A 71686-nucleotide genomic window follows, 5' to 3' on the forward strand; every position below is an offset into this window, starting at 1 on the left:
TAGTAGTCAATCCCTAGGCCAACAATCAGAAGACTCTTCTCCAAACACACTCAAGAACCCTGGAGCAAAGCCCTCTGCCCTTTGGCTTTTAAGAGTTCCCCATATAATAACCTAAAAACAAGGCTTACCAGCTGAAACTCTATTCACTGAAATAGGGCCTCAATCAGCTTTTTATTGCCTCATTTTTTAGTATGAGTAAGCCATCAAGCATCACCAACACTTAGGAAAATCTGCAACTTGAAAAAGAGAGATCAAGATAAACAAAAATTACTCAAAACTATATAGAGATGATACAGGGAACTGAAGGATCACCCCCCAAATGTCCAATTAGTATCCTCAAATACCAATTTCCCCATAAGAAAAGATTAGGGATCAAGAGCCCTTGGAATTTAAAAATTATTGCTGAGGGGCACCTGGGTGGCTTAGTCGGTGGAGCTTCCAACTTCGACTCAGGTCATGGTCTCACAGTTTGTGAGTTCAAGCCCTGAGTCGGGCTCTGTGCTGACAGCTTGGAGCCTGGAGCCTGCTTTGGATTCTGTATCTCTCTCTCTCTCTCAAAAAGTAAATAAACATTAAAAAATATTTTGAAATAAAAATTATTGCTGAAACTAAGAAAAGTGTTCCAGAAGGAACAAAATCAACAAATGCCATATAAGAAATAAACCATAAGCGAGACACAGGATCAAATCCAGAATTCTAACATTCTACTGTTGAAACTCCAAGAAAACAGAGAAAACGGAGGGGAGACAATTACTTAAAAATTACACAAGCCAACCTTTCTTTGGGTTGAAAGGACTTGCCAGTGTCCAGCACGATGGAGGAAGTCCCACGTGCTGACATGTCTTTGGGAACAAGCAGTATTGAGATCCTCCCCAAATTTCCATGGAGCACACTCTACTGGGGGCCAGGGGGCTGGGGGTCTCTGACCGAGGGCCTGCCGCGGTCCTTCAGGGAGCCGGTAGCTAAGGAAACCAGGTGATGAGTAAGAGAACCCACCGGGAATTTGATGACCAGTTATTTCTCAGCCCCAGGGACTGGCTTGTGGAAAGTAGGATTTTTAAAAAGTATACATGGGGGCGCCTGGGTGGCTCAGTCGGTTAAGCCTCCGGCTTCGGCTCAGGTCAGATCTCATGTTCGTGGGTTCGAGCCCCGCGTCAGGCTCTGTGCTGACAGCTAGCTCAGAGCCTGGAGCCTGCTTCTGGTTCTGTGTCTCCTTCTCTCTCTGCCCCTCCCCCTCTCATGCTCTGTCTCTCTCTGTATCAAAAATAAATAAAACATTAAAAAAAATTTAAAATAAAAAGTATACATAAATCATTTACATTTGGATTTTAAAACTGATATACATTTTATTTTTAATAGGTGAGAGATACGCTAAAGCATTAATTTTTTCTTGTGAGCTTCCTTTTTGTAATAAGCACTACGGCCTAGGTCAGTGGTTCTCAAATTTCAGGGTATGTCAGAATCACCTGGAAATCTAAGAATGCAGAGATACGGGCTTGTTGAAGCAGGATAGGCCTGGGGCCTGTGTAAATTTCCTGTTTCCCACACCACGATTCTGATATGATCAAGGTTCAAAAACCACTGACCCAGCTAAAAATTCTAAGACCTACAAACAACAGTACTGCGTCATGTTATCTGGTTATAGCAAATCCCATCTGAGAGGGCCTCCTTTCCAACCAGTGTGTTCTGCACTCTGTCTGCCTTCCCACTCCCTGTGACAGCCACCCAGCCACTTAGAGTGACAAAACATGGCTCACATGTGGGAAGGGGAAAAAGCAATATTTGCTAAGCAAGAGCTGTGGTTTTATTTTTTTTTTAATTTAAAAACATGTTTATTTTTGAGAGAGACAGTGTGAGTGAGGGAGGGTCAGAGAGAGAGGGAGACACAGAATCAGAAGCAGGCTCCAGGCTCTGAGCACAGAGCCCGATGTAGGGTTTGAACCCACAAACCATGAGATCATGACCTGAGCGGGTCAGACGCTCTCAACTGACTGAGCCACCCAGGAGCCCCTATTTTTTCTTTCTATTATTGTCTGTGTTTATCCCTCAGCTGCCTCCCTCTGCAGCCAAAGAGCAAGAAGGTGGGCTTCCGAGCTTCCCAGAAGGGAGGTCAGACCCTCAGCTTTGTGCTGCCTGGGGCCTAACATAAATGATCCACCTTCTGCCCCTCAGTCCCTGCCTTGTTCCCCCTTAAATTGTTCTGGGGAGAGTGGGTGCTCCTTCCCAGCTTCATCCTGCTCCAGTCCCTGCCAACCTGGACCTTACAAACCCTGGGAGAGACCACCATGCAGCCGGCAGGCCCCAGGGGGTGGAGGGAAGGCAGTGTGTGTGCGTGTGCATGTGTGTGTGGGGCGTGCTACGGCCCTGCCCCTCCCACCTTCCCTTGCTGGGTTCAGCCACTTCTCAACAGGGGTCACCTTGAGCACAGCTGACCATGGAGCCATCAGGTTACCACAGGTAACCATAGGCACCAAACAGGGTGTTCAGTGATGGGGGTGGGGAGGTGGATGAAAGAGCAGCAGGAGGACCCCTCTTCCTTGCCCCCTCAGACTGTCGACATTTGCAGCTGGCTGAAAGCACGAATGGCTTGGCATTGGCCTTCACCTTTCAGGTGAAGCATGGCAGCCTTTTTCCTGGATACTGTCTACCTAAAGTGTTAGTCAAGATGGGCTCAGCTGGGCTCGGTACTTAACCCAGATGTTTGGGCGGCTTAACACAGGGTTTATGTATTTATTTTACTGATGAGTTTATTCTGAGTCAGGCGACTTCTCAGGACAGCTGCCTCCTGTGTGGAGACGGCATGATTCAGGTTGCTTCCATTTTGTGTCCCTTCAATATGGAGACCCCACCATTGGCCCGTCTGTGTCAGAGGAAGAGAGAGCTGGAGGGTTGAGTCCCAGTTCTTAAATGCTTTGACTCAGAAATGGCACAGTTTACTTCCACTCCATGCCCCCCGACCCCCAAAAGGCCAGAGTTAGTCACATGCCCAACCTAACTTCAGGGGATGCTGGGAATGTTGTCTTCCTAGGACTCCAGAAAGAGGAAAATAAGATTTGATAAAAACATTGTCTCTGCCACTCAAAACATGCTTAAAAAAAAAAAAATTGAAGGGAGCCTGGATGGCTCAGTCGGGTAAGCGTCCAACTTTGTCTCAGGTCATGATCTCACAGTTCATGAGTTCAAGTCCCATGCTGGGCTCTGTGCTGACAGCTTGGAGCCTGGAGCCTGCTTCAGATTCTGTGTCTCTTCTCTCTCTGCCCCTACCCTGCTCATGCTCAGTCTCTCAAAAATAAGTAAATGTTAAGAAAAAAAAATTGAAGGCAGTAATTCGAGATATGTATATGTGCCCTCTTAGAGCATCTCCTGTTAGTACATGGTGTTTGGTTTTGTTGTTTTTAAGTAGGCTCTGCACCCAATGTGGGGCTTGAATTCACAACCCTGAGCTCAAAAGTCCCACCCTCCACTGACTTAGGCGGCCACGGTGCCCCTCTGTTAGTATTTGAAAAGCCTCTGAAGGGCTCGCTTCGGCAGCACATATACTGAAAAGCCTCTGAATAGTATTGCAGTAAACACAAAACCCACCTTTAATCCATCATTTCCCCAGTTTATTTAGTCACCGGACTTTTTTCCCTAAGTGTAATATTCCTTAGAACTGGTATTCTGAGGTGCAAACTTGTCCTAAATGAGTCAACTGTTGCCCTTGGTTTTCTTACCCTGTTTAACCACTCTCGGGGCACGGAAGTCTGGAATATCACACCACCCCTCCCCCCTCCAATTGTCGCCAGCTCCCCTGCAGGCCTCCCCTCCCTGCTTCCTGTGATTCATACCCGGCCAGGCAGCCTTTTCCAGGAACTCATCACTGTGAGAGGTGGGCCTTAGTCACAGATGCATATTTGGAAAGGACCAGAGTCCAGCCTCTGACCCGAGGAAGAATTTCTTCCTAATCTGTTCAGGATGGGGCCCTTCCCTTCTGCTGGATCCCTCCAGAGACCCAGCACTCACTCGCTTACCAAGCCTCTTTTGGCACCATTGGGCAGCTGAACATCCCGTCTGGACCCTGCTCCCCACTAGGCTAGCTTAAACCCTCCAGAGCAAGACTGCAAAGCCCGTTCCTCATGTGACAGATGTCTGAGGCCCCAACCGCTCTTGTTTCAAGTGTCTGTGACAGTTTCTGAGCTCCTCAGGGCTCTGCCCTCCAACCCCAACCCTGTCATAATGTCAAGGTAGGGGTTCCCCCATCATCCTTTCGGCTTGGGCTTGGCATTCCGTTTCTTGATATCTTCTAGGATCTTGACTGGGTCCTGAATTACGTTTGGTGATTAGTCACTCTTTCCAGGTTTGTGTTGCCGGAGGCAAACCCAGTGAGCCCGCTGCAGTGGCTTCATCCAGAACACTGAGCAGGCCTGGGAAGAAGAAGGTGAATTCGGAGAGGCATAGGTTGCGGAGGGCAGGGAAGAATGCCTCCTTGACTCACCTGGCAACCCTCTCAGAGGCCCAAGTTCACTCAAGTCTGTCCTTCAGGCCCAGCCCCTCCTGTTTCTGGAAACTGCTCCCTCTGCTACCTGCCATCTTTGGATAAGATTTCCCAGGGGCTGTATGTTCTTACCAGCCCTGCTACCTCGGCCCACAGCCAACCGGCCCAGATACAAGCTCACTGGATCTTTGGCCTTGGCAAAGGGTCAGAGTCAATCTCTCACTAAAGTGAAAGATGTAGGTTTTTGATCTTAAAGGAAATGTTGGTCTGCAGGGGGAGAGGAAGAAGGCCAACATGTGATCAGGGCACAGGGCGGTGCCTGGTCTGCTGGGAAGGGTCCTGCATCAGGAGGTTGGAGGCAACAGGCAGGCATCCATGGCATCCTGCAGCCCCTCACGCTCCTTGGGATTTGTCTCGGAGGGAGGGTGTGTCCATGGTTCTCGGGGATGGTCCTGGTGCCCAGGCTGAGGCCGGGAGATGGGACGGTGGCAGGCAGAGCAGGAAGAGCCAATCCCAGTGCGTTGTGAGCAGTCCCTTCCCGTGATGCAAAAGAGGTGCCTCCGCTGCTTTCATCAGACGCAATGAAAGGAGAAAGGAGGACACGTGGCAGGATTCTAAATTCCAACCAGACTGGCCATGGGGCTCCTTCCTTGGCGTGTAGGGAGATGGATTATGTGCCCCTGACACGCTCAGATCATGGCTTTCCCAGCACTGTGCCGGCAGTTACTGCGGTGGCTTTAGCCCCTTCACGGGCTTCTTGGTCCAGTACCCCATTCACTGCATACCCCCCCCGCCCCACAAACGTGTCAAGGGGCGTTTTAGTCCCAACCTGGCCAGCTTCCTGGAATTCAGCCCAAATCAATACTTTTGGCGACTCCGTGCAGTGTTTCATAGAACCTTTTCCCACAGCCTCCAAGGAGGATGTCCCAGCCCCCTGAGCCCTGCTGTGGACACCAGTGGGCAACTGTGTCCCGCCCCCCCACCCGCTGAGTCAGCTGCTCACCTTCACCACCCAGACATCGCACCAGGAAGACAGCCAGGAGGGACCCCTTGCCTGACAGGGAGGGTCAAGTCTTTAAGAAGATGCAGTCAACTTCCAGATCTAAAACTACCTTTATTTGTCGGTGGGCGCAATGTAGGATGCCGTCACGGATCAGCAGAATTATAAAACTGTACAGGAGGTACAAAAATAGGCTGTTTAACTTAGATAATCACCCTCACATGAAGCTTTAAAAATACACATAAAAATTGTACAATCTGGCAGTTTATAAAATATAAAGCTAAAAAGAGGATTGTAGGTTCACAAGGAGGGATTCTATCACACAATGAACACAGACCCATTAAACAACCGTCCACAGAGAAGACACAATGGCACGGAATTTTCTTTAAAAAAAAAATCACTTAAAAATGAAAATTTTTACCCTGACCAAATCATTCACCCTTTAATGACAAAACTACTGTGAGGCGTCCATCCCGTGGAAGGATACAGTATAACTTTTCCAGTTTTAAAATAGTCAGGGGTGTGTTGTCCAAAACAAATCTGCCGTGCTTTAAAAGCAAGTGCAATTGTAACCGGGTATACTTCAGAGTAAAAATTAAATAAATATAAATAGGTTAAATAAATAGGTCGTTGCAAAGAGAACACCACGTAAGGTCTGCATCTGAGAATGCCGCAGGGTTGACTGGTAATGCTCTAGGTAAGTGGGGACTCCCCCGTCACAGCTTTTGGGATGCCGGAAAGAAATACTGTACCCCGCCGAGCCCGCACAGAGCACAGGGTGAGGCGGCTGGGGTGGGGGCTTTGGCCGGAAGCGTGAGGGCTGCTCCAGCGGCAGGCTCGCTGCAGGCGCTCTCCTTGTGGTTGTCCAACGAGTACGGTGAGGACTTACGCGCTGATACAGGAAACGGGAACCTGGGCGACTCGTGGGAAATCACTGTTTCACAAAGGAAACAAAGTACGGGAAAAGGAGACACTTTGGTTTAAAAGATAATAGTCCAACCTCGGAAGGCAGAATTTGGGCCCATCTGTATGGGACACCTGGCAACTTTCTTCTAGGAAAGGCCAATGCCAGGCCACACTCAACTGAAAGGATTGCTCCAGGATGGTGAAGGCATCAGCGAGGAAAAGACACGTATACGAGGAAAAGGGATTTCAGGAACTCAACGAGCAGAGAGAAAGCTAAAGAGAATTGATCGAGACTCCCGACAGGCGCGCTGCGTGCTTCCTCTTCCAGCTCTCGGGGCAAAGACGGCAGCGGAGGTAGAACCAGTCTACCTTCCATGAGGACCTCAGGGCTGAGGATCCACTGAACAGGGCTGGAGAATGAAAGCAGTCTCGGGACACCCAAACCTGGCCAGAGTGCAGCTTCTGAAGAGACTGAAGAGCGGCCGAGAGGAGAAAGGCCTACAACCCCGAGGCCCCCCACATCTGCGAGAGGTCAGATGAGCAGCCAAGTTCATCTTTCACGGCAGTGAGAAAAACTGCAATGGTAAACAAATCGCACTCACACAAAACCTTACCCAAAGTTGACTCTGAGATAAACACCTTTCTTCTAAAGTTGGTACAAAGAAAATACTTTGCTGGGCCCACTAACCTGTGGATCTTCTAATACGTGTTAACGGGTCAGAGTGAAACCCAGGGTGACTATGGCATGGAGAGGGAGGGGGAGGGACAGTCTGCCGCACCCCGGGTTTTATGGCAGCCACTAGATGATTTAGTGACTTACCCAAAAGTGCAAGTGCTCTGATACCTAGTGACATGTGAGCTCTTTATCCACTGAAGTAAAAAAGACTCAAGAAGCAACGGGAAAAATTCTGACAGGTGCGCTGAAGACAGATTAGACATGAGATTCAACACAAGATTTAACGAGGGTATCCTTGGGGTTCCGAACAGATGTGACTAAATTCTGTCGTAAAAAATGAAAGTAGTGTACTTCTAAAAAGTTAAACAGCCTTTCGGAAATCATACTAAAGATCAAAGAGCTCAGCTGCTACGTGATACATAAGGCTGAAAAACTCTGTTCTAGCAAAAGACACCTTCCCCTTGCGCTGAGCACAACAGGAAACCAGAATTCTACAGATTAGAACAAAATATAGTGGATGATGCCAAAGGTACTTTCACAAGTGCCCACGTGAGACCTCTTCAAACCTCCCAAGGGACTGATGAGTGACCAGGTTCTGAAAAGTGACAGACAGAAGGCCAACAGAGCCGTATGGACAATGGTGAGGGTGCATCAGAGCAGGGAGAGGAGAGGCGTCTGGCTGTGTTCCTGAAAACTGGGCGGCGTGGCAGAAGATACCACGATGCCAGCCAGTAACACCAGGGCTCCACGGTATGAGGTAACTGGTGAGGTTTAAAGACGCAGGATAATGCCAATTTAAGAAGAGAAGTGACCTCAGGCGTTACGAAAGGAAGGGAACTGGATTCTACGAGGCAGATGGCCCTTATACAAACCCACCGTCCGCAAGCACGTCACAGAAGAAACGGTGAGGTCTCGGTCAGTCAGTGTACCCTTGCTCCTGAGTGCAGTCTCCGAGCTCGCCAGCACTGATGAAGCGTGATGAGCCACTCACCCGGCTGGACAAAGGACCCGGGAGACATCTCCTTACTTCGTACCCTGATCACACTTAACTGCTAAGGCTCTCGGTAGAGAAAAGACAGAATTTTTGACTAAAACTAAAAATTAAACTAGTTTCAGCAAAAAAGATGGTTATTGACATAATTTAGAGAATATCACTTCGAAGCTCTTAATGGATGTATATAGCCTTGCTATAATGTGCTACTTTTCAGCATCAGAGCATGTTCTGAACGTGAACGCTCTTTCTGGACGGGAGGGAGACTTTTGGTGCCACACAAAGTAGAAAGCGTACTACACAGATCTTGCATTTAGCTTCTTCACAAGTAAACTTCAAGTTCGGCTTACCTATGCTAATGCAGCATTCATTCTACAGTATGATCAAAAGAGAAAGTGATTAAAATCTGCCAGGAGAAACGTAAAAACCTGCCCACGAAGCATGTGGTGACCTGGCCCCGGCTCCACTCCCCTGGCCCGTCCTGCCAGCTCCAGGGACGGGCTAGCCTCACTGCCCAACTGCCGGCCCAGGGCTTTTCCCAGGGTGGCTGAGAGGGTCCCACCTGGCCTGCTCCCGTGACAGGGAACTTACCACCTCTGGCACCCAGATGCTCCTAAGCATCCCCCCAAATCCACCAGAGGCCACCGGGGCACTGAGTTACAGTGAACTCAGGACTGAGTGTTGTCTTCATTTCTAAGAGCTCTGCAGACATGGCCTCGGCTTCCAGTGTGTGGTGCTGACCTGGCCCAATGCTGCGCCCCACACTCAGACTCGCTGGCGCCAGCGAACACTGGCTATAGTGGCCTGGAGGCTTCGGGCACATTCAGGAGGAATGAGGCATCTCTGATCCCCGCGAACGACACCCTCTGTACGTCCTCCTCCTTGGCGCTGCTCACCTCGGGAGCCCTGCTCCGAGCAGAGGCTGCCCACGTGCATCTCCGCCTAGCTGGCTGCGGAGAGAGACGCTCCTGGTCCTGCACGTAGGCAAAACGTAGGGCTCCCTCCTCTCTCTTCCTTACAGGCTGACATCAAACAGGATGTTTAAAAAGTTTGAGTCTGAAGCATGTGCATCCACGAGAAGGGGAGGAGGCCTTTCACCGCCTCTGGGACGGGCCCTCCTTGGCAGAGGATCCCTGAACGAAAAGCCTTCATGGCCGACAGCTTCCCAGCATCCTGTAGGTCAAGGGGGGGTCACGTTTCCCACTTCCTGGGGGAGCATCATCTTCTGCTGGCTGCAGAACGGGCAGCTCAAGGCACTTGGTTTGGGAGCCTGGTCTCCCTGCTAAGCCGGGAGGCTTTAGGCTCAGACTTGTAGAAACCAGGCCCTCAGTCACAGCTGGGGCCACCAGAACGGGGGCCACCCTGGCTCAAAGGGTGTCTGGAGTCACTGGGGGCCGGAGCTCTGGGGGCTCGTGCAAGTAGTAGGGCTGGAAGAGCCTCTCGTGGCTGCAGGGCTCCATGGCCCGGTAGGTGTGGGAGAGGAGGTGGGGGAAGCGTGACGTGAAGTAGCGCACAAAGTCGTCGGGGAGAGAGCCCAGTGTCTCCCGCACCTCTGCGGGGAGCTCCCGGTAGTGGTGCTTCTGCAAACAGGGCGGACACACAGACAGGGCGGTTAGCAGCTCGGACGGCCCAGAAACACTGGTAAAAGTTCCTCTTACTATTCAAGGAGGACAGAATGTTAGCTGGTTTTCCGAAAGGGGAAAAGGCTTATGGATGCAACAGTCCATCTCACTTGCTTCCCCTCACTCAGGAGGAGGCCTCAGAGCCGGCCGGGACCAGCCCTGGGGAAGCAGGAGGGAGCTTTCCGCGGGCCAGGCCTGTGTGGGAAGGTCCCGCTAAGGGAGTCTGTGCGGCGCCCATCGGGCAGGCACAGGCCGTACAAGTCAGCAGGGACCAGCAGCATCAGAGAGCGTGCTTCCCGGCGCAGAACTCCTCCCCTCAACAGCCCTGGACAGAAAACCCATCTAAGGCAACAAAGAGCCTCCGGGAGGTCAGAATTCTATGAGTGGAAGGACCCAGAGGCCAGAAAGGAGGAGGTCGGTGGCTGTACCCCAGTTGCTGGTCTCATCTGGGCTTCACGCCCCCTTACCTTGTTTCTCATGGCCCGGAGGAGGTCTCGGACGGAGCCACCTTTGTAGGTTCTGAATTTACGCAGATCTAGAGGAAAAGAAGGACTACAATGCAACAAACACATTCCAAAGACGACGATTCCTGGGGCTTCCGGGGTTTAAGCGACCAGACAGACATGACGTAACTACGCCGTACTTGTGCCGACAGCAGTGTGTCCCCCAGAGTGAACCCGAGGGCAGTGCCAGTCTGAATTCTGCCACCCGGCTGCACCCACAGCCAGGAATAACCGATGAGTCAGGGCACGGCACTCATCACTCCGCTGTCACCCTAAGCATCAAACATGAAACCCACGTCAGCGTCAAGGTCTGATTTGTGCCCAAATCCCAGAGGACACACCCACAAAAGCCTCAACCCTGTGAGGGGCGTTTGGAGCCCAAACGCTCTGGAGCTGCCATTTCCAAGTTCACTTCCTAGCAATGGCTGCGGCTCTCGAAGCAGGTCTGCCGACGTCCGCTGTCAGGGCCTCGCGTGCTCACCGGTCTGCAGGGGGACGGTGATGTTCTCTCTCCAGTCCATCTTCACCACAGCCCTCCCGCCTCGCTCCAGCTGCTTCACTATCGGGCCGTCCAGGGACTCCTTTTCTATCCTGTCACTCACGTCCTGTGAGGGTGACACGGGCAACAGGCGACAGTTAGTGTGCTGGGGTGAAGCTGGAGGAGCGACACAACAGGCCACGGAACGGTCACTGCCACATGACCGCAGGCCCGACTGAAGTCTGCCTCAGAACTGGCAGCAAGTCTCTGTCCCCTCACGATCCGTTCACTTCGCCCGTGAGCAGCCACGTCTGGGGCTCGGGGAGAGGCCCACATGGACATCGCTGTGACAGAGATGTGTCACACCTCTCCACGAACCCTAACGCCTTGCCCACGTGCCCACGTGGACGTTCCATACGGAGCCCTATGTGCAATCTGTGTTCATCAACAGACAGCCACCATCACCACCGAAGCTCATTTCTGATTTACATCTTGTGCTTTTCTGCCCACCCAGGGACACAGGACAAGCTCAAATCCAGGACTGGTCATCAGTCCTCATGCAAACAGTTAGAAAAGACGCAGGGAGCCCTCTTGCAGAGGGAGAGCTGCGGACAAGAGCATGGGCCACACAGGCCCTGCCCCGTGTCTGAAGGGCTCCGCCTGGGAGCGAGCTCCAACAGCCGAGGCAATGGAGCAGCGAGCGCCACCGCATCAACGCCGCCCCGCCTCAAGGTCCTTTCTTTCTCTGAGGAAGATGAAGCCAGACTGGCCAACTCTCGGACTTGTAAGTGCTACGGGCAAGCCTGGGAGGGACAGACTTCTGCAAAGCTGGGACAGCTGGCTGATTCGATGGAAGCCAGGTGTGTTCACAAGACACAGGACTTGGAAAAACATGAGAGTTTAAATTCTAACCCACTGGAGGGGTGGAGGTCCCTCTGTGTGAGCTTTATTCCTGTTCTACATCTTGTCACCATCCAAGGAAGCTGGCTGGTTTTCAGAAGTCCCTGGAAGACAAGGGACCTCAGAACTCTGTTATGACCTGTGCAACACAGCATGAGCCTGATGTTAGCCACACCCACTGCTGCCATGGAAAAGGGCATGAAACCCTGCCCTTCCCAATCCATCCAGTGACTAAGCATCTGCCATGTGCCAGGCAGTGTCTTGGGCGGTGGGGACAGAGCAATGAACCCAGAAATCAACCATTCTTGCCCTCGAGGAGCTTACAGGTCCTTCACCAGAACCGAAGCTCCCGTCAGATTCCAGGACACTTTGATGGTCACTGCTAAACCCAAGCTCCCCTCTGGCCCAGGAGGAAAAGCACTGCCCCATGTGCCTGCTTCTCAGAGCGGGTGTGCCAGGCCGGCTGTGTCTGGATGAGCCATGCTGCGCTGACTCCAGAAGACTGAGAAACACATGACCTTTCCACAAAGCCACTCGGCGGGCAATACCACAAAGCCTGCACACAGCCAAACCACTGGAGGCGCTCACGGCTACGGAGCCTATAATTTAAGATCTCAGAATCCACCTTAAGCAAAGAGAGATATGGGCAAAGACGGAGTAAAAAAGGATGAAAAGAACCCAATGTAAGTAAACGTTTAGATTTATGAGACTTGAATGAAATATGATGTCTATGATTTGCTTCGAAGTAATCAGGCGGAGAGAGAGCAGAGGTTCAGTTAGTCCTTGCCGGAGCTGGTGACGGGCAGATGGGAGTTCATTATAGCATCCCCTCTGCTTCGGTGTGTATGTCAAAGTTCCCAGAATATAACGTGTGACAGAGTACTAGAGTCGTTAAAGTTTTAGAACTTTAACATGGAAAAAAATTGTTAAAATACGACATTAAATACCATATTAATGTACTATTAACAATATAATAAGATACTATGTTAAAATACTATGTACTTTAAGAAACAAGACACAAAATTGTATGTGCCATTTGAGCTTAATCACATTTTTATCTATATGAAAAAAATATGTGAAAATGTCAACCACGGTTATCTCTTGGTTCTGGGATTACGAGTGTTTTATTGTATTAATTCATTATTTTACTTTATTTTACTTTATTTTTGCCTTTCGTTATACTTTCAAAATCTGGAAGAAGTTCAATGAAGACTTTTGAAACGAACCAACCAGGGCAAGAGACGCACCTGGAAGAACTGGAGCTGCTTTTCCAGGCCCCAGAAGAACGGGTGCTTCAGCACGCTCTTCGCAGATGGGCGTTTCTGAGGGTCCATTGCGATCATCTTCTCGATTAACTCCCGGGCAATGACGTCCTCTACAAGGGAGGAAAATGAACAAGTAACTGATTATCCTGGGCCCACAGCCACAATGAAATACTCCGACCTTCACAGCGCACGTGCCTTGTGATTTGAGATTCTACCGACGCAAGCTCACTCCGACAGTGTTAAGAACTTGCACAAACTTCAGCTGGTCGGGGCGGGGGGCGGGGGGTCCTCACCGCAGTCTGTGAAAAGGAGTAACTGGAAATCCCCGCTCTCGGGGGCTTCGGTAACACTGCCTCCATGCACTGGGCTGGGCTATTAGAATGGTGCCCTGGTGAGGGGCGCCTGGGGGGGCTCAGTCGGTTGGGTGTCGGACTTGGACTCAGGTCATGATCTCATGGTTCACAGGTTTGTGCCCCATGTTAGGTTTGCTGCTGTCAGCGCAGAGCTCACTTTGGATCCTTTGTCCCCCTCTCTCTCTGTGCACCCCCCTCTAACTCATGCTCTGTCTCTCAACAATGAATGAACATTAAAAAAAAAAAAAAAAAAAAGAGGGCACCTGGGTGATCATCTGACTTTGGCTCAGGTATTGATCTCATAGTTCATGAGTTCGAGCCCTGAGTCAGGCTCTAGGCTGACAGCTCAGAGCCTGAAGCCTGCTTCGGATTTTCTGTCTCTCTCAAAAATCAATAAACGTTAAAAAAAAAATCTTAAAAAAAATGATGCCCTGGTGGAATACCTATCAACTTGGAGTATCTATCTCTTCAAGATGATGTTATAATACAAGCATGCCAAAGAATAATATGCACTATTTAATTCCATTTTTTTTAACGAAAGTATACATATCTATCTAAATAGATGATTGGGATAAGATATACAAAAGTATTAGTAACAGGAATTCATCACTTTGTAATGAATAAGATGGATCTTTTATGCTAATCTGTTTTTTCTATAAAGAATAAGAATTAATCCATGAGCAAAATAGTGAGTTAGTTTTAAATTTTTTAAAAGGTGGCACTGGGTGTCATGGGCCAATTTTAACATAGGAAACGCTGAAGTCAGGAAGCAAGACCTATTACCCCTGCACCCCGAGAGCCAGACCCACAGACCGTGGCCTGCACTCAGGAATTTACAGAGCACAGACGGCTGTCCTGAAGGTCGGTGCACGAAGAGACCTCCGACTATTTAACGCTTATGAGCCACAAGCTGGAAAATAGAGGTCCTTGTGCAGGTCACACAGGTAACTGGGGGACCTGAAGGAACTGCAGGGCTGCTTGCCTTTAAGGAGGAGGTGCTCCAAAGACAGCCCAACCTTCTACCAGCTTTGGAGCAAGTCACTGATTCACTGAGGCCCAGGGGACAAGCAGTCAGAAAGAAGGGCCTCTAGAAGCACTGAGCCGGCACCCTCCCAGGCCATGGGGGGCACCTGGGCAGCTGGAGTGCCTCCTGAACCGCCCCCTGCCGCCCGCTCACCGTGCTTCTCCGGGTGTAAGCAGTCGAGGCTGTAGGCGCCCAGGAGGATGTTGGCCTGCCGCTGCAGGGACTTGCCGAAAGGGTGGCTCCCCTCAGATATCACGTAGTAAAAGACACAGCCCGCAGAGAAGATGTCCACTGTGTAGGTCTGAAAAGAGACGCAGGGTGTGAGCGGCCTTTTGGAATACTCTCATCCTCACTGAGCAGCAGCGAGGATGAGAGTGTGGCTGCTGCTTCTACCACCTTGAAGGGTCCCGGGAGACTCGACTAGCAGGCCAGAAGTGCCCAGAGCAGCGCTGGCACCCACTGGGGCTGCGTATTCACAGTGGGGAACGTGGGCTCTAGAGCCAACTAGCTGGGGTTGGAAGTGATCGAAAAGTAGGAGGGAAAAGCAGACGATTGCCCACATTTGCCCTTTGATTCATCTGAACATGAGGCCACATGGAAAATGCCAGCAGCATGCTATTCACACAGAAGCTCTTTGATAAAGAAATGTCACGCTCCAGCTATGTGCGCCACAGGCCCCAAGTCTTGGATGCAGAGGCTCTCATCCCCAAAGATGTGAGAGGCTGGCAGTTTCCCCCAGAGCGGTGCCCACTACTCACGGGATTGTCCTTACAGTCTTCGCTCAGCATCTCTGGAGCGATCCAGCCTTCTGTGCCAGGCACCCCTGAGCGGCGGCTGAAACTGTGCCTGCCCACCGCCAGCTTCTTGCAGAGGCCGAAGTCAGAGATCATGGCCTTGATCCTGCCATGTGCGTTGGGCATGGACAGGAGAATGTTGTGGGGCTTCAGGTCTCTGTGAACTAATACAAAACTCCAGATCAGTCCGAGATTTACCACGAGCAATGTCGGGCCTTCTCCTGTGGTGGGAGTGCACTCTTCTCAGACTCCCAGCGGACCTGCTGTACTCCCAAGCGTTTTCTGGTTTGCAGCTCTGAAAGATTCTGCCTCAAATCCTTATTGTCAAAAAAATACAAACCCTCCAGGCACACCAGTGGCGAAGCCAGGATTCTCAGCAGAGGCAAGGACCGCCCCAGCAAGGGAGCCCCTCGCCGGGCTGCGGCCTGGTGAATAAAGGGAGGCTTCTCACCGATGTTGAGGGAGTGCAGATGCGCCAGGCCCGAGGTGGTCTGCTGCAGCAAGGTGATGGGCTCCAGGCCGAGGTGGGCAAAGTCCTTCTGCTCCACGTACTGCAAGAGACACACGACAGCCAGGTCATGCACACAGCCCTTGCAGACAGGCCCCTCTACACAGCGCTGCTGTTTTCTAAGTGATTCCAGTCTATTCAGCAGAGTCGAGCCTGCAGCTTTTTGCCTTAATTCATGTTTGGGATTAGGTCGGCTCATTTTCTCCGATTCTCTTTTAAGAAACAGGAAGCGGTACTGACAACATTCTGTCCAAATTCACGTTTGCCCACAGACTTTCTCTGGCAGCCATAGGCTAACAAAAACAAAAGATCCAGCTAACTTCTGTATGGTGAGAAAGGCAAGAGGGCACAGAACTCAACTTCATTGCCTTACACAGGCAAACCTGCAAGTGAAGCCAATGGACACTGACATAGTGTCACGTGAGCATGGAGACTGAGCAAAAGGAGTCTGCTAGACAGTCTCCGTGACCTGAGTCCTCAACCAACACCCTCCACACTCGGTACGGCCCTCACCGACGGGGAGAACTGCCAGGTTTCTCGGAGGCCATGGGAGAGAGATACTAGCTGCACCCAAAGACAGTCCCACCCAACCGAAGCTGAGTGATAAAAATACTCTCTGTCTGAGTTCTTTGTGGTCAAAGGGGTGTGCGCCCCCGTCATGTGCCCCAAACCGTTCATTTACGTGAGCGTGCTGTATTATAACTTTAGTAAAGTGAATACAGAGAAATAAAAGGGAACAGAAATCACAGTCCCTCAGCCACTGTTGAGGCAGAGCGGCCCCAGGGCGCCCACCTCCTGCAGGGTGGCCGCACACAGCTCAATGGCAATGTACTGGAACTGCCGGTCTCTCTCTGTGCAGAAGTAACGTATCACATTGGGGTGCTCATCTGATTCTCGAAGCAGCTGGACCTCACGGTCAGCAAAACTAAAACACTCGGGGAGGATCCTCTTGACGGCCACGTCACGGTTGTCAAACATGCCCCTGAGGACAAGATCACAGGTTGGAGGGGCGACCCAGGCTGCGGAAACGAGAGACCCCCCCAGACCCCCAGTGTTCCTTCTCCCGCCATGTGGCAGCCACCCCAGGAGCCTCGCAGCCCTGACCGACCACCAGGAGACCACCACTGTGCCCCTGCAGCACTCCCAGAGCCTGGCATGCCAGCTGTGAGCCAGCAGACACTGGGACGTGAGGGGAGGTCACAGCGTGCTCCAATCCACTCACCGGTACACAATCGTGCCCTCAGCCCCATGGCCCAGCACGTCCTTGGGACAGAATGAGATCTTCCCAACGATCACCATGCTGGTTTCCTCATCTGGGACAAAACAGGAAAAAGTTGTTTTAAACAAACATAACCTAAAATACCTTGAAGCTAGAATGGTACCACTTCCTGAGCTCAGGTTCAGAGAAGGGCTCTATGTTCCCAGTCAGATAAGCAAGTGCTGGCGGGGTCCAGGCCTGCTGCCTCCCCTGCTTCCTGCCCTCTGTTCCTGACTTTACATCACTGTCAGAAGACTGGGGTTCTCCACAGATCCACCTACGATTTGAGCCTGAAGCCTCCAGGCAGTGGATGTGCAATGAAGAGACAAGGGTGGCCTCCAGCAGGACTGGGGCTCAGGTCTCCTGCACTAGCTCGGTAGTCATCCCTGGCTGGAGCCCACCTCCCAGAGGATCAGGATCAGCAGTGACACTTGGCCACTGACTGGCCGCAGGAACCCTCCCGAGCCAGACGCCCAGTGCACCTCCAGTCAGCAGCAGACGGCAGCCCTTTTGGAGCAGGATCGGGGGAGGACATGGGAGTCCCCAAATAGGCCCCCTGCGTGGGAGAGGCCTGGGTGGCATGGAAGCCTGGCCCCCAGAGTGAGAGGGAACTAGATGAGAACATGGTGAGCTCTCGGAAGCGGCACTTCATAGTCCCACTGAGACGCCCCAGAAGGACCTGCTTCTCAGGTTGTGTTCAAACGAAAGAGAAAACAGTACCAAAATCGCAACTCGCTTTACCCTCATCGTCCTGCTCCAGGAAGGGGCTGGAGCCAGCCCTGGAGGCAGAGCCACTGGAATGGAGCGAGTGGTTGGAGGCTCTGGGGGATGTGCTGGGGCTGCTGGTGCCCGAGCTCTCTGAGTACAGGCCGGACGAGTCCAGGAACTCAGCATCCTGAGCCCTGTCTCCAGGGGGATGGAAGGGCAGCTGCTGCTGTTGTAGGAGCTGGATTTTCTCCAGTTCCTTCTGGAACTGCTGGTGCTGGAGCTGCTGCTGCTGATGCATGCTCTGGGGAGAGAAACGCACATCCAGACACGTGCAGCCTGCTCCCCCGGGGACACAGACAGGCTGGCAGGGCGAGGCTCCCCGTGGCAGAGGAAGCAGGTACACTGCCCACGGGGCTGGGGTGGGACCGGTGAGAAGGCACAGGAGGAGGGATCAGATGGAAGGCTGGACTTCCCAGGACAGCCCACGCCCCCGGTGGAGGGGGCCGGCAGGGGCAGGAGGGAGGACCAGCTGTAGGTGAAGGCCAGATGAAGGGGGCTCCACTTAATTCTAAAATTCTAGGACTTTTATGAAAGTCTGGGATTTGATACAAAAATGAAACCGGAGAGGAAGAATGATTACAACAGGTAGCTCGGAGCACGGTGGATACAGGCAGCTCCGGGCTTACTGTCTACTACGGCCGTGCCCTTGACAGAGGCGGGTGCACAGACCCCACTCCAGTCCCATTTCATCACGCTGCTTTCCCCACACCCTGCATTCCTCTCTCTACTCTGAGAAATTCTTTGTCATAATTTGAAGTAGCAGTGAGCTACGATTGTACTGTGTGGGAAGGGGACCGAAGGGACGGCGTGTAGCCAACAACCCCTGGGAGTTTTCTGGTTCTCGTGTACCCCCCCCCTTGAACTTGGGATCAAATCCTGGAAATGCCATCTACTGCTGAGTAACCCTGGGAAAGTTATTTAACTTCCCAGAGGCTGGCTTCTTCATTTGCGGGCAGGACACAGCGATAATGACCTCACAGGACTGTGTGAGGCAAAATATAAAACAATGCAGGTGGAGTGGACCTATCTGCACAGATGGAAGAGTTTGTCATCGCCATTCCTGTAGGGGACATAAGCTTGCCGGGCATTAATATTCTATGGTGATGACACTTCAATGCTCTGAGCAACTCCATAAGGGAATATTCTTCTAGAAGGTTTTATCCAACCCACTCAACTATGTAAATTTAGCTCACTCACTTCCAACTAGAAAGCGGACTGGATGCCGCCTTTTTCACTCGAGCTGGTGGCTGTAACAGAGGGCAATAAAGTTAAGTGGATTTTCATCTATTGTGATTGTTCTTAAAAAGGAAATAGTTAGGGGCGCCTGGGTGGCTCAGTCGGTTAATTGTCTGACTTCCACTCAGGTTATGATCTCATGGTCCATGAGTTTGAGCCCCGTGTCAGGATCTTGTGGTAACAACTCAGAGCCTAGAGCCTGCTTTGGATTCAGTGTCTCCCTCTCTCTCTGCCCCTCCACCTCCCCCTCTCTATAAAAAATAAACAAACATTTTTAAAAAAGGGAGTTAACTCTTCAAAATGATCTGCAAGCAGGGCACCTGCGTGGCTCAGTCCAACTCTTGGTTTTGGCTCAGGTCATGATCTCATGGGTTTCGTGAGTTTGAGCCCCATGTTGGGCTCTGGGCTGATAGCACGGGGCCTGCTTGGAATTCCTTCTCTTTCCCTTTCTCTCTGCCCCTCTCTTGTTCATGCTGTCTCTGTCTCTTTCAAAAATAAATAAACGTTAAGACGGACTTCCTTCTCTTAAAAAAAAACCAAAACAACAACAAAAAAAACCCCAAAATGATCTGCAAGCAAGGTTTACAAATCAGCTTTTTACAATCAGTTAACTCTAAGACCTAGGCAAAAAGATTTCCTGAGAAGCTTTACTTATACTGTTTCTGAAGAGAAGCAAATACTGACTCTTAAATGTGAAAGGCAATGTGTCTGCTTGTTTGTCAGGGACATCAGGTGACCAGAACAGCTCAAAAACATGCGGGAGGGCAAAGGGAAGGGGCGGAGCTTTACCAAGGGGTAGGTGATGATGAAGGCCACCCAGCCGATGAGCAGGAAGGTGCTCAGGATGATGGTGGCTATGTCCTTGAGCACAGAGTCCACGGGGGCCTCGGGCTTGGCAGGGGCATGCTCGAACTTCTCTTCCACATCCTGCGACACGGCAGTGGGCGCGTTTTCTGCAGTCTGCTCAACCAGGTTGATCACCTTGTGGGGGACAGAGTGACTATCACTGCAAAATGTCTAGCCAGACACAGATGAGCCAAACAGTCCACGGTAGCCATGACTATTTACCAGGAATGACCACACTGGAAATGTGCTTTTTTTTTTTTAAAGCTCATCAAAGATCACAAAGCCAAACAATCGCTGCCTTTATCAAAGTGGCTGCCTTCAGAGGCCAGGCTCCATCTAGTGACAGTATCAGGACCCAAACAGTTCTGAGGGCCGTTTGCGAAGTGCCTTCAGATCCTGTATTTTTTGGAAAATCCTTACTGAAGGCAAAGACCTCCTTCTCCGGTGGCAGATTTGATATTTGGGAAAACTCTGAAATCATCTGTAACAAAGTCTGGTAAAAATGTTGGTAGTCATTAATACCATGTCGCGTTAGAGAGGAAAACGGAAGACACGTGGGTGGCTCAGTGGATTAAGCGTCCAACTCTTGATTTCGGCTCAAGTCACGACCTCACAGTTTGTGGGATGGAGCTCATGTCAGGGTCTGCACTGATGGCGCCAGCCTGCTTGGGATTCTCTGTCTCCCTCTCTCGCCCCTCTTGCACTCATGTGCACACATGCGCTTTCTCAAAATAAATAAATTTAAAAAATAAAAAGGAAAACGATGTGTGCGTGCACATGCGGCTGAAGAGTAATGAAGCGGCTTGCTTCTGTGGCTTATAAACTTTCAGTGTAACTCCAAAACCAAAATCATTTTTTCCAAGTATTCTGCTCTTTTTCAAAGTCTCAGAAAAGCCTAAGAATCTTTTGTTAAAGAAACTTTTACCTGGAAGTCCAAAATTAAATCAGATAAAAGTGGGCCTTCCGTCTGAGCTTCTTGGAGTGTCTGGGACCTCAAGAACAGTTTATAGAACACATCGATTCATTCATGAACATCAGTGTTCCAAGAGTATCATTACTGTTTGTCCAGTGAAGTGACCATACGGCCTCTAGGCAAGTGCAGGGTTTGGCACTCCCCCCCACCCCCCACTGCCCCGACCCCATGCACCCACCTCTCCCTGTCCGGACTCCTGCCTACGGCTCTCTCCCTGCAGCCGCCCCCAACCCCACAGTGCACGGGGCGCGGTGGGACGGCTGGTCTGGGGCAGGCAGCCGAGGGATGTCTGCTGAGCACGTGACCAGGAGTGACATCCCTTTGGTTAGATTCTGTACAAATCCGTTTGTTAAAGAAGCTGTCTCATTGCCACACAAATGTACCTCAGAGTATTTTAATAGAGTTTCAGAAAACTCTGCTCAAGTTTGGACAATTATTGAAACCTTAACTGTCGCTATCTCTGGGTGTTACACTAAGGGTACTGTCCTCTTTTCTCTATACTTTTATTTTCTACATGTTCCATGATGGATATGAGTGACTTTAATGAGATCAAAATCAGATTAAGACTTTAGGGCATCAATGCTTTCAAAAATCACTGTCTTAGGACTCAATGTGTTTCTCCAACTGGCTACGTCTAGAGATAATAGGCAACTCAAGATATTCCACTCTAGAATCTTAAATAGTCGCACGATTTTCCTTCCTTCCTCTCTGGATAAAATCTGGAGCCCCTCAGTGAACTTGCCATGACTGTGGTCTCCCCACAGGCCAGCCCCTCTCGTCCACCTTGGACCTTGCCCGTACTCCAGGCCCCTCCTCAGGACTGGGATCCCCATGGCAGGGATGGCAGACTTGCCAAGTCCAAATGGACCTTCGGACCTGCAGGGCCACCCTTCCGCCTTCTCCACCTGCTCTGTGCCACCTGTGGGCACAGCAGTGGTCTCCCAGCCCTCTGGTTTCTGACTGGGACACCAGCAGAGGGGGCGGAGGGAGAGAGTGAGGTCTAATTCTGTGAGGTGGCTGAACATGCCAACTAAAGCTCTAGGCTCCTGGCCTGGGGCCCTTTCCACTCCCTCCCTGCAACTTCCAGCTAAAGGATGCTAAGAGAAGACCAGGGACTGTCCACATCTGTGTGAATAATCCCTTTGTTACACTCCTCTCCGGTCATCCTAATCTGAGTGGGCATCAGTGTCCAGTTGAGACCCTGACTAGCACCCTGTCTCCCCAGGGCTGCAGGAGGGCAGCCCAGGTCCAAGGCTCATGGCAGCTACCCCTGCTCAAAGCTCCATTCTGCGGGCGCCCGGGGTCCCCGCCAGACCCAGCAGCCAAGCAGGCAGCTTCCAAAGGGCCCCTCGTGGCTTCGTGAAGCTTCAGGTCTCCCACCCCCTCGCTTCACCAACCCTTTGCTCCACCGCCACGGACCAGCAAAGCTTGGTATCCTGGTTCCTCTGCAGATCAAGGTCCTCCCACCACTCCCCAGCCGGTGGAGGGAGCGAGTCTCGGCTCTAGAGGTGCCCAGGCAAGGTTAGCCCCACCTCCAGGCCCTCATCTCTGCTGCTCTCTTCCCTCCAGGGCCCTGTGTCTCTCTCCCACCAGGCCAGACCCCCTCCCCCGTCCCTCCGCCCTCCTGCAGCCTTCACTAAGCCCTCGGCCCTCAGGCCAGCAGTCTGTCACGTCAAGTCATGGGGTGATGTGTGCTAGGGGTTCCTGAGCACTCCTCTCCCCTCCTGAGTCCACTGCAAGCTCTAAAGACAAGGGCAAATGCCTTAGCCCCCAACACCTGACGTGAGGAGCCAGGAACTAACTGTTTACGCCGCCACTCACCTCCTCAAAGCTCTTCTTCTCTGAATCGGCAGGAATCACGTTTTCCCGATGTTTGGGCAGATTATTGGGGAATCTCTCCAGCATCTTGGTAGACGCAGACAGGGGGGTTTCATGGTGTCCTAGGAGAGGAAACAAGCCTTCCATGAGAGCAGCGCCCCCGCACTGCGAAACCCCTCCACGCTAAGCTTAGGCAACAGTGGCTCCCTACCGAGGGGCTCACGGCCCAATTACCAGAAAAATCTCACCGAGACAGGAATTTTATTACTCCGTGGCACGTATACATCCGAATCTCATAACGAGGGACAAAGAAGTGTCCTTGTCGTGACAGGAAACAGGATCTTCGGGATATGTTCAGAGCAAGATTTGTGTGGGTAATTCCTAATTTAGGCTGTATGCTGCCTGAGCATCAGGAAGCTTCATTAAGAATTCAAGCGGTCTCCCCAGTTGCCTTGTAACATCCTTCTCCTGAGGGTCTCGCGTCCTGCCCTCGAGATTTAGACTGCTCAGGTGGAGCTCTATTCCGGTTATCACCACCCTGGGAAGTGGTGAGTTACGCACAGAAGAGAAACAGGACGCACTGGCTAGGGGAGCAGAGGCTCACAGCTCTGTCACTCTTCACGCTATGTGAAGACTCCCTAGCACATAACACACACTGATTGAGCACCTACTGTGTGCATACTGTAAGAGAGACAAAGCTGAATAAAATAGAAACTGGGATTTGATCGGGCTAGAAAATCTGTTTAGCTCCAACATTAAATGACTCCTGTACTAACGACTCAGGAGAACCAGTTCACTGCGGTCTGGGCTGTCGGCCCCCTGACACTCTTTTTTGTTCTCTCACTGCAATTCGGGTCTCACCCTATGATCCCTCCACGTTCTCTCAAACCTATCAAAGATTTTATGATGTATATTTCCAACACAAAAATAAGCAAGAACTAGCCTGAGCTGTGTACATTCCTTCATCTGGAAGAAAATCTTTATCTTTAGGTCAGTCCTCTATCTACAAGATAAGATTGCTCTTTAAGGGAAACCTTTTATGCTTTGAACCACCGCCAGGTGAGGACCGTGAGGCATGCTTTGCTGTGAAGGACATGCTGTCCTCAAGTGGGGTCCCCCTGCCTCAGACCTTGAACTCAGACCTGGTGATGGGGCCCAGGGGTCTGAACGTGAGTTTCTCCAGGTGCCTCTGAGGTTCGCTAACGAGAAACCTTCGCTCTAGGAAAGCAGGCTGCCCTTCCCTGTGCTGCTGTGTGCTACAGGGCCCTGCCTGCCTGTCCCCCCTCCCCGATGCCTCCTGCCAAAACTACAGCCTTGATTAGCCCGGGTCCCTGTTGGGGCCCTGTAGGCCAAAAAGCCTCCTGCATAGCTAGGCCTCCGGGGCACAGGAGAACTATTTGGGAAGTTGTGGAACAAGTCTAGAGACTGTGAAATAACATTTGGCTTCCTGGGCCACACATGCGGCTTCTATTCACCCTGTCTATGATTTTCTTGTTTCTTTGTAAAGAGGCATATACTGTTAGGCTTTGAATCAACTTGGGTCAGTTCTTGATGCCAGCCCTCCCCTTACTTTGCTTTCTAGCTCTTTGTCTGCTGTTGTGAGTTAATGCAATCCTCTGCCAAAAGATTTGCCTATTAAAGGATAAGCATCTTGCCCATGCATAACTGATGAGGGGCCTTAAGGAATGTAAATCTCATAGAATTCTTCAGGCTCATCTTCTGCTTGGAGCCAAACTATTATTAGGGAATCCCTCTTGCAATGACTTGATAATTCCTGTTATTTACACCTATCCTGTTAAGCATGACCCTTTCCAGAGCATGTCTTTACTTCAAAGACCTTGAACTATGTAACCATTAAAGAAATGATGTAATCACCCAGGGTATGTAAGACCCTGGCTATCTAAATAAAACGTGGCTTTTCCATTATTCACGTTGTCTGTCTTCTTTCTTATAGATATTGCACCGACACCAACCCCCTACTCGGGACCTTTCGACTGGGGTGTGTGGGCTGGTCCCCCGCAGGTCCCCACTTCCTTCTGTGCTGCTTCTCATGAACAGCTTTCTCCCGAATCTGGGCCTCCAGGGATCTCATGCTGCACACTCTGAACCAACTCTTCTACAAGCCCAGTCGTGAGATCCCCAAACATGTACAAGCAGTACCTGGTTGTGGTGATTTCTCTGTCATCCTCACCATGTCCGGGCCCCCAGAGCAAAAAGCACAGGCCCTGGGCCAGACCTGCTGAATCAGGATCTCCATGGGTCACACGTGCTTATGTGACAGAGCTCCCAGGAGAAGCCAAGGGCATCTAGGTTAGGGCCACTGCTCTGGGGAAAGCCAGAGGCCGTGCCCCTCAAGCTAAATGGACTCAGTTTCTTTTCAAGACCACTGTGAAAGTGGGCGGATCCTTCATGTCCTCCACAAACACCAAATCCAGGGACGCGGCTGGACAGAAAAAAGCACGTTATCGTACCTGGGGCCCTAGTCTATGCAGAGAGGGGTCAAGCAGTTCCACTGCCTTACTTAAAAATGACTGGCTCTGGAGCTCCTGGAGGGGCTGCAAAAGTGTGAGATGATTCCCTACTCATTTCTTTATACTGTGTTGAGTTTCTCAGTTGTCTGACTTGGACAACCTTTACATTTTAAAAGGATCTTTTTGGAGCGCCTGGGTGGCTCAGTTGGTTAAGGGTCTGACTTCAGCTCAGGACATGATCTCAGGGTTTGTGAGTTGGAGCCCCGCATCGGGCTCTGTGCTGACAGCTCAGAGCCTGGAGCCTGTTTCAGATTCTGTGTCTCCTTCTCTCTCTGCCCCTTCCCCGCTCACATTCTGTCTTTCTCTCTCTCAAAAACATACATTAAAAAAATTTTTTTTAAATGGGTATCTTTATGCAAGCTAGCCACAACGACTTTCTCATCATGTATTTTATAGTCTTATGTACACATTTCCTTAGTTTCCAATAGTTTCTTTACTTCGTAACCACTGGTGGGCAGTTTATGTATCCCTTAACTGGTACATAAAACTAAGTGACCTTGTAATTTTAATAGCCTCCATTCATCAGCTATTTTCTTCTCACCTGGGCCCACTCACGCATGCTCTTAAACTACTTTTGTTCAAAAAAAGATAGAATTACTTTGTTATCTCCTATGCTCGTTATTTTGTAAAAATAACAACCAGGAGAAAACGGCTACAGGGGGCAGGAAGAACAAAGAATGGACCCAGACAACCACGCAGGGACGGTCAGGACTCAGTATGCTCAGCTTCCGGTCTGCTACACCCAGTCACACACCCCCGTCTGGACGCTGCCGGTGGGCAGATCCTGCAGCCTGCTGGGCCCACACACCTCCAGTGCGCCCAACTCCCTTCCCTGTGCCCTCCGGCACTGCCCTCTCTCTGCTCCATTCTAGTGGGAGTGGGGAGGGATAGTGAGGGGTGGGTAGGGGGTGGCAGAGGGAACCTTATCAACCCGTGTGCTCTGTCTGGCACCCCCACTTGTCTCCTGTCCCCTCCCATGAGGCTGAACCTCTCTCCAACTCTGGGGCTGAGAGGCAGCAGAACTGGGGGAGACAGGAATAGGAAGGCAAATCTGATTCAAGAAAACCCTGCCCTGCTCTAATTGCTTGGGACACTTGCCAGAGACACAGCTCCTCGCACGTGACTGCCTTCATTTGTCACACTCACTGCCTTCGAGTGTCATCTCAACTTATCTCTGTGGCTGACAGGCCCCTCCGATTCAACCCGAGGGCCGTTAGCAAGGACAGCATCGAATGGAAGAGAAAGGAAAGGGGATCACCCCCCACAAACACACACCAGAGACTTCTGCTGTGCCTCCTTGACCCAATCTAGCCTTGAACTCCTCACCACCCCCAATCCTTCCTGGGTCTCCAACCCTCTCCTCCCTCAGCCCCAGCTCCCACACCAACCCCAAGGGAATTCTTCCATAGGGAACACTCTGGTTCCCCATAAATGGAAACAACAAGTGTGTGTACCTCACAAGGGGGCGCCGTGAGAAATATGCAGATGGGTTCTAAAGTGTCAGTGCCAATGCCCGGCACAGAAGACACTCGGGGTGCCAAATAACTGCACAAATTTTGTTAGTCGGTACTTGAGTTTTGTAACATTAGTTAAACAATTTTTGAGAGGTGACTTATTAACACAGCTACTCTGTTTATTTTCCTTGGGGGGTAAGAATATTCCCGGGTCTGAAAGGCTAATAATTTGGACCTGAACTGAGCACAAGGCAGAGTCTACCATAGTGACCAGCACGGTCACCTTTTGTCCACCAGGGGGCAGCATGCCACTGCCTGAGTGGCCGAGAGACCCGCTCTTACCTATCAGAAGCCAGTAGTTCCTCAAGTAGTTGAGCTTGTTCTTCCCTTTGAGACCAGGGTCAAACTTTAGGTCTGTGCTGGGTGTGATCACACACTCTCCTTTGTCCCCAATGGTGACCCCGTCAGTCTGGGGGCCTTCCAGCAAAGGAAGTGTGCTGCCTCGGGGCTGTGAAGACAGAACAGGAGTGAGGCCTGTGGGAGCCCTTGCGGATGAACACCCAAGGGACCACCACCCTCCAGGGAGGTGATTTCTGTGTGGGGCTGGTCCAGGGCAGTCAGAACAAGACACAAAGGCCCTAAGATGGCAGAGGCTCCTCCCTCAACATGTGACAAGGTTGTGTTGACATCTTTATCATGGACATCTTTCTTTTTTTTCTCCCAGTGTTTATTTTTTCAAGAAAGAAAGAGAGACAGAGTGCCGGTGGGAGAGGGGCAGAGAGAGAGAGAGACACAGAATCCAGAGCAGGCTCCAGGCTCTGAGCTGTCAGCACAGAGCTCAAGGTGGGGCACAAACTCACAAGCTGTGAGATCATGACCTGAGCTGAAGTCGGACACTTAACTGACTGAGCCACCCAGGTGGCTCCCCCATATCGTGGATGTCATTTTTTTTTTTAATTCTTAGGCCAGGGAACTGGACAGAACATGTGTGGAATTCCCAGAGGCTCCTGCGAAGGGCAGAGGGAAGTGAAGGAGTCCACAGTGTAACACTGACCAGCATGGAACAAGTTCCAGCCAGGAGCCGGGGGCAGGTGCCGCCCTGCCCACAGAAGCAGCCGACCGCCTTACTGAGAAGGTGGGAGGTGCCACCCAAACAGCTCAAATGCTGTAAGGCCCCGGCCAGTGGCCACGATCCTCATGCCTCAGACCTGCTGAGAAGGAGCACTCTGAAGAAGCTGGTGAGGTGTGAGGAGCCTCGGTAGGTCACAAGAGAATGGGCAGGCTTTGGACAGGAAAAAGGAAGGGACAGCTTGTGGTGGAGTACAAGGCGCAGCCTGAACAAAGGTGGAGAAAGGTAACAGGAAACTTCTGGAAAAAGGGAGAAGATGGACCATACGACTCTCAGAGAAACGCTAGCAGTGTGGCCGAAGGGCCCTGTGTGACTGGACTGAGGAAGGCGTGAACACCGGCTTGGGGACTTAAGACTTCAAGATGAAAGCAAAGTGGAATGACCAAGGCTCTTGTCACGAATCTTTCCTCACAACGTAGAATGTGGGCAGAAACTGTCTTTGAGGATTTGAGACCTGTGTCTTGCGTTCTTTACCCACAGGATGTTCATTTATGATTCAGCGTCGTTCTTGGCTAAATGGGACGAGGAGGCTGCATCTGCGGGCTCCCTGAGGACACTTACCACCACGGCGACCCCCTCGTGCACCATGGAGGGGGAGGCGTACAGGCTGGTCGAGTACTTCCCGACATACAGGGTGGGCCTAGGAGACCAACAGAAACACACGTTCCACGGCCGTTTAACGTCCGCATCCCACAAAAGGGGCCTTTCTGGAGAGAAGGATCCAGCCCCAAATGCCACTCAGAAGAATAACCAGATTAGCCCCTAGCGCTCTGAGCAGCGGGGACCTAAAGGCCGAGCTACTGGCCTGGGGCCCAGCTGTCACTCACTGCCTACAAACAAAGATGTGCACGAGTCACCCAAGCACGAGCCTGGATTTTCTCCTCTGCAAACGGCTGGGCCGCACTAGAGCGTCCCCACGATGGCCACGGAGACAGCCACGTGCAGTGGTCGTCCGGGAAGGGCCGAATGCTCGCAAGCACCGCAGAGCCTCTAAGACACCCTGGCCCGGCCACAGCGCGCTCTGACATGCAAGCTGCTGTCTTTCTCCAGATTCTCGAGGCATCCAGAGGTTCTAGAGAAGCCCTAAGAAACAGCCAGGTGCTCTAAGCGGGATGACTACAGCAAAGGGACACACAGGAAGTTCCAGCTGGGTACGACTTCTGTTCCTCTGGCTGGGGGGGTTGTCCCCGCCAAGGGGGTCGAGGAGTGGGTGGGCTTTGGCTGTGGGGTCAGCATGAAGGTGTGGGGGCAGCGCCTCCAGACCCTTCTGGTTCCTGTCAACTGCCCGTTTGGGGTTGGTCGTCCACTGAATTCTTGAAACCTCTCTCAACAAATATTTTACGTTTGAAAGGTGTACAACTTAGGGAACACTTTCTTTCCAGTCCCCTTCGCTCTTTTCTGCAGCTCTGTAAGGTGGGAACTGGGATGCAGCAAGTGCAAGGGACCGAGCTTCAGGCTGTAACAGGCAGGGATGGCGGTGCGTCTTTGATGGACACACTGTAACGCTCTTCCTGATTTAACAATGTTTCAATAACAGCAAAGACTCAGAAAACAATTAAAAAACAAATACATCTCCTGTACTCCCGCCAGCTGAGACATATCCAGATTGTACTGTGGCTATCTACTGGCAGTCTCTTTCTTATCCTTGTTCACAATTTTAATGTGTTTAACATTCAAGAATTCTGAAGCATCGAGGGATGCCCCAGGTCTTACAGGCACTGTGAGCTTTCTGAATGAGCCAGTCTTGGCTCTGCGTATACACAACGGCTTCAGAGATGTGTGCCCCGAGCCCCGGTGTCTGGCGTATGGTACGCTACACGCAGCAGGAGCTGGGCATTTGGGCCATAGCTGCCCTCTTCTGCCCCTAAGCTCCCAGACTCACGTCAGCTTGCTCTTGGCCTCCGTCTCCTTGGGGAACGGGTACTTCCACTTGGTGATGCGGCCCACCTCCCCAGACATGAAGGTCAGGTAGCGTAGGGTCTCCACCGCGACGTTGATGTGCATGACCTTCCTCAGACCCTCCCGCTGCCAGACATAAAAGGCCACCACAGGGGAAGCATAGTTTTGGATCCACAGGACGTCGCCAGATTCGCTGTCCACAGTCACCACCAGCCCATCGCCGTTGGACACAAAGTGGGACATCTCTGTACAGATCAAATAAACAAAGCATGCGGTCGCACCCTGCCTTGTGACCACATCCTCTCTCTCTCCTGGCAAGGGGCAGTCACTCAGCTAGAGGAAATAAGGCTTCTCGAATATTCTCAGATATCCTCCTGAGAACTTCACTTGCTTCCAGGGAACCTGTGCAGGCTCTAGGACACAGAGACAGTGAGAGCTGCCTGCTTTATAAACCTAAGAGAGGGTCGCTCTCAGGAAGGCAATTTACTTGGGGAGAATCTTCGGCACTCTATTCAGTTAGAGAGAGTAAGCATGGAGGAGAAAAGAGCCAGAGAGGACTATGGTTCTGATATTTTATAGCAATCATTTCGAACCGACTGATCAAGCGGAAGGTCAGAGCTGACCACCGACACCGCCCACGTCTGCCCGCAGAGGAGACTTTCAGGTGTCAGTGCTCAGGTGGCAAAACCGGGTTCTGTGTTCACTGGAGCTGGGAGCATGTTTGTGAGCGAAGTAAACCAGGGGACGAGTCACATTTAGGGGCGGGCTGTGAGTGTCACAGCCGATACTTATTTGTGCTTCCCAGGGGCCTGTGGTGAATTCCTCCTGTGACGTGAGGGGACTCACCAAGCGCTGTCCTCACTCCTCTCCGGCTAAACTTGCCCCCCCTGCTTTACTGAGGTTTCCCTCCACGCTTCTCACCCCGGCCCTGGCCCTTAATACTGTCAAATTATTTACTACAAGCCCAGAAGCTGGTGATCAAGAGCGCCTTAAAAGAAGATCCAGCGCCCAGGAGTGACTGCTTCCTCACGGTCACAAACCCTCGGCCATCCTCGCGTAGCCACCCGGGAGCACTTACTGTGGTCCCCGTCGTCCTCCGGCAGGGAGGCCGCGTAGTCGAAGTAGGTGGCATTCCACCGGAGCTCGCGGGTTTTGGTGTCATACATGGTGATGGTGTACTCTGGAGAACACACACCGGCCCGTTACCCGGAGGGGCCACGGCACCTGCTGAGGTGCTGACCTTATCTAAGCTACACCGGACCAGGGGTGCCTGGTGGCTCGGTCGGTTAGGTGTCTGACTCTTAGTTTCAGCTCAGGTCTTGATCTCATGGTTTCGTGAGATCGAGCCTTGTGTAGGGCTCCGCGCTGGGTGGAGAGCCTGGTTGGGATTCTGTCTCCCACCCTCTCTCTCAAAATAAATAAATAAACCTTAAAAATAAGTAAGTTACAACAGACGCATCCTCTCTAGATTGTGTATAAAACGTCCAGGCGATCCATGTAGAAAGAGAAAGGCCACGTGGACGAGAAATGAAGTCCCAGCGACAAGCGAACCTGACCGATGGCATGTGAAGCAGCCACTCATGCTGCGCCCTTGAACTCATGACTCACAGAACCAATATCATGGTGGTGTTTTTTTTTTAATTACACATCACTTTTTTTTAAAATCATGGTGTTTTTTAAAACCACCTAAGTTATATGGTGGTTTATTATACAGCAGTAGATAGCTGATCTTACCAAAGGGTACCTGGAAGTGGGGGAGGGCGGTAACAACAAAACGAAACATGTAGCATTGACTGGGACAAGGTGGCAGCTGGAGGCTGGCAGGTCACCATGGAGACCAAAAGAGCAGTAAGGAAATGCTACTGGAAGCTGAAAAGGGGTGACCCAGCCTACACAGCGGTCACACTATTAGGAAGACCAGTGCTTGCACTCACTTGCAAAAAGTGCAAGAAAGCACCCAGGGAACTTGTGGATCTGGTGGAAGAGACCCCCAGGGGTCCCAAGTACTTTCTCTTCCGTTGAATAACAATGCAGAGCACAGACGCTAAAAAAGAAACCATTCAGTTTTCAAGCTGAATACAGAGAAAATACAGAGGGCTCAGGCCCAACGCGCCAGCAGCTGAGCTGGAAAAGATTCTCACTGTAAAAACTGGCCTCAGGGTCAAGATCAAAATCAAGGCAAAATGTGCATCCTAGCAGAGCGGGACCCGCTACTGAACGTCTTTAAAAATAACCCTGCTTTCTTCTGGGAACTGCTTGGAAAATGTTGGAGTGAGGGAAACCCGGCCAGGGAGGAGACAAAGGGGGAGGTGGGCAGAGGCTCCGCAGGCTGTGGGGGTGTGGGCTAATCCCGCAGGCAAAGGGGAGCCATGGTGGAGTCTTCTAAAGGGGAGCAATGTGGTAAATCTGTGTTTGGAGAAAACAGCTCTGGACACTTTCTAGAGAATGAAACCCGGGGGCAGAGACCCAAGCGGAGGCTACTTCCGGTTCATTTTTTGGAAGTAAGCCGATTGTACGCAACCAAAGGTTCTTTCTTACCTGTCCGCCCGAGATACAGCAGAGAGGTGGACGGGCAGAGACTGTCTGCAAAGGCCGATGACAAAGTCTGCTGCTTCTCCCCGGTCAGGAGGTCAATTACATACCAAATGTCCTGCTTTTTACCTGAAAGGTCATGAGGACACACTGTGGTTTACGCTCATCCAATATGGGAAAAGATCTATCCCTGCCAAACTAGCAGGCCAAGATGTTCTCTGGGCGCAGAGGCCTGAAGTTCTTGTGATGTTGAAGACACTTCCATGATTCATCCAAGGATGACAAGGTAAGTGGTAACGTGGAGATAATAAAACTTCTTGAGCCACCGGGTCTTATAACAACTTAATAACCTAATGATGGTTTGAAAATGTCTTCAAATCTACTAACCTAATAACTCATAGATTTTATTGCTTTGATTCGTGGCCTTAAATATAAAAAGCCGGGTGGGGGGCGCACTGGGTGGCTCAGTCGGTTAAGCGTCTGACTCGATCTCGGTTCAAGTTCGTGAGATCTGGCTGTGTGCCGACAGCACGGAGCCTGCTTGGGATTTTCTCTCTCTCCCTTTCTCTCTCTGCTGCTTCCCCACTCACTCTCCCTCTCAAAATAAATAAACTTAAAAATATATATGAAAGCCTGGCCTATAAAGGATAATCCTTTTCTCACAGACTAGGATCTGTATAAATATAGAAATGGACCAGAGCGTTCATCTCTCTGGTAACCATTATTCATAGATCTCCGCATCCGTACTAATGAGCCCACGTGTAAAGAGGATTTACAGCCACTGTTTGTAACTCTAATTAGCTGATACCTCTGACTGGGCAGTAGTCTGGTGCTAATGAGGCCAAACTAATCTCAGCCCCTGACCCCAGCCAGTAAGTTATTCACCAGCCACACACTACACCCCACTCCTCGGTCAGCTGATTAAAAGGTATGAACAGGTGGACAGCATAGCCAAACAACACTACTGGGAAAATTCAAAGCATATGCATCTACATCTACGGAACATACACCAGAACATCGTCCTGGTAACGGTGAGCCAGTAGCATGGGTCTCTCATCTGAAAGTCAGCACATTCGCCATAACGTGTGCATTTCTGTTTCGTAAGGCATGGCCTGACGTGGTCACTTGTATCTTCCTAACTTATTGGCCAAGGTTCCTCTTTCAAGACACTTGGAAGCAGAGTATAGAGATGGCAGGAAGATCACAGGTCATCAGAATTTGCTAAAGCTACACTTAGTTCTAAGAGATATAACATATATGCCTCGTCTACGTATGTGAAACTTGTCGGTGATAACTTTCTGTTCAACAGAATCTTAATATGAAAAAGATCTGCTGGGGGCGCCTGGGTGGCTCAGTCGGTTAAGCAGCTGACTTCATCTCAGGTCAGATCTCACGTTTGTGGGTTCGAGCCCCGCATCAGGCTCTGTGCTGACAGCTAGCTCAGAGCCTGGAGCCTGCTTCCGGTTCTGTGTCTCCTTCTCTCTCTGCCCCAACCCCTCTCATGCTCTGTCTCTCTCTGTATCAAAAATAAATAAAAACATAAAAAAAATTATTTTTAAAGAAAAAGATCTGCTGATAGACTGAGAGCATCACAGCTATGACCATGACCCCTTTCCCTCTAGCATGACACCCTTCTGGTTACTTCAAGAACTATTACAGTCTGCATAACTCCACTACCTCTTTAATGGATGCATTGGGCAATTGCCACAAATTTAAGTATGCTTAATAAACTTACTTCAGAGGGTACCACACAAACATGATGGAAACACACGATCCTAAATGCATCATAAGGGATGAGCTGCTGGCAAAAGCTAGAAGACCAGACAGAAAACCGGGACACAGATGATCAGATGGACGCGGGCCGTGGCCCACGGGAGAGAGAGAAAGCCTCTGTTGATCACTTCCTCTGAATCGCGAGGCTTGGGACTTCCTCTTTCTGAAGGTGTGGAAGAAAGCAACAGCTCCAGAGTCCCTGGCAAAAACTTACAAATCCAGCCTGCACTTGACGGCCAGAATACAAATAATGCTCCTGAGGCATGAATAGGCAGTAAGTACTATCAGTTCCTTAGAAGGAAAGATGCTGTATAAATACAGGATAGTATTACTACTATGATTTCAAGATAAACACAGCTCTCCTTTGTATTACAAATGCATTTTTATTGACATTTTGGCAGCAGCATGGTAAAAGAAAAGAGGCAATCTGCTGCTTTGAGAGAGGTGACCCCCATAGGTATGAAGGCAGCTTATCTAGCCAAGCTGTTAAGTGCTGTTTTATCCAATATTCAGATAGCAGGAAATACTAAGAAAGTCCTATAATTAATGGGCAGAATCTGGCTTCCCTTTCTTGGCTCACAGTCTTGTGTTCACTTTAAATTTCATCCGATTGCTTCTGGGTGTGTTGCAATCTTTAAATCACTGGGGTAAGTCAACACAGCAGCTAAAAAGCTTGTTAAATGAGTAACCGTATTAATGGTGTCAAGTCTGCTCCCAAGTGGGGGGAACCTTTTCTTAACTGGTCGGCTGATCCTGGCATGAACAAGCACAACCAAGGCAGGAAAGACCTTTCCCAGAAGGGCTGGTGGGGAGTGACGGCGCACCTTCCCCTCAGACGCGCCATTGCCCCACAACCTGGGACCCGTTTCCAAAGAGAACAAAGTTGCAGTGTTGAAAACAGGAGCTCTTACCCATGTAGAGAATTCCATCTGAACTTCGGCATGGGGATGCCTGTACGAGCTCTGGGATGGTAAAGGGAAGTTTCTTTAAAAAAAAAAAAAAAAGGGGGCAAAGGAAAAAATAAGTTAACCAAGTCTTGTGCAATTATTATACTTTTACTGTAGTCTTTCTGTTTCCCAATTCTGCTAAAAGAGAGAAGCGGTGTTGATGGTAGATGGGAGTTTTCCTAACTGGAAACCAAGAACAAGGTTTGCCCAGGGGTGCCCAGATGCCCTACTAGGCTTCCGTATCCACTGTGGACCAGCCTCCAGCTACCAGGTCCCCTCCAGGAGCCCCTCAGAGTGTCTTGTCCATAGCACCTCTGGGGGAGACACAAACCCTTTCTGAAAACACTTACACAAATATGGCGAGTGATAGAATCTTTGAAATCTGGGGTGGGGGCGGGGGGCAGAAAGAATTCTCTTGTCTTGGAAAACAACCCAGAGCCAGCTAGGCTGAGTGGAATGACATGCTTTGCAGAGTGTGCGTGAGCCATGAGATTAATTCTGAAGAGGAGCGGCGTCAGCACGCGGCTGAAGCTTGAAGGGGAAGGACAGGTCAGCATTACGTGGGGGACCCAGGAGTCTGAGGTGGAACAGGGAGTTCTGACATTTGCTTCAGAAAATAATTCTCTACCGAAAAAACCCAGAAAATTAAGCCTTTTTAGGTACTAAAAAGAAATTATGGTGGGTGCCAGGAAAAGAAACTCAACGGGATCCACATGTTTCAACTGCATTTCATCAGAAAACTGAATCTTCTGAGTCCACACAGCTGACATCTGAGGCGTTCTTCGTTTCAGTATACTTTATTTTTAGAACATTCTGTGTTCTTGAAACTATTCTATACATATACCTGCTTCTACTACACTGTCATCTTTTTCTAGAAAAAAGAAAAGGTTTCTCTCTAGCTTTAATGAACAGAACTTTAAATAATCAATCGTTTGGATTTTCCCATTATCCCAACATCTAAACAAAGCCTTAGAAAAGGACAAACGCCACAGAGAGGCTGTCACGGCTGACTGGGTTTCTGTCAGGTGTTTTGGAGAACCAGAAAGCCGTTGCGAGGCCTCTGGTCTGGACTCCTAGAGCATCCGCTAAGCATCTCTACCGGCCCCCCTGGCCCCGGCCGGGAAACACGCTGCTCCTGGAACACAGGAAGGCATCAGGGGTGGCGGTCAGAGCATCCTTTGGAAGTTAGAGCTTAAGGTCCGAGTTCCAACACTTGAAGCTCTGGCCGTGGGCACATCCCTTCACCTCTGTGGGCGAGGTTTCCTCGCGTCTTATATGGGATAACACCTGTGTTCCAGAGGGCTGTTGAAATATGAGACAACTTCTAGACAGTTCCACACAGAGTCCAGCAAAAAGTGCTTCCGAAACATGCTCCAGGAATTGGAGAGAGAGGCCCAAGGTGAAACACACACACCTGTCCACAGGGCTTGCCCTCCTCCCATCTGTTCCAGTCACAGGCATTCAGAAAACAATGTCAAAATAGGCTAATGAGAGTTCACAGCCACTTATAGTCTAGACCGTGGCTTCTCGGCCTTAGCTGCCCATCGGAATCACTTGGGAGGCTTTAGGAAAAAATTTCCTATTGAAGCAGAACATCCAAACAGCACACGTTGAGCGCACAGCTCAGCTAAGTTTGGCAAAGCGAACCAGCCCATGTGACCAGCGTCCGCATGAAGCAGCAGAGCATTTCCAGCACTCTGAAAGCCCTCGCCTTCTCTTCCAATCATAACCTCCCAGGGTCATCATTATCCTGAATTCAAAACAGCACAGGCTGGTTTTTCCTGTCTTTGAGCTTATATAAATGAATCATTCAGTGTGTGGCCTTTCTGGTTTGTCATCTTTTGTCCGACCTCCTGTTGGCGAGGCTCATCCATGCTCCTGGGGAGCGTCACAGACCATTCATTGGTCCTCACCGGTGGAGACCATTAAAGTTGTACCATTATTCCGTAATTTATTTATCCTGTCCACTGTTGATGCTGTTTGGACAGTTTTCACCTCATGGTTTTTCTACGTACCACTGTAGTACATCTGATCCCTGCCTCTGGAGAACATATACACAGGCACTTCTGTGGGTACACACTGACCCGGGAAGGATTCCTGGGTCACATGGCTTTACAGATTCTGCCAGTTTCCAAACCGGATAGACCAAGTTGCACTTCCACCAGCAGTGTCCAAGAGTTCTATGAGTCTTTTGTTGGAGTCATATGTGTACTTTTCAAGTACATTGTGGCCTGCCTCTCTTAATGATGTCTCTTAACAAAAATTATTAGTTGTAATATAGTCCAACATATCTATTTTTTCCCCTTTCTCATTAGTGTGGGGGGTTTCTGTTTGGTTTTGTTCATCTCATCCCATTTAAGAAATTTTCTCTTACTCTAAGGTCGTGCAGATGTTCTGTTACTTTTTTTTTCCTTAGGTGTGTTTTTACACTTCACACTTAGATATGCAGTCTCTCCGGAACGGACTCCTGTGTATCTGGCATGAGGCAAGAGTTAAGCCTGTTTTTCCATGTGGATATTCCAGTTGACTCGTGCCATTTACTGAAACACCACCTTTCCCCACTGCACTGCAGCCTCACCTCTGTCAGTAAACAGGGGACCGTCTCTGTGGGCCTCTTTCTAAATTCTCTGATCTAGGGAGCTTTTAAAAATTCCTGATGACCTAGATCAATTAAATGGAAGCTTTTGGGATTGGGAGCCAGGCTCAGGATTTTTATGTTTGGTTCAGAGCTCTCTAGGTTATCACAATGTGTAGCTAAGGTTGAGAACCACTGGTCTAGATTCTCAAATGAAGAAGCAAATGGGAGATCGCCTGTCCCCTGCCCTGTAAAGGGACGTCCGCCAGGTGGAGGACCCCCCCCCGACCGTCCACCCCCGATCTGACACCGCTCGTCGGAGCAAGCCCTGCTGCTCCAGGGAGTATCGTACCCCTGGTCTAGTGTGTTGGCTGGGCCTTGAGCACCTGTCGGTCTAGACTGATGTTTCGGAATCCTGGCTGCCAGCTAAAAGCTCATTTAGGAAGCTGTAAAAAAGATACTGATGCCCAGGTCTCACTGCAGACTCCCTGAATCAGAATCCCTGGGAATGTTTTTTATGCTCTCAGGTGATCTCAGTGAGCAACAGCTGAGGGCCACTGGTCTGGAACCTCTGAAGGACACCAGCTAAATGCACTCACCGTCAGGCCTTCATTATTCTTGCCCCCAAGCGTATACAGGCTGCCGTCATTGGGATCCGGGAGGAAGGCAGGCCTAGAGATTAAGCAGTAAGTATCAATAATAAATTATAGCCCAGGGCACAGAAGAACATCAAAGCCATGCAAAGCCGTGATTGGGAGGAGGGGTGTGTGTGTGTGTGTGTGTGTGAGACAATCCTGCCCACCACTCTTTCACTTTTAGCCACAAATAAAATACCCCTATGGTGAAAGGCTATGTGTGAGCAGAAGAAAGCAACCTGCAATAAACAAACATATATATAAACCACAGAAGATCAATGTCATCCAGTCAAAGCATCTGGATGATGATAAATAAGTGAAAAGGACCCAGTAACTCTGCTTTCCAGTTTCTAAGTCAGTTGTGTATGGAACTTTAATAAGTAATATTTAACAGCATGGAACAGTACATACGCAGGTAGGACATCTCTACCTTCAGTGTTCAACAAACATTTATTTTTAAACCGGAGTCAATTAAAGCAGACTCTGAAAACTTGACATCTGACAGGACCTGCCAAGGAGGTGGAGGGTCTCTGATATGTGGCTTCCCAGCAAGCAGATGTGAGGCAGTGTTTGGTACAGTCAACCTTCTGAAGTCTGCACTTTGACTAGTCACTCAGAAAGCCCTTGCGGAATCTTTTCTGTACTTAAGATGTCCCATCATGTGAGCTCTCGCAGGGGCCATAACACACATGCTGCAGCAGCAGGTTGCGTCCCTGTCTCCCCTCCACTGTACGACACAGCGAAGAGGGAGAGATCTAGACCCTCTGGTAGGACTTCAGCAGCTTACGCTCAAAACTCAATGTGTTTCATCTCAAATAAGATTTTCTAATATCACTGCCTCTGCTCCCACCCCAGCAGCTTGACCCCCTTTCCTCCACACAGGTCACAGGCCCTGTAAGACTGCATGTCTCCATCACTCTCCTTATACTTTAAATATGTGCACATACGTACTCCCAGCAGCTAGCTTCCTAAATACTGATAGAATAGTTAGGAAAATGAATTAAAGACTTACTCTTCCACATGCGTTGGAACCTGCAGAACAGGATCTGTGCAAAAGAATAAATGCATCGTCAGACAGACTCGAAAACACCAGGATTCTGAGAGGGACCCCAGGGCTGACTCACGAGTGGCACCGATAACTTAAATTTACCTGCACGAGATAATGTACGTGCAGGTACTTTAGAAAACACACACCCAAAGACAGATGTAGGCTCTTAGGATGGTCGCCGAGGCTGGATACAGAACAGAGCAGAATGGAACTGCTGTCAAGAAATGTGCACACAGGGGCAGCTGGGTGGCTCAGCTGGTTAAGCATTGGGCTCTTGATTTCAGCTCAGGCCATGATCTTGCATGGTCTTGAGAGCCACGTTGGGCTCCATGCTCAGTGTGGAGCCTGCTAGGGATTTCCTCTCTCCCTCTGCTCCTGCTAGCTCTCTAAACAAACAAACATACAAACACTGAAAACAAAAAAAGCAAGGCACCTGAGTAGCTCCGTTGGTTAAACATCTAATTTCAGCTCAGGTCATGATCTTGCAGTCTATGAATTCAAGCCCCATGTTGAACTCTGGGCTGACAGCTCAGAGCCTGGAGCCTGCTTTGGATCATGAGCCTCTCTTTCTCTCTCTCTGCCCCTCTCCCACTCCCACTCTGTCTCCTTCTGCCTCAAAAATAAACATTAAAAAAAATTTTTTTTAAAGAAATGTGCACATGGACAGTGAAGGAAGAACCAGTCACAACCCACATTGGACAATGGGTCACAGTGTCACTATCTGACAAATCAAGGACTTAAAACCTAAATGATCACCGTGTCATATACCTGTCGTGGTACCAGGTACTCCCATTAGGAAAAACAGAACTATGGCCTGAGAATAAACTTTCCTGTTGATGAGAATTTTGTTGAGTGGTAAGCGGACACACCCCTTTGGGGCAGCAATGGGGCAACCTCAGAGCCTCCGAGTGCTTGTTCCCCTTGATTCCCTCTGATCCATTTTGATAAAATCTTGTTTATACATGATACAAAATATGGGGCACTTGGGTGGCTCAGTCAGTTGAGCATCTGGCTCTTGATTTCGGCTCAGGTCATGATCTCATGGTTCATGGGATGGAGCCCCACGTCTAGCTCCACGCTGGGTATGGAGCCTGCCTGGGATTCTCTCTCTCCCTCTCCCTCCACCCCTCCCCTGTGCTCTCTCTCTAGCGTGCTCTTTGTCAAAATAAATAAACTTCAAAAAATAAGAACAAAGTACAAAACATAGAAAACGCTTTGTGTACAAAGATGTACACTGTACATTGTACACAGAGTATGAACACGGCTGGGGAGAACATCTTCAATGCACAGGAAAAAACCAGAAAGGCAAAAACATGCGAACTGTGAATTATTTTTGTTGGAAATATATATGACCCCCCCCCAACTTTTTTATTTCCCAAAACTTGTATAACAACAGGCAGTACTTTTTACACTGGAAAAAAAGGGTTTTCCCAAAGTCAATGTTCTATTTGCAGTAGTCAAAACTGGCAGAATCACTGTCTCCTCTCATTGTCCCAGGCACGAGTCAAGAGGATGCTCCCGGTTCCTTGGGGTCAATGGCGGCATGAGGACCCGTTGACACGACACAGGGCTGAAGTCCGCAGCCCGAGACAGCTCAGCCATGAGGGGTGCCCGGCCACCAAAGCCCCACAGGCTACACAGCCACACTGTGTGCCACTCCAAAGCCGGGGGTAAGGAGGGCTAAAATTGGACAGAGAGCTCTGGGCTCCGCAGGCTGGGCGTGTGGTGACAGACGGCTGCCTGATTCCCCCAGTCACCTGGGAGTCTCAGATGAAGAAAACGCTTTCAAGCCTTATCAACTGTTGACTGTGCTTTACAAGCCCAGCTGACATGAAAGCATACGGTGTTCACAGTGACAGAAGTCACACAGACCACAGAGCACATGTGGTCTGTGGGCGGCAAACAAACAATTCATTAAACCAAAAACATTTTAGGAAACAGGAGGAACTTTCAGTTAGTAAGCCTCTGTTTATTGTTCCCATTAATCGCCTCTGGGTACAAACAGACTGATGCAAGAGACGGGAAATAAGGGCACGCAGCATTCACCCCACGTAGGAGTCAAGGTGCAATTATAACCAGTACTTCTACACAGCCCTGAAGCCACGCAAGCCAGGAAAAGCAGGAAGGCTGTACTCCCAAGAAAACACAGCAGTTGGGAGGCATCTTTTTTGTCCATTTCAGCTACTTCAAGGTATCACAGATACACACAGATGAAGAGGAGACACTGCCAGATTCTGGCACTTTCACCAGAAATAAGGCATGGAGACCAACAAGATTTCAAGTCTGGTCTGTAGGCTTATCTTTGCCATACAGCACTTGCTCACTCTTAGGGTCTTGCTTTCAGGTATGCATTTTCCTGGTTTTCTAGAGCTTGTCCACGGGTCACCTGACACTGAAACCTCAAGTCCCCAAACATGTCCTGCACCAGACAGGTTCAGTGTCAAGTGAAGACCCACACCACAGGCAGGAGCTGACCAACGGGACAGCTACACAGCTGTTTAAGTTCCGTGCTTTTTCGGGGCACCTGGGTGGCTCAGTCGGTTAAGTGTCCAACCTTGGCTCAGGTCATGATCTCACGGTTGGTGAGTTCAAGCCCTGTGTCGAGCTCTGTGCTGACAGCTCCGAGCCTGGAGCCTGCTTCAGATTCTGTTTCCCTCTGTCTGCCCCTCTCCTGCTTGCACTCTGTCTCTCTCAAATATAAACAAACATTAAAAAAAAAAAAAAAGATCTGTGCTTTCTCCAGGCTTAGGAGGAGAGGAAGGTCAGCGTCCCCACCCACTGGGTAGGATAAGGCCCCTGGAAGGAACATGTGCAGAGCTGCAGGCCAGCTAACAGCACCTCCACTACGTCAGCACTGACGGCGGGCAAGCAAAGTGCGGCTTGGCTTCTGAGGGGCAGTGGTGACCTAGGCCCTAGGATTTTTTTTTCCCCTTAAAGAATCACTTGAATCTGAGAGTTGCTTTAAAATACTACAGAAATCATTAAAAATAAATAAATAAAATACTACAGACAAAAATCCCATATGGGTAGGGAGGAGGGCAGATAAAACAAAAACTGGCCGCCTGCTGATAACTGTTAAAGATGAATGTGCCACCAGAGGGGAGTCACTTTGCTCTTCCTTCTATGTAGACTTGAAATATCCCATGACGTGAATGGTGAAAGATAAAAATATTTGGAAAGCCAGCAAAACAAAAGTAAGCAGTGTCATCTGAAAATGTGCAATGAAAGCCCAATGCGAAAAAGTGGTCGTTTTTGTTTAATAATGAGAATGTGTATCAGGCAAGATTTTTACTTCAAAAAAAACAAAAAACCAAACAAACAAGTCAGCCATGTGAACAAAAACCTGGCCTAACTGTAAGGCTATAAACAAACACTGCTCCAGAATAAACCACTCTATCTATATGGAGACTGATAAGGATAAAAGCCGTCTCATAAAGCTGGTTTACTTTCAGAAGGAAAAAAGAGCGGGCGGGGAGGTCACTTCACAAGCATGGAAACAGGTGTTACTCAAGGTAAAGGTAAGGAGCTGAGCTGGGCGAAATAAACCTCCTCACCCGGGACAGAAATGGCTCGGAACAGATGTTTACACCCTTCCTTTGCCCAAGTTCCTAAGTACACTTCTATTTCCAAAAATGTGAATTTTCATCTTTCTAAGAATACCTTTTCCACCGTCGTTCTCCATCCCGTCCCCTCTGGGATGGCCTCTCCGGGACCGGACAGTACGTGGACTCTTGACTCTGCTCCCCTCCTGAGCTACAGGCCTTTGTGGCTCCATCCAGTACCACCAACAGCCCTGCCTGCCCTTTCTGCTGCGTCCCGGCCTTTCAAGCGACTGATCCCACATGCCCACTGCCGGGACCACGCAATCGGAGGCAGCCCCTCCACTGCCACCTCCCACTCTGTGGCTCGCCCCGCCCCTCCAGTGTCTCGCCCTTGGGCCTCTGTGGCCCTGCACGACCTGATTTCTGGCCCCCCTCTCCCCTGGCTCCCTCTGTTTCTACTCCCAACAGGGAGGAACATTTCCAGGTTCTCCCCTGAGTTCTCTCAGAGAGTCTGTCCATCTCTATAACTTCAACTATATGTGGGGAGAGTCCAGGTCCCCATCTCCTGAGCTCTTCTTTCTGGATCAATGGGACATTTCCACTATTTCCTACCAGAACTCAGCTACCACCTGCCCAAAGTCACGCCCTCCATCTTTTACCACAGGTCAACTTCTACCCTTGCTACCCTAGTTTGTTAACGGCACCACTGTTCACTTAGAAGGCAGGCAGGCTCCAACGACACTGTTGACACTCATTTCTCCCCAGTACACCCCATCTGTTGCCAAACTCTAGGGTCTATTTCTATGACAATCATCATTTTGTTTCCTACACTCAATATCCCTCCAACATCATCGGAGCCCCTTCCCTTTCAAGGAATCCCTTTTCTCCTAGTCTAAGTGGCCCCTAGATTGAGCCCAGTCTATGGTTAAATCCTAGCTCTGCCAGTTATCAGCCAAGAGACCTCAGCAAAATTACCTAATCTCTCTGGGCCTGAATTTCCTCATCAATAAAGAAAAAAACCCAGAGAGATGCAAATACCAACCTCATGAGGCATCTCTATGTGGATTAAATAAAATTGTTTGTCAAGACTAAGTCTGTGCCTTGACACAGTGAACAGTGATCCTTTCATGGACAGAAGTCAGAGTACTCTTCTCTACTACTCAAAAACTTCTGGTGGTTCCCATCTCACTCATAAAGGCCAATGGCTACCCAGTGGCCTGCAAATCCCACACAATTCCACTCTCTCACTCTCTAACGCTCTCCCACTATTTCCTCCTTGCTTATTCTACGCAAGCTGCGCTCCCTGTGTTCCTCAAATACTGTCTAGCCTGTCCCTGCCTCAGGGCCTTTGCATTTGCTGCCCCCTCTGCCCACATCTTTGATCAAACATCACTATTTCAGAGAGGTCTTCCATGGCCACCTCTTACCCCCCAGGGATTCCCTACCCCGCTTCCATACTAGCTTTTTCTCCACAACACTTACCACCTCTGAAGTACAGTACATTTTACTTATGTTTTTAAAAATGTCTGACTCTGGGGCACCTGGGTGGCTCAGTTAAGTGTTCAACTCTTGATTTCCGCTCAGGTCATGATCTCACAAGAGCCCGTGTCGGGCTGTGTGCTGACAGTACAGAGCCTGCTTGGGATTCCCTCTCTCCACCCCTCCCCTGCTTAGGTTCACTTTCTCTCTCAAAATAAATAAACTTAAAAAAAAAAAAAAAGCCTGACTCTAGTTACTATTAACTACATAAGGGCTGGGATTTATCTTTTGTTGTCTGTCATATTCTCAACACCTAAAACAGTGCCTGGCACCGAGAAGTGCTCAATATATTGACTAAATGCAGCAATCGCTACATGTTAATTTCTTTCCTACTTCTATTTGTGCCCATTCTGGACATCCATTATCACTTTTTTTTTTTAATGTTTATTTATTTTTGAGACAGAGAGAGAGAGAGAACAAGCAGGGGACGGGCAGAGAGAGAGGGAGACACAGAATCCGAAGCAGGCTCCAGGCTCTGAGCTGTCAGCACAGAGCCCGATGCAGGGCTTGAACTCATGGACCACAAGATCTTGACCTGAGCTGAAGTCAGATGCTGAACCCCAGGTGCCCCACCATTAATTACTTTTAATAATCCAGCAACTATGCTCTATCATCCCTCAACCCGAAATCCACCTTGCAGTCCCCTCTCCCCCACTCAGGCTCTGAGCTGTGCTGAAGAAAACTCTACAGGCGCTCTGGGAAAAACCATTCGACATCTATGGCCAGCTGGGCCCCATGTTGCAGGAGACACCCTTATCTATCTCCGGGTTGGCCTCTGTTCCCTGTTCCTCACAGCTGGTATTTCAAACTTGCACTCCCTGCCTCAAGGCCTCCTTCACTCCACACCAGGGTCTGCCTTCTGTGGCGGAGGGGGGAATAAGAGGGGCAGAGTGAGCTCTCCCGAACTTCTTACCTTTCTCCTCAAGTTTGCCCAATCGCACCCTTCGCTTCTCTATGAAAGGACAATGCGCTCACCTCCATATTCATAGATACTACCCAGCCGCCAGGTGGTACCGTGTCTCCAAGGACCCTCAGATCCTCTGCCTGACTAACTCCCTCCTGTCAGTCAGCCCACAAACACATAAACCTCTGGGCTCCCCTTCTCTTAGGCACAGGCTCTCTTTTCTCTCCTAATGCGGCCACTGTAAGCGTACAATTCGACGAGTCTTGAGAAACAGACACATCCATGTAACCAGCCTCACACCCTAGAACATTTCCATCACTCCAAAGCGTTTTCTCACGCCCCGACTCTCACCCCCACATAAGCACTGATAGGTTCGTTGTGTTTGTTCTAAAATTGCACAAATGCAGTTCGTACATTAGGTTCTCTTGGGTTTCTGGCTTCCTTCTCTGCATCATGATTTTGAAATTATTCTATACTGTTGCACATATCATGGTTTGTCCTTTTTATATTGCTAAATAGCGTTCCACTGTGTAGATATGCTGTAATTTGTTTATCTGCTGAGGGACACTGGGTTATGCAGTTTGAGGTTGGAAAACGAGACTAAAGTGGTCAGCTATGTACATTTGTGGGACAAGTTTTCATTGGGACTTATGTTTTCATTTCTGTTGGGAAAATACCTGGAATGCGGAGCCATATTGTTTACAAGTGACCCAACAAGGAGTTGCCAAACGGCTCTCCAAAGTGGTTGTGCTGGGGCACCTGGGTGGCTCAGTCGGTTAAACCTCCGACTTCAGCTCAGGTCAGATCTCACGTTCGTGGGATCGAGCCCCGTGTCGGGCTCTGTGCTGACGGCTAGCTCAGAGCCTGGAGCCTGCTTCTGGTTCTGTGTCTCCTTCTCTCTCTGCCCCTCCCCCTCTCATGCTCTATTTCTCTCTGTATCAAAAATAAATAAAACATTAAAAAAGGGGGGGCGCCTGGGTGGCTCAGTCGGTTGAGCCTCCGGCTTCAGCTCAGGTCAGATCTCACGTTCGTGGGTTTGAGCCCCATGTCGGGCTCTGTGCTGACGGCTAGTTCAGAGCCTGGAGCCTGCTTCCGGTTCTGTGTCTCCTTCTCTTTCTGCCCCTCCCCCTCTCATGCTCTGTCTCTCTCTGTATCAAAAATAAATAAAACATTAAAAAAAATTAAAAAAAAAAAAAGAATAAGACCCAAACTGCCACTGTCGAGTTCCAGTAACCAAATCTCACAAACACTTGCAAATCCGTATTATTAGGTTTCCACATGGCATCTGATGACGTCTTCCCGTGGAATCCATGACTCAGTCCTACTTTGAGCTGCTTATAGTGTATCTTAGCCACTGAGGTCACACCCCCCCAGGCCTGATCCTCCTTTATATTCCCAGACTGGCTGCCTGGCCCCACTTCCACCTTGTCACATGATCCAGGAACCCAGAGCTGGCCTTGACTCTCTCCTTGATTCTAAACTGTTCCCATTCAATTAGGTGCTGAGTTATGTAAGATTCGACCCAGTACACATTTCTCAAAACCTACGTCCTCCTTCAGCACTGACAAAATCAGGCAGCCATCATCTCTCTACCAGTCTCCTAACCAGCTTCCGGTCTCAGATCTTGGCAGCTTGGCCTTTCAGATACACATTCTACCTGCAAGGGCCTGACACAGGCAAATCTGTTCACATCTTTCCCCCACATAAAACCCCACAGTGGTTCCTCCCTCCGCCTGCTGAATACCTTCCATCTCTGTGGCTCAACTTAGAGGCTCCCAAACTTTCTTGGTTCCCAACACCCTTTGTGTCTCAGTAATTTCTTCATGGGGCCTTTGGCCAAAAGAAATGACTAACAGTTCCATTTATGAAGCAGTTAGTTATAAATGGCCTAAGTATGTAGGGACTAGCAACTTTGAAGGCATTCGAAAAAAAGGAATACATGTAAATGGAAAGAAAACTATTTCATTCTTAACCGTAACTACTTACTAACGGGATGTGTCCCTTCTGGGTGCTACACACAGTCCAAGCCTTATACTTGGATTAGACACCGCCACCCTCATTACCATTCCACACTGCTTTCCACGTGGCATCTGAATTTTATTACAGCAGCCACCGAAGATACATCGTTGAAAGGCAAGTAGTACAAGCTAAAGTGGAAATTAAAAACTACCTCTGACATTTGTTGAGTATTGCTATGCTTCTCTCAAAAATTTAAACCAAGCTGCAGTGCCTCTGTGGCTTTACTGTGGCCATCAGGGCTCCTCAGCATGGTTTGGGAGTCACAGGCTAATGCATTCAAGGCTGTGCAAAATGTGGGCCCAATTCTTTGTCACGACTCTCTTACAATCCAGTCTCTTCCCAGAACACCCCTGTGCTTTCATGCTGGTCCCTGTGCTCACCACTGTCTGGCTCTCTTTAGCTATCTAAATCTGCTCATCCGTCAGGGCCGGTTCAAATGCGCCCCCTTCTCCAGGAAATCAGAAAAGGACCACCCACTGCACTGGGAATGTTCTCAGGATGCACTGATCACACTTCTCCAGGGCAGGTCTTTTGGTGCAGGTGGCCTTTCAAATATCTGGGGGCTGGACTGCATTTTAAGCACGTGGAAGGACAGGGACCATCTATGTCATATACACAGAAAAGTACACAGAGCGTATGCACAGTTTAATGGGTAATCGGAGCTTGAACTCTGGGGTAACTGCCCTCCCGGTCTCTGCTCCCCTCGTGCTTGGGAGACCATACTCTCTGCAGAATGAAAGGAGATTCGTAATTTCAGATATTCAATACTGTCTGCCATACAGTCATTCCAACAAGTTTTCCCTAATGAAAAGGACTTTTCCACACAGAAACCTACATGATAAAAGCTAAGGAGAGCTGCCAGGCACAGTTTGGTGCGTTCACGCACATTTAAACATTGTTTGAATGTACGGGGGAAAAACGATGGGGCATTTGCTTCAGCATAATGAAGGAGATGCGGCAGAGGACTGCCTGGCATGCACTGACTGCTACCGAACCCGGGTGCTGGGTGCGTGAGGCTTTCATGATACTATTCTACACTTCTGTGTATGGGTTGCAGTTCTTCTAAAATGAAAATTTTTTTAGCAAGAGAGAAGCTAAAAAAAAGAAGTCATTCAAGGAAAGCCTTTCCGATATGTTCAGAAGAAAGGCCCGTTTCTCCTGCATGGACTTGAAATATAAACTTTCACTTTTTTTTTTTTTTTAAGTAATCTCTACACCCATCATGGGGTCCGAACTCATGAACCTGAGGCCAAGAGTCACGTGCTCTGACTGAGTCAGCCAGGCGCCCTAAACCTCACTTTCTGAAGCGAAGCCTGATCCTACAATGTCACAGGGTTTGAAGGGACAAGAAGGAAACCCACTCAAAGAGCAAGAAGGACCCTGTCAGCACCGCCACAGGCCTCCCTAACACACACTTAGCAGAACTGGTGAGGATGTGGGAAGACATGGGGTGAGATGTCAGCGAAACAGAAAAATGTCTGTGACGAAGTCAACCAAAATTCAGATAACGTCTAATGGCCACTCCGTGGAGGTGGCTCTGGGCAGACTTTCCTCCACGTAGGAGGGAACAAATTCCTTTGACTACAGAAGCTGCAAGAACAGGTTGCCCATCTGACGGGAGTTCAAAGAACCTTACAAGATCGTTCTCTTCTCTTCCTCAGATGAGCATTGATATTTCTGGAACATACTGCCACTCTCGTGTAATCTAGATGAGCACTGGTTTTTCTGTCCTGCCCCGCCTCACTCTTCTTTCCAAAGCACAACCACCTTGCTAACCCCTATACACCTCGCATTTAAAACCAGCTTCCTCTCTGACTACAGGACTTCTCTAGGTACAACAAAGATGTCACAGAATATATGAAATTCTTCAAACCAGCTCCCCCCTCTTTTTTTTAATTTTTTTGTTTATTATTTTTGAGACAGAGAGAAACAGAGCACGAGTGAGGGAGGGGCCGAGAGAGAGGAGACACAGAATCGGAAATGGGCTCCAGGCTGTGAGCTGCCAGCACAGAACCCGATGTGGGGCTTGAACCCACAAACTGCGAGATCATGACCTGATTCGAAGTTGGACGCTTAACCAACTGATCCACCCAGGCACCCCCAAACCAGCCCCTTCTAAATACACCTCTAGCAATGATTTGAACTCTTCTGGGTTGGCCCTTCTGAAAGGTATTTATGGACCAAAGTGACCCAGAAACAAAGCTTCCTCATATACTCTTCCTTCTCTTGGGAGTTATTAGTAATCATCTGTTGAGATAAACCACACACATCTCAAAAGCAAAGGCAGAGTATCTGCTATCAGCTTGATTCTCTGCTCCACGTATAAAGCCGAGGTGCACGGACAGCGGATGATGGACTGCCGGAGCATGTGGTACATACACCGCAGGATTTCCCAGGTGACAGAATCGCTGCGGGCTACTCATGAACCTCATGAACCTGAGGCCAAGGGCTACTGTACTCGGGGAAGAAAGACTTCATATCAAAGGCTGGCCCAGAGGGTGGGGAGGACCTGACAGCACGACTGAAGACCCGTCGCCCCATTTGTGGCAACGAGGACACAGCCTTGGTGAAGGTGAAGTGTTCCTTCTCAGGAGCAATGCCAGTACGGCTGGACAGGAGGCAGTGAGGCCGTGGAGCAGAAAGCCATGAGCGTGGTGGGTGCTAACCCGGGGCTGACCCAAGGATTCTGAGCAAAAGAGGGACGTGATCTGAGTCCTCCAAAGGCAGGTCAGACGGGCAGGCATCAGGGCACAAAGGGAACGAGACAGGGAAGGAGTCACGAAGAGCAGCGAGGAGGCCATGATGGCCTGCACCAGTGCGGGGGCGAGAGGAAGGGTGGCAGGAGGAGAAGGAATGCATCAATAGAACTTAGTCCTGATGAGAAAAACGGAGTGAAAAAAAGGACCTCAGGAGGACACGGGGATTTTAATCCTAGCAGACTGTGAGCTAGCCTGGCTGGTCTGAATGCAATGAACCATTGGTGTCTCCTCAGAAAATGCTTATGGTTCTAATACTCTTTTCTTATAAAAATCATTCGTAGAAATGAGGTTGTCCACCCTCACTGAACTCAAAAAGTAAATTTTCCTGAATTTACTCAAGTGAATCCATTAGGGAGTACTTCTCCCCAGGGGCAGCTCATTTCCTCCCCCAAAGGAAGGGTGTTTCTACAACCTGGACCGTAAGTTCTCACTAAAGTTGCGAGGTCCAACGTGAAGGTCGCAGCACATCTCCTGCGTTCTTCACAGTGCAGCTTTCACAAGGAAAGCATTTTTAAGCAGATATCTCATCAAAAGCTGATCTTCAGATTCCAGGTCTCCCCTGAACTGGCACAGGACGTAACCAGTTTTCTCTGCAAGGCACCAGATGTCATGCTCAACAGAGACCATCATGGGGATGTACCAAAGTAATCTGAAACAGCTCCCACTCGAAAGGCAGTCGGATTCTACCATGTTCTTACTTACCTTCACCCTGAGAGAAGTCACGCAAACCTAAAATTGCACACTATAATCTCCAGTGAAAGAACTACAGGGGGGAGGGCAAGACAATTCAGTGCTCTGGCCGCACCTGAGCACCTCTCAGGACGTCAGAGCTTCACAGAATCCATTCGGGAGCAACCAGAGTGCCATCAAACCTTTGCGAACTCATCCCAAGATGAAAGGACAGGTAACTAAGCTACAGCCGAGAAAGGGTTTACCTGTGTGCTTCAGCATTCACAGCTGGATCTCGATACAGACCCAGTAATAGTGCAAAGAATACCCACTGGAGCGGAAATCTACGCGACCACGCATAGTGACGGCTGTTTAAGAGAGCTCCTCACGAGAGATGCGTCACCCTGAGGTAAAGCCCAAGCCTGAGGGAGGGACATCAGAGGGGGTACAGAGGAGACAGTACAAGCTGGCTCTCGCTGAAGCTAAGTGAGGAATATGTGAGGGTTTATATCTCTAGTTGTCTCTAAGTTTGCATATGTTTAGAATCTTCCATGATAAAAAGGAAAACACAACAAAGAGAGAAAACACATTTTCAAGATACTCAAAACAGGCCTCTCTCACAACTGAATTTTCAGCCCTCCCAAACAATGGAGAGCAAAGGAACACTTTTCTTGTGCTTAAGCAATGAGGTAGAAAGGGAGTAATGCATATCTTAAGCCTAGAAAATTCCATAAGAGAAGACAGATTAGAACTATGAACAAAACACTGCCCCTTCTCACACTTCCCTTCTCATGTTTCTGTCACACCTCTGATGGCAGATCTTTCTTTCAGAGGAACGTGCTCACTGTCTGAGGGACAGGAGAGAAAACCAACTGCAGAAAGTCACGAAGAGCCATATGAAACCTCAGATCAGAAACTGGAACTGGAAGCTGCCGTGACAACAGTCCAAGTGACAGATAATGCATCCCAATGGGGCAGGGTCCAGGCTCATCTGTTTCTAAGGCTCCCCAAGGTCATGCAGTCACAGTCACCATTAGGTGCCGGGTCATTTACTGAGGATCCCTGGCTGTCTACAGAGCCAGCCTCAGAAAGTTAGAATTCGGTGGGAACACAAATGGAAACAAATTTTCACAACACAAGCACGAAGGGCCCAGAATCCAGATGAGGAAGGGGCTCACCCTGCTTGAGGGGTCACGAAGGTGACCGGGGAAGGGGATCTTAACAGATGAGTAAGGAGCCTGTCCAACGCTGCAGGCTACTGGTGGGAGGGAACATAAGTGATGGCCCCTTGTCGCTGAGGCCTGGAAAGGGGTGAGGGCTGAATGGTGGACCTTGCATGCATGCCAAGAAGCTTAGGCTTGATCCTGTGGACCGGTGCCTTCTCTAACTGTGGCGAAGGATGACGCGCAGGATCCCTTCTGTACTTCTCGTGGACAGGTGACCCAGGTGGGCAGACCACACTTGGCGCACGGCTGTGGACAGCACAAAGGCTCTCTCAGCAGAGGCGCAGCACGGTCCTGTGTCTGACAGGAGCATGACGGGGGAAGAAAGCAAGCGGCCAAGAAGCTGCTCTACTGATCTAGGAAATGGACAGCAGGAGCCTGGCAAAGATACTGGCAAGGACGACAGGGAGGAGTCAGATGCACGGGGCGCCTGGGTAGCTCAGTCGGTTGAGCGTCCAGCTCTTGGTTTAGTCTCATGTCATGATCTCACAGTTCATGAGTTCAAGCCCCGCACTGGGCTCGTGCTGACGGTGCGGCGCCTGTTTGGAATTCTCTCTCTCCTCCTCTCTCTGCCCATCCCCCCCACCAAATAAATAAATAAAAACTTATTTTTAAAAAAGGGAGGAGGGAGACAGACCTGAGAGACACTACTTCAGTCTACATGACAGAACTCAGTGACCAAGTGGCAGGGCACCACTGTACGCTCCAGAGTGGGTGGGCCGTGGCTGTCGGCGCCAGGAGGAACTACGGGAAGAGGCACATAGTGAGAAAGGTAAACTCAGGTGGGAAGATCTTCAAATTTCACATACCTTTATTCTTGTATTCTATTCTATCTATTTTATTCTTTACCATTCTGTCAAATAATTCTAGTTATCTAGTTAATTTTGATAAACTAGTATTTCAAAGTGAATGCAAGAAGCCTTAAACCGGCCCAGGCAATATCAAAGGAAAGCCCTTTCAACCCCACCAAGCCAAAGCAAGCTTCAGAAAACCAATCTAACACCAGGCAGGGCAGCAGTGTTTTCTGTTTGCACCTGGGCTGAAAGTGCAGCAAAGAAGCACACACTCAACCTTCTCCACGGGTGAAATTTCAGACTAAGCCAGACAGTGTTGTTGCTACAGTCACAAAATCACAGCCCAGAAAGATCGCACCTCGCGTGGTATGTCAGAACTCAAGTTAGTTTCTGAAAACAAATAAAACTCATTTTCTGTACTAGGTGCAGTTTGCTGTGGTGTAAGAAATCTTCATTTCTGGGAACAGCAACACATGTTTGGGTGAGGAACAAAAGCACCTGCCAAAACCACTCTGTGGAAAGAAAAAAGAAAACAAAACTCTCCCAGTCTGTTGGCCCCTGAAACAAGTAAACAGTCAGGAAACCATGAAACGGAGTAACAGGTAAATACTGTGCATGAGCCCAGCTTGAGCAGTTAAAGGGGTCTGTTTGCATCAGCAAGTTTCTTCCATTTGACCCTGATTCCCCACCGCCTCTCAGGCGCAAGCCCATGGGCTCCCTGGCCTGGCCGGGTGCGGCAGCCTCGGCAGCGTCCCCAGCCGCCTGCCGGCCTCATCAGTTCAGTCTCAATGCGGCACCTGCTGCCCCTGTAGACGTGGAGGCCAGGTGTCTTAGCCAGCTCAGGCCACCGTAACACAATCCCACAGTCTCCGGCTTAAACAACAGACATTCTTCTGCCAGTTCTGGAGGCTGCAAGTCCAAGATCAGGGTGTAAGCATGGCTGGGTTCTGGTGAGAGCCCTGGTCCTGGCTTGCCGACGGCAGCCTTCTCGTTGTGATCTCTATGGTGGGAGAGAGCACAGGCCCTGGGCTTTTCCTCGTCTCACAAGGGCACTAATCCCACCATGGGGGACCCTCCCTCATGGCCTCATCTCAACTAAATCCCACAGGCTCCCCCTCCAAATACCACCACGTGGTAGGGGAGGGCTTCATCGTGAATTCCGGAGGGACACAACCATCAGTGTGCAACACCAGGGCATGTCGCTCCTCTGTTCGGTTATCTCCGGGGGTGGCTTCAGAAAGGCCAACACCCTTACACCAGCCACCAGGCCCTATGCCTCTAGGGGAGAGGACAGCTTGCTAGGCAGCACTCAGAAATCTGTGCAGGCATTTCTTTGTGGTCACAGGAACTGGGGGGTGGGGGGACCGGAGGGAACAGGTAGAACTGCATGGCCAAAGATCGTGTCAAATCTATTCGCTGTCAGACACTCCCACAGGCCAAAAACCTAATAACTCCCTGGAGCCTACCACCTCACTTAGGTAAAAGCACAAAAGCACTTTTTGCATAGTTTTATACAATCTTCCCAGAATGCAACTACTGTATAAAGCAGGCAAGGCCGCACGTCTTTTGTCTGGAGCGTTAACAATTGCTCACCATCTTGGAGATCGGGGCACTGTAAGTGTCCTGGTATTTTTATCAGTCTGCATTAGTGGGCGCCGCATTCACTCAGAGGTGGAGTGTCACCATGTGTCAGGGTATTTACATGTTTTTCTATTAGTCCAGTGTTAGATTACCAGCTGGGTAATATACGTACTTTTCTTTTTTTTATATAGTTTGTTTATTTTTGAGACATAGAGAGACAGAGCATGAGCGGAGAAGGCGCAGAGAGAGAGGGAGACATAGAATCTGAAGCAGGCTCCAGGCTCTGAGCTGTCAGCACAGAGCCTGACGCAGGGCTCGAACCCACAAACCATGAGATCATGACCTGAGCTGAAGTCGGGTGCTTAACCAACTGAGGCACTCAGGCGCCCCTCGTATTTCTCTTTGAAATTGTGTGTGTGTTGTAGGGGGTGGGGGGATTACTGTCTATACATTTCACTCCGGGACAGTAGGGGTAGCATAAACTTTGTATGAAGAGAGCATGGCGTCCCTGCAGGGCTGGTGCTCTCATCACCACACAGAGGATTCTCCCCACTCCACCCCTGCTATGCCTTCTGCCTAGAAAGCTCTTGGTGGAGCGGTTTAAAATCGCAGCCCCCACCCCCACCCCTGGTGCTCTCCATTCCACTCCCCTGCTTTATTTTTCTTCAATAAAGTTATGGCTTTTATCACCACTAGATAATGTGTTTCCTTGTTTCCCATCAGAATGAAAGCTGTAGGAGGGCAAGGATTTTGTCTGTTTCTTACACTTGCTGTATCTGCAGGGCCTGGAACAGGATCTGGATACCTTTATAGGTGATTTACAGATTAATGGTTTAGAAATACCGATTTTGAAATCCTTAGTTATAATTGCAAGATGAAAACGAAATTAAAAACTCGGGGTCTCTATGCATTATCACCTTTAATATTCATGTAGAAACACTGTAATACACACAATATTTACATCTATTGTATTGTAGAAATATATATAGTGACTGGTATCCAGGACTGAATTAAACTTAAAAAAGCAAATCTATTCTCAGAAAAACAATGAGACTTAGGACATAATGAGTATTACCTGCAATCACCAGACCTTACTGAGATTTCTCAAATTCTCCCTTTAAGTGTCTCTTAACAGCTCCCTGCTCTGCCTCCCTCATCTGTTCCTGGATTCCATGGATTTGTATTCCGTCCTGCCTCTCATCCTTCCCACACCTCTTCCCTTCCCCCTGCTCCCCTTTTCAGGTCTGCCCTACAGCTCTGGCCTCCCTGTCACCACCACCACACACACACACACACACACCCCCCACTAGGCAGCAGGATTAGTGTTGAGTCATTCACCTCAGTCACATTAATGGTCCCAGCTTCCTGTTTGTCCTAGCACAAAAGCCAGGACGCTACTGTAGGGCTCAACGTGCCTTCTGCTTCTCTTCCTCCACCTCCATCCCCTAAGCTCCTCCCAAACAGGACCTGTCCCTGCACCCTAGACCTGGGGCCTCCTTTGCAGGCCTCCCCGCTGACTGAGCTCCCGAGGCTCAGCTCCCCACAGCTTCAGAAACCTTCCCTGCCTCGCAGCTGGTCAAGGGCTTGGAGCAGTTCCCCCACCTCCCCGAGGCCCTGAGAAAAAACCCTGGCCCAGCCCTAACATTCAGTGGTAACAAGTGTTTCTCTCAATCCTTTTGTTGAGGGTTTATTGATTCCACCTTTGGACAAAATCAGACATTGTGAAATTTAAAGAACTCTACTTTTGTTTTAAAAACACTAAAAGGGTTAAATACGAAGGAGAGACAGCAGGGATAAACATGCCAAAAGCCAGTTCTGCGGTCGCCTTGTGCCACTCACTCCTGAGAGAGCTGGTCCTTCCTGCTGCCTGAGGTTCCTGCTAATCCAGGCAGGACCTCAGACAGGTGAGGCAGGGCGGCTGCGGTGCCCCAGCTGCCACCCTCCATGAACAGTAACCAGGTTTGCTATTGGCTTGATAAAATGATGCATCACCTTACAATAAGTGCCAATATTTTTCAATCTAAAACACTGTTTTTGGAACATTTTATTAGCGAAGGAAACACACTTGATGTGCTCATGAAAATAATGAGTCACAGATTAGTGACGGAAGAGAGTATGCCGGTCAGACCCTAATCTAGGGTCAAATCAGAATTATTACTGGACTTTGAAAGCCCCAAATCCTTGGATTTGCATAGCTTTATCCAGGAAGATTACTTTGGAAATCAAACACAATTTCCCGACTGTAGGAAACCACTCTGCTAACTATCACCGGGAAGACAAGATCATGAAATGGAGGCACGGTAGATTAAGTGAGAAACAAGCTCAATGTTTCAGTTCCCTCAACGTAAAGACCCAATAAAGCAGCTAACTTGGACGAATGTCAAATTTTACAGCCCTCAAGTAGTTTAGCCTCTATAAAAACAAACTTACAAGTAATTTGAGGTTACAGAAGATAGTTCTTATAATTATGATTACAAGATTCTAATCATTAGCTAGAACTTAAAAAAAAATTTTTTATGCAGCATGCCTTTGTAAAATACCTACCAGCCAGAACTATTAATAGAAAAGCCTAGAGCCATTTAAACATGACATCTGGAAAGGAAAAAAAAACAAAAAAAAAGATAAAGCTTCCTCTTCAACTGATGCACTTTGTGAATAATCACCATTCAAGCTGTAAACCTACCCCTTGAGTATAATTCCCTCTCATCTCCTTGCCTCCATCATCCTTTTTGATTTTATTAAGAACGTGTAACTGTTTTTCTTTTTTTCTGGAGTAGGTTTTCTCGGAAGCAGCTGAGCAAATGCCCATGTCGCCCCCAGAACCATATATCCAAATTACCTTCTTTTAAAGTCCATTTGATCGAGCCCGTCCTCTTGCTGACAGCATGCAAGCTCCCATCCAGGGTTGACACAAACAACAACGTTTCAGGAAGTGTCACTGTGCTGGGACTTCCAAACGCCTGCAATGACATGTTCATGTTCAACAGGATTCTTCATCAGGGGCACGGACAACCACAGACAGACCCCGCCCCCCACCACACCCCAAAAGTCATCCTTCTAAAATCCGCCACCTCACAGATGAAGAGGCTGAGGTTGGAGAATCCACGTCAAGGCACAAGTCTACACAACAGCTGAGTCAGGACTAGACCCCAGTTGCTTTATTCTCTCTAAAGCGGCAATCCTTCCTCCAGACAGACAGGCTTTATAACCTGACACAAAGACAGGGATTCTGAAATAATCCACAGCAGCTCCACTGAAACAGAGGAAGAACGAATGCTCAGCTTTCTAACGACATCCTTCTCTTGGTTACACCGCACTTTCGAAAACCTGGTCATCCTGCCAGCCTCATGGGTAAAGAACGCCAGCATACCCACACATGCCCATACGCACTACGGAATTTTAAAAAGGCAAAAAATGAGGGAAAAGTGTTTAAAGAAAAATAGGAAAAACAGCTCTCATTATGTAAAAGGTTCATATGAGGGGGCACCTGGTGGCTCATTCGGTCAAGTATCTGCATGATCTCACAGTTTGTGAGTTCAAGCCCCACATCGTGCTGTCAGCCCAGAGCCTGCCTGGGATTTTTCTCTTTCTCCCTCTCTCTCTCTGCCTCCCCCGCTCATACACTCTCTCAAAATAAGCTTTTAAAAAAAAAAAAAGGGAAAAAATTTATATAAAAATAAACTACAAAGATTTCAAAAGAGACAGGTTATAAAAGAAAATGTATGAAAAACATAACCCAAAATGTTCTTCACTTACAATCAAAATGTAATTTACATAAAAATGTGCCTTTTAGGCTTGAAGGGTTAAAACACACACACACACACACATACACACACACACACACACACACACACACACACACATATTCTCTTTACAGAAAACAGCCAAAGGAGGTGAAACTTAGTTTCTCATCCATTGTTGGTGCCAGTTAAAATTGTAAGTCAGTGCAATGTTTCTGGAAAGCATTAAAATGCTTGGATTTTTGATTCTGTAATTCCCCTTCTGTATTCTAAAGAAATAGTCCCAGATACGGGAAAAAGCTATGTGCAAAATGATGCTTATTATATACCATATTCCATTTACAAACAAAGAAACTGAAAAGATCTGAATTTCTAATAATATCTAAATGAAATAAATTATGACACATATATTCAATGGAACATTACATAATCATTAAAATAGCACTCGGGAAATTTTATAGTAATGTAGTAAAATGTTTCTATACATTTTCACGTGAAAAACATAGAATCCAAAATTTAATGTACACTGTGGTGAGAATTATACTGGACAAATTTTTTTTGTTTGCCCATCCTCAGGCTTTGCTGAGAACTGTACCCTCATCCCCATGCGGGCAGCTGTGGGTGGGCTCGTGCATGTGCACAGAGAACACACACACATGCAGGTGAGGTTTCCTGACACAACACCCTTTTAAGATGTTCAATTCCACCTTGTTGTTTTTTTTTAATGTTTATTTATCTTGAGAGAGAGAGAGCATGAATGTGTGCTAGAGCACATGTGTGCAAGCGGAGGAGGGGAAGAGAGCCAGGGAGAGAGAGAATCCCAAGCAGGCTCCACGCTGTCAGTACAAAGCCTGATGCAGGGCTCGATCCCACAGACTGTGAGATTGTGACTTGAGCTAAAATCAAGAGTTGGACGCTCAACCAACTAAACCACCCAGGCGACCCCTGCAATGCCACTAAAGTAAGACTTTCTCTTTGTCACCATCATGTCCCACAAGCTACCTGGTTCCTGTGGGTCTTAAATTTAAAATGGGCCAATGCAAATTGCTTACACTGTGAGAGTTTGGATTCTGGCACACAGATTTTACAATATAGGAGGATGGCTGGCTTGTAGCACTAAACACAAAAGACTAGGGGTTGGCATGTATAAGGCAGCCTGACCTCAAATACCCGCCCACTCTTGGTGGGAACCAGGACGGCACTTAGCTAATACCTTAATAAGGAAAGCCCGATAGCTCTCTCCAAAGCAGCCCGAGATGGCAGGACAGACACCCCACACCCTGCATTCCTGTGGACACCCACTGGCGGAGGGGGCGAAGCAGCCGCCAGAGCCTCACACATCTCCGCTCTTGCCTGTTCCTGGCCCAGAGGTGAAGAAGTTCCACCTTTTACTTTCCGAGAACCCCTGTGGCCACTCAGTGCAATGGGGAGACATCAGCAAGCTTCATCGCTCCCTGCGGGAGTCTATTCTCCGTGTAAAGCCCTAATTCTGAGGAAGAAGAGTCTGCTTTTAACTCTTATCTTCGGAACTGGGAAATCAGTCTGGGTATGACCTGACGCGGAAAATAGAAGCCTCAGCGTGTTGCCTGCCCTCGCTGGGAATCCAGAGGTGTTTTAGGGAAAGATTATTTTAGCCTGAAGGGTATAGACAGTGTTGAGACTCATCTGAACACCTGAACAGGAGAAACGCACATTGCCTGGAGCACAAGGGCCTGCAGAATAGTGGCCCAGGGACGAGACCACTGAGGGCTGTGGCTGTGGGAGACTTAAGGCTACCCCCCACTGAGAAGGTGCTGGGTTTGCAGCAGGGCATGGGATGGCACGATCACATCCGCTGGGGGCAGTCTAGACCCTGAATGAATGATACTACTACGCTTGATCTTAGCCAAAAGGCCGAGAAGCAATTTAGACCCTGAATGAATGAAAAGGGAAGAATGCACGCACAGCTGGGCACCAGGGAAGGCCCGCGGAGCCCCCTCCACCTGACATTTTGTACAACAGGTCCTGGGATCACACAAGAATTGTGTTGAACTCTGTGGGTTGCTAAACTAGTAAGAAATTAAACTCAGGAGATTTCTGTGAATGTTTGCTGAATGTGAGAGGCACAAAGGTTGACACAGAGAAAGAAGCCTGAGAAGAAACACAGGTGAAAGAGGAGAGTGCTCTGGCTTCTACTGTTCCTCAGGCCAACTTCCTGTCCTTGGGCTCAGAGGCACTCCCTTCCTTGTAAGAAATTCGCCCTCTTTGCTTATATTTGTTGGAACTAGATTTCTGTCACTTGCAATCCAAAACAGTCCTAAAACACACACATGCATGCACCCTTACTAAAAACATATATGGAGATGAGGCGCCTGGGTGGCTCAATTGGTTGAGTGTCCGGCTTCAGCTCAGGTCATGATCTCATGGTTTGTGGGTTCCAGCCCCGCGTCGGGCTCTCTGCTGACGGTTAGCTCAGAGCCTGGAGCCTGCTTCAGATTCTGTATCTCCCCCTCTCTGACCCTCCCCTGCTCGTACTCTCTCTCCGTCTCTCAAAAATAAATAAAAAAAACATATATGGAGAGAGGGGTGCCTGGGTGGCTCAGTCAGTTAAGCATCTGACTCTTGGTTTTAGCTCAGGTCATGATCTCATGGTTCATGAGACTGAGCCTCACATCAGGCTCTATACAGGCAACGCAGAGCCTATTTAGGATTCTGTCTCTCCTTCTCTTTCTGCCCTTCCCCCATGCTCTCTCTCCCTCCAAAAAAAATATATATATATACACACATACATACACATATATACACACACATATATGTATATAGATGTACATAAGTACAGATGTTTAGTTTGTATTTCTATACACACACACACAGAAAAAAGATGAAGGAAATATTGCAGAACTATAGAAGGTTTTTTTTCTCCTGTATTTTCTAAATCTTCTAGAATATGATCATGTAACCTGCAATGAATTTTTCATAAAACAGAAAGGAGCTGGACAACTTAGCAGGTGGAACAGAAGCTCAGACTTAGAGGAGTTCCAGCAAGCCCCTCGGGTCCAGGTGAAGTGCTTTCCAAATCAGGACATTAGGCAACTCAACCACCTTTGATCATTCATATCCACCAAACAGAAACAAAAGTTTAGAAACAAAGAGGTCCCTCAGTAAGACAGTGTGTATCCAGAAATAGAAGAGTTTTGTCTTTGTTATTAAAGCCAACAGTACAATGATAATGAACTAAATACTCCCAAATATAGCTTATCACAGTATTAATATTAAAAAGGGTCAATATTTACTAAAACATATCAGTGCTGCTTCATTACTAGTGTGGAAACAAAAGCCACCTGCCTCGTCTGAGCATCCTGGAAACCACAGGAAGAGCAATTGTCTACGGTTGACTGGTGATTCGAAATAAAACACTAATCACATAACTAACACAGTCTTCTGAAAATCTTAAAAATACCAGGTTTGGCTAGAAGTTGAATTTAGCAACTGAGAATGCCAACAGTTAATCACAGTGTCCATACGGACGTCACAAACCCGGTTACAAGCTTCTCTCCTCTTTAAAGGCTCTTGTCCGTTTCCAATTAGAATGTCCGGGGAGCCACTCTGAATGGCGTCATTCTTTCACATGGCAAATTAATATGACAAATGTTCTGGCTTTCCCTGAAGCACTTTCGAAAGCTCCCTGCCCTCAGATATAAAAGCTTCTAGGTGCCTTTAGGGATGCTGAGCATAGCCGAGAACCATTTGTACCTGAACATCTAAAAATGGTGCTTCACAGTAATGAACCTGCACAGTACCTCACCCAGCCATTTCAGCCATTAGGGCTCTCTTCTAAGATGGATGTAATGGCCATAGGTGTGTGTTGCACACACTCATTTCCCGACAGCCTGAAACTGGAAACAAAACCGATTCTGCAGATCTGCTTTGAGTTGACTCCATGGAATCTGACTCATTTTTCCAACTAGTAGCATATGTACTCCTGGCTTCAATGGTGACTTCTAACACTGAAATCCCAATAACACTGAAAGGTGGAGGGTGAAAATGCTAGTGGCAGGTAACCTAAAACTAAACACCCATTAGCCATTAGTCCTCATGGAAATCTGACCATTCATGCTCTCTCCCAGGAGGTGACGCTCAGATAGCAATCCTGGAAACACCCAGCCTGAGGACTATGAATGAATCCTGATAATTCAGGGCATGTAATGCAGGACAAATGTTGCTACTAAAATCAACTTATTTCGTGTAGGTTCATTCACTGAAGCCCTGCTCAGCCCCGACTTTAGCAAGAATCCCCCTCCCATGAAAAGAAACACAATACAGGCACTGTATCCTCATGTTCAGTGTTCTGACGGTAAAGCTAAGTGCAGCATCCACACCATTTCATAAAATGCACCACTCATTTTACCTTTACTACAAAGACCCGGAAACAACTACCAACAGCTTATACAGAGATGATTAAGAAGTGAGCCACCAACAATTTCATTCTAATATTCTAAACTCAGCACCTGGTATTTTAGTTAAGAAAAAAATCTTTTCTAAAATGAGGTTTTTTTTGGGGGGGGGATGCCTGGGTGTTTCAGTCAGTTAAGTGTCTGATGTTGGCTCAGGTCATGATCTCGTGGTTTCGAGCCCTGTATCGGGCTCGGTGCAGACAGCTCAGAGCCTGAAGCCTGCTTCGGATTCTGTGTCTCCATCTCTTTCTGTCCCTCCCCTGCTCACATTCAGTCTCTCTCAAAAATAAATATTTTAAAAATTAAAAAAATAAAATGAGTTCTGGGATGCCTGACTGGCTCAGTCAGTAGGCTCAGTCTGTAGAGCTTGCAACTCTTGATCTCAGGGTGGGGAGTTCGAGCCCCACATTGGGCATGGAGCCTACTTTTAAAAAATGTTAAATTAAAAATGTCTTCAGTAAAGAGAATGCAGAGACATGAGATAGGTATGTGTTTAAGCAGCATGAAACAAATGAAACAAATGAAACCACCTTTCTCAAAAACCCACCCATTTTGGAACTAGTACTTCGGACTGGTCAGGCAAGGAGGCAGCTCCCTGGTGCCTAAAGAGCCCAAGGCTTGGTTTCAGCTGCTATGTCTATCACGGAGGTGGCTGCTCATTCCTACTCCCCGTGTGACCCCCACCCCCAGGAAGAACAGCAGGGAAGCACACTGTAAGCTCCTCCAAGATTCAGGACAGAGGAAAACCCAAGACTTCATCACGGTTTCCAGAAATGCTGCATCTTCCCAAGAAATACAATGATTAAGTTTCAGACACACATTTCAAGAAACAGTCCGCACACACATTAACTGACTACCTAACAACAAGGGTCAGAAGTAAGTTAGTAAAAACAGCACAGACTTTTCATCTTGAAGTCAAGGGGAGGAAGTGGTGCCATGCACACATGTGTCTCACACCCAGTTTTCCAAAGTGACCTACACTCGATAAGTGTTGTAGTACTGGTTCTATTTACAACACTGGTGCATCCCACCCCCACAAAAAAGGTGTACACACACATCCAGAAGACCCACCACTGGGAAAAAGAGAGCCAAACACTCCTCGGTGGTGTGCAAATCAATCAAGTCAAACCCAATTGTACACCTCCAAAACGTAAATTTATATGGCAACACTGTAGCACTAGTGTAGTCCCATAAGCAGAAACAGTAAAAATAGTTAAAATCTTTTCTGTGATTCCTCTCTTCTTCCTATCTCCACTCCAACAGACCACAGTATTCATAATAATATTCGAATACAATAATCAGGTTAATAACATAATGATTTTTTTATTCTTTTAGGAGTACCACACCAAATTCCAGACTATATTCAAATGCTATCAGTTTGTTTCGTTTTTACTAATTTTTCTTCTACATTCATTGGATTACTTTTATATTGCATAATCCAAACTTTAGTTTTATTTATGTAAAGCTTTGAAAACTACTCCTCCAAACTAAAAGTACAATACTTGTATAACTCTAGCAAGGATATTGGCATGTTTTCAATAACGTATTATTACACAATAAAGTGTGCACCTAATTCCTGGAAAACTACAACCTGCCACTAACAACCCGTTTGCCGTATGCAGTACAGTGGCTCCTTGTCAGGGCTCCAACCCATTGGATGGATGGCCACAGGGGTAAAGTGAAGGTAAAGTGACTTACAAGTTCATTTTGGTAGGTTAATATGGCTTTACAGGGAAGACATAAAACAAGTCCCCAAGTGAGGGAAGGATTACATAAGAAAGATTTTCATATTCTTTTATTTTACTACTTAAGGACACATGTAATCTTTTAAAATTTTTTAAAAATTATTTGAGAGTATGTGTGTGAGCAGGGGAGAGGGGTAGAAGAAGAAGGGGAGGGGGGGAGAAGAAAAGGGAGGGAGGGGGAATCCCAAGCAGGCTCCAAGCTCAGCATGGAGCCCAAGGTAGGGCTCAATTCCAAAACCCTGGGATCATGACCTGAGCCAAAATCAAGAGTCAGACGTTCAACTACCTGAGCCACCCAGGCACCCCTGGACACATGCAATCTTGAGAACAGTTAAAGCTGCATGTCATCAAATGCAGAAGAATAGATTTTGACTGGATTAGAATGTGCTAAAGAATCAAAGCTTCTAATTATGAACCTTAGCAATAAAGCCCAGAAGGGAGAGGGGCATTATCTGTGGCCACACGAGGGAAGACAGACTGGGTGTGTGCGTGTGTGGATGTGGTAGGGAAGGTGGTGTCTGATGCATAAGAAGGTAAAGGTGAGGGATAATGGCAGACAGACTGGATTGTTCTGCTGTCCATAATTAGCTAAAAGCTACAGGACAGAAGAGCTGATTTCAAGAGAGACCAGTAAGAACTTTCTGGCATGCCATAATAGGATACCAGTGCTACGGGTCTTCACACATGTGTGTACGTGTGCGTGCACACACACACACACACACACACACACACACACACACGTCAGCGTGTGCAGTAATCGGTCAATTCAGCAAGAAGTACCTTGAAATAGTATTCTGTAACACAGTCCCCTGGCAAGGCACTAGACAATACTCAGGAAAAGGACATCTGTGTCTGCAATTCTGTTTGAAGCAATATTATCTACTTCAGGATATAAACTTCAACAAAGCCTGGCTATTTGCGATTCTGGTTGCTTTACCAAAGTACCCAATAGAGTACTGTTATTCTAATGTCATCTGATCACATTGTACAAGGCCATGCAGATGATGACTAAAAAAACTATCAAGAAATTACCAAAACAGCATAAGGCTGAAATCAATGTCCAGTCAATGCCAGCACAATCCATTACATAAAAGATCTCTTGTGAACAAAACAAACAAAACCAACCAACCAAACAAACCAAAAACATGAGTTAACGCCTCTTACTGATCAGGAAGGGGGGCTAAGCCAGTAGCTCCCAAAGGCCTACCTGTGAAGGTATCTTATACAAAAGCATGATTAGAGAGATATAATAAAGATTTTTATTCTAATCCATCTCTGCTCTCCAACCCCCATCTCATTTACATATCTGGTCCCACAGTAAAGAACCTATTCACAAATATGGAGCCTTCTATATGGCCACCTGTACACGGTGATACATAAAACTCATTGCGTTTAGTTTCCTGTCTGCAGACTTGGGATAAAGATTAAGAACAGAATTAAAACATTAGTGATATTAAGAGACTTTCTTGTTTAATTGTGTCTGTCTTCATGATCTCAGTCTACTACGGAATCATTCCAAACTCTATTATCTTTGTTTACCTGCAGGTAGGTCAGCAATAATCCATCAACCACACACTTCCATCTAACCAGACCATTGGCTATTAGGTTTCCTGATATTAAAGTCAATAAAGGTAACCATGACATTTGCTTTGGATGGGAGTCAAGTGTCTGGTTGGGATGCTGAAAAGGGCAAGGTCTAACTGAAAAGCCATGTGTGGTTTCCAAACTAAGCAACTAAGAGAGTTAAACTTGGCATTTGTGGCAATTCTTGTGTGTGGTGTAATTAACCACCACCCAAGACAGTTACAATTCTTCAGTTCAGGCTACTCCTCTAATGGTTCTGATAAAAGGTTCCTCCTAAGTCCACTTTATTCCTGTGTGCGAAGATATGTTAATTTTACAACAGGTGAATCTATTTCCCCCCAAACTGGTTTTGGGGCCCCAGGCTAAATGTCTCGGTTCCAGCAGCTGGCAGTTCCGTCCATCTTCATGGTCCCTCTGCCATCAACTTATACTGACACCACGGGAGGAGGAAATACATTGGGGCATGAAAGGTTCTACGCAAAACCCTTTACCACACTATGGCTGAGGAAACAAGCCCGTATTGTTTCAGGTGGTATCAAATCCCCAAGGTCCTGCATTTATGGACATGAAAACTAAAACCTGAGGTTTCACAATCATTTAGTGGCTGAGATTTAGAATGCAGGTATTGCCACTATTATTTTGTTGCCTTCACTAAAGAGAAACAGCAGCAGTTTAGATCTTGTAAAAACTGAGAAAACTGGGAGGCTCACTTACCTTAATGGAGCAACACTGTAAACAAACTAAACTAATAAAGGTCTGACTTAAACCGTAAATGCATTAATGGACTACCGGCCCCCAAAAAAAAAAAAAAAAAAAAGCCAGATGTGATCTACTTGAGTATGCATACTCATCTGCAGTTAAACGTATTATGAGGAAGTCCTCCTACGAAAATTTCAACGGTAAAAAAAGAAAAAAAAAAAGGACGGACTCAATTAGACACCAAATTTTTTAGTCCTAACAACTGCGACTAATTTGAAACCGTCAATTTTACTCTTCACACTGGTTAGAGATTTTTTTTGCGAGAAGGGGAACAATGAGGTCAAGTAGAAAGTGGATAAATGCTCTACTTAAGTAAAAATTATCTGCAAAAAATGTATTTATGACTTAATTACCATCTAGCTTGCCAGATGTTGCCAAGCTTTATAATAGAAGTCAAACACTATGAAATGCACGTCTAGTTGAGATAGATACCTGGCCAGCCTGACCTCCCCTAGACAGAATCCCCACTGTTCCCAGTACATTTGAGGATTATCTACTTCCCTACTGGCACAGCGCACCACACCCCCTTCTCTCCAATTAGCCGGATAGTCCTTGAAGCCCATATGGCACCACACAACACAGATCAAAAAGCAGGGACCTTTAACGGCTTCTAGGATAGGTCATTTTAGAAAGGAAAGAGAGAGAGAGGAAGTCAAGGCTCGGAGAGGTGACGTGACTTGCCCAAGGCACTAGAGACAGCTAACCATAGACACGGGACTGGAACCAAGGCATCCGCCTCTCCCTCTCCGTCTGGGCCTCTGCCCACTACACCACACTATAATTTCACTACTTTAAATCACGGTTCTCCAAGAACCATAAGCTGGAATTACTTCAGGCCTGGAGCTCCCCTTTGAATTTTGCTGGGGCAGATGAAGATCAGCAAGCACCCTGTTCTGATACAGGGGCAGGAGCTTTTAGAGGAGACCAAAGGGTGGATTCTACATAGACACCCAATACACCAAAAGGCACTGCAAATTATACAGGGTGGGGTCTTTAAAAAACTTTATGGATAAAAATTCTTGAGATCCCACTGTAGATCTAAGAGGGTGGGAATAACACCACAAAAAGGCTGGCCACCATAAAAAATTCCTGGAATACACATGTATCCAGGCCAGTCCTGGCGGCTTAAAAACAGAAAGCTCTTTGATGATGATGATGATACAGTGACCATTGCCAATTCCTTTGATGAAGCCAGTCATTCCTTTCCTGCCAGTGTCAAGGAAACGCACATTACTGATTAGCACAGGACAACTCCTTTGAACAGCAAGAACCATTTTAATAACCAAGCATATACCCTGATGAGCCTCAACTAGTAAGCCAGGACTGCTCCACTTGGCAAGAATAAGATGCTCACAAAAAAGGGAAGGAAACACAGATCTGAATATTGACTTTTTCATGTGAAAAAAACCCTTAAGCCACCAGATTTCCATCATTTCAGTGGGGCTTCCTGTGTTTTAGGCTCCTCTGAGTGGCAAATGTAAATATCCCTGTGCAATTCTCACACATTTGGACAGAGCTAGAAACACAAAGGAGACTGCTTGGAAGACTGTGTCCACAGCGGGGTGTGTGAAAACCGAGGCCTGAGATACAAGAGTGAAGCCAGAGGCCTGGCCCCCAGGGAACAAGGCTGCCTCCCCCAGCGTACTGAGCGGTGGGCAGAGAACAGACGCAGCAGAGCACTACCAGCAAGCGGCTACAGAGCCTTTGGGGTCGAGGAAGAAGCCCTTCCAGACGCTCCAGAGAACAGAACTCCCTCCTAACAAAGGAAAAATGACCGTCCAGGGCAGGGATGGGAAGGCCATTTTCCCAGGGGCCTCTCTTCCTAAAGTCACCATGTTGACCACGCTGTTGCCTCGTCTGGGGGTCATCCAACCTTACTAACGATTTCTCCGAGTCGGAAAAGTGGCTTATATGGGCATCTGCCTTGTGGAGCAAGGTGGCTAAGCTTTCAAATCTGCTTTTTCTTTTGAAAACTGAGGAACGGCGACATCTCTTTAAATGCTAAGAAAGCAAAATAAATGTTAAGACTGTCAAAGACACGAGGTTACATAATATTAGGGAAGATCATTTTATTTAAGAAGTTGGTGGCGGCCAAAGATGCCATCAGAAAGTTAAACAAACTCAAAACCTGAATATCGACTCTGTCTCACAAGCTCAACTGCTCCCTATTTACGCTCACGGGCAGACAGCAAGTATACGGGAGCTGGCACTGACAATCGAGTATCATTGAGAAAAGATTAAAATATGTTTGGTTTGTGGTGTTTAAGCAGGAAGAAGAATGTAACTGCTGAAAAGATTTACCAAATGGTACATTTCAAGTTCTAGGGCTGTATCTGAATTATCTGGAAACTCACTCACATAGTGCCTCCTATTTTCTGATGATGCTTACTAATACTTCCATTTGTTAAGCTTTAATGCAGTGGCTGGCAGGACACTGTGATGGTCAGAAGGGCAGGCTCTAGAGCCAGACCATCTGGGCAGTCACTTAGCTCTCTGTGCCTTGGTTTTCTCACCCGTAAAATGGGCACGGTAATCATACCTACTTCAAAGGGCTCTTGGGAGATTTAGATGAGTCAATATACGTGAAGTTCTTAGAACAGTGCCTCGTATGCAGTGAGCACCATGTGTGTGTCAGCTGTTATTAGTATGATTAATCAAGAACTACCTAAGGCAACAGGATCTAATCATAACAGATCTATCCCTGCCCCCGTGGAGTTTATAGTCTAATAAGGGACTACAATTATCAAATAATCACACAAACAGAATGACAAATTGCAGTAAGTGCTATGAAAAAGACAGACACACAGGGAACCATGAGAGCCTAATAGGAGAAACTGCTCTGGTCTCGTGACGGGGGTGCATATGATCACAGCGTCAAAGGATTTCCTGAAAGAGTGATGTTTGAATCAAGATCTCTAGGGAGGACAGGGAAGGAAGGGAAGTATTGCCTGGGCAGAGGGAACAGCCTGTGCAAAGGCCCTGAGACTGAAGATAATCTGTGTGTGAAGGCCTGTGGGCCTGTGCTGGTGGAGACAGCCGGGCAGGGAACGGGTTGAGGAGGGGCTGCGGAAGCAGACAGGAGCCCGAGTGTGCACTCATGCAGAGTGGGCACAAAATCAGAACCTTCTTCACATGCTCTTCTGTTACCCTTGCAGCTTATGGAAAGAACGGGAAGGTGTGCTATTCTGATTGATGTGAAGCAAATCTGGAGGGGAAAAACCCTCCCCTCTAGGGTGCAACAGCTGATCTACCAACACAGGCAATCTGCGTTTGCACCCCAGATGACCCTTCTCTGGTGTTTTAACTTATACTGATGTTAGACTAATGTTTTTTAGCTGAGTTTACAGCCGAGTATGAGCATAGCGCACCAAAACCGCATGGGCGGGTTTAATAAATAAGACTGCTGTGACAAAATTTGGCCACAGAACAAACCCCAGTACAAGGCCTCTTGCTTTCTGAGACCCCTCATCTGAGGGACCTCTCTGGCCAGCCATCGCTCATGGGATTGGAAAGCCCCAAGGAGTGAAACATGCCCCCCCCCCCTCTTCATCTTGGGCTGGGGGGGAGGGCGGCTTCATCTCCCTAGGACCCTCTGTCAGTGTCAGGGCCATTTTTGCTACTGCAGGCAGAAATCCGTGGGGTTCTAGCCTTATAAAATGAGGTAACTCACCAGATCACAGTCCCACATTACTCAAGAAGGCTGGCAAGGATATGAAGTATTTATCAATCTCTTCCAGGGACTCCCGGCTTCACACGTCTTCCTGTTAGCTGACTCTTCTATGTCCAATTTATTTGCTAGTTCACTCATTTCAGCCCCACCCCCAGGCTAAACTCTTTTATCCACTAGATACATAGAAAGAGGGGTCCTGCCATGCATAAGCTCCTAGAGCCCCAAGGCCTGTGAAACTCCTGCCTCCCACGAGTTTACCATCCGGCAGAGAAGCAGTACATTACAAGGGAAATGATGGGAACCCACAATCGTATCTCCTGACAGTACCTGGCAATGTGCTCAGGCCCTGCCCAGAGCAATTCCCTCAGATTCTGAGCCCACGCTTGCCCCACTAGGCCTTCCCACTCCACGGCCTAAGCCTGCATCCACATAACTCCGTTCATCATCCTCTCAAAACTCCAAGTTAAAAAAACCCCAAAGTTCCTTGGGTACCCCCATGAGCCTGGCACATGCTCAACATAAGCTTTTGGGGGAGCGAAATGGAAAAGAAATGAGATGGGGCTCTGGGGCATGTGTCGTGGTTTGGGCTCTGTGCGAGTCATTAAGTCTCTCAGGGCATCAGTTTCCAATTCTACAAAGTAAGAAGACTCCGTTGAATCTGCTGTTTGTCTCAGAAATATGACAAATCCGTGATTTACCAGGCCCTCATCCATCCTCAGGCTTTCCTGAAGATTCTCCTAGACCCAACTAATCAAAACACGCCCAAAACCCACGTAAGGATTTGAGAGAGTTTAAAAGTCTTGATGTCTTTAAAGCACCCTCATTCCCAATCCTGGTCTTTCAACATCCCACTGTCTCCACTTATCTTGAAATATGTCAACATTGGAAATTAGTAATAATCTGATTCCCTTAAGCTTCAGGGTGGGGAGAAGAAATACCATAGAAATCAACTAATGCTATGCGGGAGGAAGTGGGTGCCTCCCAAGCACACATTCTTGCTCTAGATGCTAAAACCAGGCACCTCCTAAACTGAAAGGCAGATCTGTCTTCTCCAAACCACAAATCAGATAAGTGACTGAACTTTACCCAGGCACCGAAAGCCCTAAAGATTACCAAGTACTGAACTGTCAGATCAAGATGACTTAGGACTGGTTTTCGAAGCAACGGTGGTGTGGTTCCTGGTCAGCTGAGTGCCAAAACTACTGATAAACTTGGTCTTAATCTCTATGCATAAAGGAAACCATTTTCTGCTCTGCAAAACCAGAACACAGCAAGTGGAAAATGAAGCCTAACACAGCTATAGGATGACGTCACTGGACTTGTTCAAAGAGAGGTGGTGCCTTTGAGGTCAGAGATTCCCCAAACCCGGCTTTACATCTCTCTTGCAGTATCTGAATTTATCTGGAGAGCTTATATGTAGTTCTAGAATGGAGGAAAAAAAGATTTAATTTTGCTTGTAAATAAAAAAAAATATATATATATATTTGACCCATGTATATTTGGGAACAGAACCATCACATAAATCAAAGAATTGCTCGCTCTGTTCTCTGAGTTGTGGGGGTTTCTGAGATTTCCTTGATAGAATTTTAAACTTTCTCTTACATTGTCATTAAAATTTGGCAACAGCTACACTCACTACCTTGTATTTGCTCAGGACTTTCAATGAGCTGTCAATACCAGTCCTTCAGATGGTTAGATGTGAAACAAACTAGAACTTACACCTGTCTATCAGCCCCAGCACTGTGAGATGTGACGCCACTCGGAGTACGGGAAGGCCGCTGTCTGCGAGAGGACAGTGGTTGGGAGGGC

General features: G+C 48.4%; 1 protein-coding gene across 1 annotated transcript; it reads right to left on the minus strand.

Annotated features, from left to right (window-relative positions):
• Positions 1-5568: 5568 nt before the first annotated feature.
• Positions 5569-56924, minus strand: ERN1 (endoplasmic reticulum to nucleus signaling 1). The gene is made up of 21 exons (XM_029927070.1): positions 56786-56924; positions 38881-38914; positions 37833-37905; positions 34623-34695; positions 31945-32067; positions 30485-30586; positions 29390-29651; positions 28069-28147; positions 26721-26886; positions 22397-22515; positions 19546-19737; positions 17494-17761; positions 16717-16807; positions 16287-16476; positions 15438-15537; positions 14951-15150; positions 14346-14493; positions 12798-12925; positions 10654-10777; positions 10137-10204; positions 5569-9627 (listed from the first exon to the last, which is right to left on the minus strand). Exons 1-21 carry the CDS (start codon positions 56922-56924, stop codon positions 9415-9417), a joined length of 2892 nt encoding a protein of 963 aa, XP_029782930.1. The 3' UTR covers positions 5569-9414.
• Positions 56925-71686: the final 14762 nt, after the last annotated feature.

This window comes from Suricata suricatta, chromosome 17 (genome assembly GCF_006229205.1).
Source record: "Suricata suricatta isolate VVHF042 chromosome 17, meerkat_22Aug2017_6uvM2_HiC, whole genome shotgun sequence".
Lineage (NCBI taxonomy): Eukaryota > Metazoa > Chordata > Mammalia > Carnivora > Herpestidae > Suricata > Suricata suricatta.

Excerpts from the sequence above, each read along its gene's own strand:
- ERN1 (XM_029927070.1), bottom strand. The coding sequence starts at position 56,924 with ATGAACATGTCATTGCAGGCGTTTGGAAGTCCCAGCACAGTGACACTT. Across the intron at positions 17,762-19,545 it reads TCATCATCACCTACCCCTTG|AGCATGCATCAGCAGCAGCA; the intron begins GTAAAGCTCCGC and ends TTCTCTCCCCAG. Across the intron at positions 10,778-12,797 it reads AGCAGCTCCAGTTCTTCCAG|GACGTGAGTGACAGGATAGA; the intron begins GTGCGTCTCTTG and ends TCACCCTCACAG.